General features: G+C 43.1%; 1 protein-coding gene across 1 annotated transcript; it reads right to left on the bottom strand.

The window, feature by feature from the left end:
• Positions 1 to 22,753: 22,753 nt before the first annotated feature.
• On the bottom strand, positions 22,754 to 60,735 carry GPR37 (G protein-coupled receptor 37). The gene is made up of 2 exons (XM_066591859.1): positions 58,842 to 60,735; positions 22,754 to 23,951 (listed from the first exon to the last, which is right to left on the bottom strand). The coding sequence occupies exons 1-2, from the start codon at positions 59,835 to 59,837 to the stop codon at positions 23,133 to 23,135; spliced, it is 1,815 nt and encodes a 604-aa protein (XP_066447956.1). The 5' UTR covers positions 59,838 to 60,735; the 3' UTR covers positions 22,754 to 23,132.
• Positions 60,736 to 60,948: the final 213 nt, after the last annotated feature.

A 60,948-nucleotide genomic window follows, 5' to 3' on the forward strand; every position in this document is an offset into this window, starting at 1 on the left:
AGGGGGCTCACTCACAATTTTGCCTGAAAACACTGCCACGAATAAAAAATGGTTTTTAAACATCACAGAATGGTAGAGTTGGAAGGGACCTCCAGGGTCATCTGGTCCAACCCCCTGTTCAGTGCATGATTCACTAAATCATCCCTGACAGATATTTGTCCAGCCTTTGTTTGAACACTCCCATTGAAGGAGACCTCACCACCTCCCGTGGTAACCTGTTCCACTCATTGATCACCCTCACTGTCAGAAAGGTTTTTCTAATATCTAATTTGTGTCTCCTCCCTTTCAGTTTCATCCCATTGCTTCTAGTCTTTCCTTTTGCAAATGAGAAAAGGGCTGATCCCTCTGCACTGTGACAGCCCTTCAGATATTTGTAGACAGCTATTAAGTCTCCTCTCAAACTTCTTTTTTGCAAGCTAAATATTCCCAGATCCTTTAACCGTTCCTCATAGCACATGATTTGCAGACCGCTCACCATCTTGGTAACTCTTCTCTGCTCTCGCTCCAGTTTGTCTATGTCTTTTTAAAAGTGGGGTGCCTAGAACTGGATACAGTATTCCAGATGAGGTCTGACTAAGGAAGAGTAGAGGGGAATAATTACCTCATGTGATCTAGACTCTATGCTTCTCTTAATACATCCCAGAATTGTGTTTGCCTTTTTGGCTGCTGCATCACATTGTTGACTCATGTTCAGTCTATGATCTATTAGTATACCCAAGTCTTTTTCACATGTGCTGCTACTTAGCCTAATTCCTCTCATTCTGTATGTGCTTTTTTCATTTTTCTTGCCCAGATGTAGGACTTTGCATTTCTCCTTGTTAAATGCTATTCTGCTAGTCGCTGCCCACTGTTCAAGCCTTTCTAGATCTTTTTGAATACTCTCTCTCTTCCTTAGTGTTAGCTATCCCTCTTAGCTTTGTGTCATCAGCAACTTTGATCAGTTTCCCATCAATTCTGTCTTCCAGATCATTTATAAAAATGTTGAACACGACTGGGCCTAGGACAGAGCCTAGTGGTACCCCACTTGATACATTCTTCCACTTGGATGTGCAGCCAATTATAACCACTCTTTGAGTACGATAACTCAGACAGTTATGAATCCACCTAACAGTTGCCTTGTCAATCCCATATTTGGTCATTTTTTCAATAAGTATGGTATGAGATACTTTGTCAAATGCTTTACTAAAGTCATGTTATACTATATCCAACGCATTTCCCTGATCAACCCAGTCGGTAATTCTTCTGGCATGACTTGTTTGTTACAAACCCATACTGGCTCTGGTTAATTACTCAATTTTTATCCAAGTACTTGCATACATGCTGTTTAATAATTTGTTCAAAGATCTTTCCCAGTATAGAAGTCAGGCTTACAGGCCTGTAGTTTCCTGGATCCACCTTCTTCCCTTTTTTGAAGATAGGGACAACATTTTCCCTTTTCCAGGCTTCTGGGACTTTTCCTGTTCTCCAGGAATTTTCAAAGATTATGGCGAGTGGTTAAGCAATTACCTCTGCTGCTTCCTTTGAATTCATTTAAGTTAGCTAAGTGTTCCCTCACCATCTCTCTGCTTATAGATAGACTGCATTATTTTATTCTCCCAATACCACAGGGAAGATCAGTTGATGTTCCATCTACTTTCTGAGAGAAAACAGATACAAAATAGGAATTTAAAGGTCCGGCCTTCTCATCATCATCCTTAACTAATTCACCATTTTCATCTTGTAAATATCCAATAGCATCTTTGACTTTTCTTTTGCTTTTGACATACCCCCAAAATACTTTTTTACTGCTTTTGGCCTCTGTTGCCAGCCTCAATTCATTATTTGCTTTAGCTTTTCTGACACTTTCCCTACAGTTTCTGCTGACTGCATTATATTCTTCTTTAGATATTCTCCCTCTTTCCATTTGATAAAGATGTTTTTCTTCATTTTAAACATGTGTGCACATTCTGTGTTCATCCATCCTGGTTTCTTTAAATGCTTCCCATTCTTCCTTCTTTTAGGGACTGTTAATGATTTTGCAATATTTCCCAAACTTCTTGGACATTTCTGTCCTTAAGAACATCCAGCCATTGGATTCTCCTACCCTCTTTCTGAGTTCATTAAAATCTGCCTTTCTGAAAGCCAGCCTTGAGGTCTGGGTTTTCTCAGGTCTTCCTCCCATTTGTACCCAATACTCAAGGATAGTATGATCACTGCCCCCTAAGGTCCCAGCCACCCTTAGTTCCTCAACAATTTCCTCCCTGTTGGTAAGAATTACGTCCAAGATAGCAGATCCACTTGTTTTCTCTTCGACCTTTTGGAAGATAAAGTTGACAGCAAGAGTGGATAAGAATTTGTTGGATCCATTACTTTTACCTGAGAGAGATTCCCAACAAATGTCTGGAAAGTTAAAATCTCCCATGATCACTATGTCAAGCTTTTTTGAGAGCTTGTCCATCTGATGTAGAAAGAGTTCATCAATATCTTCTGCTTGTCCAGGCGGCCTATAGTAAATGCCTACAATGGTGTTCTTTCTGTTGTTCTCTCCTTGTATTCTTACCCAAACAGTTTCTACAGAACTCCCATGCTCTAAAGCTTGAATCTCTGTGGAGATGAATGCTTTCTTAACATACAATGCATTAGCTCCTCCCCCTTTTAAAGGTCTGTTTCTTATAAATAAGTTGTATCCTTCAAGCCTTGTTTTCCAATCGTGTATCAATCCACCAATTTTCCGTGATGCCTATGACGTGTAAGGAGCTCCAATTCTCCTTGTTTGTTTCCTATGGTCTGTGCATTTGTGTAAAAACATTTTAGGTTGTGATTGGTGTCTCTTGCTGCTCTGCTTTTCTTTTACATTTTTTGTCTTTATTCTTTCTTTCCACTTCTAATAGCAAGGTTCTAAAATGTATTAATTAACTGTATATTTTTGCCTGGCCTTTCACTTCCCTTCCCATATTCTTTTAGTTTAAAGCTCTCCTAAAGAATAAAGCAAGGCACCCTCCAAATATATGCTTACCCTCAAGAGCAACTTCACCCAACCATCCAGAAGCAATTTGGTAATGAGCAATACTTTTTTCATCATGATGGAGCATCATATTACAAAGCAAAAGTTATAAGTAAGTGGTTCTGTGAATAAAACATTGATATTTTTGGGTCCAGGGCCAGGAATCTCCCCAGATCTCAATCTCATTGAAAACTTGTGCACATTCCTCAAAAAGTAGGTGGACAAAAAAAACTAAACACAGAAATTGTCATTAAAGGCTTATTCACACGAGTGTATATCGGCCCTGTTTTCACGTCCAGTCGATATACGCAACCATCTGATGCATTGGATTCCATTGCATTAGTTCAGATGGCCGATTTTCGGGTGCATAAAAACAGTCGGCCATAAAAGATAGCACATACAGCTTGCATTCCGGTCAGATATTTTTACGCCGGCCAGAAAAGATAGTTCTGGACCTATCTTTTCAGCCGGAATACGCCGGTCGGTCCCATAGACTCATATGAAAGCTGTCGGGAAAGGGAGGTGGGAGGAAGTTTAGCAGCTGTTTTCAAAGGGAGGGGGTGAGACAGGGTGGGAAATTAGCACACTAGTTCCCGCCCCCTCGCATTACTAACAGCCAGCAAGGGGCAGAGAGGGGGAGGGAATGGGAGGGTATTTTGGGTGCCGGCGTATACTCGTCGCACCCAGGCTGTCTGAATGGGCATATAAATGGGAGATACAGCTGTGACTTGGTCATGGCTGCCTCCCGTTCATGTGGCTGACTGCAAATTGTGGTGCCCGTGTGAAGGAGCCCTGACTCCAAGCACTGATTAGGCAAGAATGGGTCTAATCAGTCAAGATGTGTCCCAGAAGCTGATATCCAGAATCTCAGGGTGAATTGCAGAAGTCATGAAAAATAGGGGTCAACACTGTAAATATTGAGTCTTTGCCCAAACTTAATGTATTTGTCAAAAGTTTAAAAACTTATGAAATGTTTATTATTGTACTTCAGTAGCTATAGAAACATCTGACTAAGGGTGCGTTCACACGAGCATGTTTTTGTGCGTACATACGCGCGCACAAAAACACGTTTCTATTTGCAACAATGCATTCTCTATGGTGTGTGCACATGTCCGTACTTTGTAGGTGCATGCCTGCAAAGATAGGACATGCGTGCACCATAGGGAATGCACTCATTGTTTTCAGTGGAGCCGTGGCTGCTGCCGGCGGCTCCATTGAAAACAATGGTCTGCCGGCAACCCTGCATTCTTTTTCAGGGAAGGGCTTTACATATAAGCTCTTCCATGAAAAAGAAAAATTTTGGTGTAAAAAAAAGAATGTAGGCATTCTCTTCAATGGAGCTGCTGCTGCTGCCGGCGGCGGCTCCATTGAAGACAGCAGTCTGCTGGCACACCTGAATTGTTTTTCAGGGAAGAGCTTTACATATAAGCCCTTCCCTGAAAAAGAAACATTTTAGTGCAAAAAAAATTTAAAAACTTACCTCTCCGCCACTGCCGTGACCCCGCGGGCATGAAGAACACATCTGCCGCATGCACTAAAATGTTTCTTTTTCAGGGAAGGGCTTATATGTAAAGCCCTTCCCTGTAAAAGAATGCAGGGAGCCGGCAGAGCATTGTTTTCAATGGAGCCGCCAGCAGCAGCCGCGGCTCCATTGACAACAAGCATGCAGCTGTGTTCATGCATGCTTTTGCTCGTACCTAGGTGCGGATGTATGTACGCACCTAAGTACGCACAAAAACACGCTCGTGTGAACACACCCTAAAAGATCTAAACACACTTAAGCAGCAAACTTTGTGAAAACCCAATTTTGTGTCAGTCTCAAAACTTTTGGCCAGGATTGCATACTGTAAATACTGAACACTTGCATTATAGGATTTGATTGCTTGAAAAAGACCTGTTTATGGTTGAAATGCTGCACGTGTCTCAATAAATAAGTATTCTAGCTTTTGGATTATAATTGGAACGCTGTGTTTTTTTTCTTTTGCAATATATTGAAAAATATCTCTTATTTTTGCAGAACAGTAAAGAGATTTGTATGCTAGATCTGGTAATGTATCAGCTTCCACACATGAATAATAGCAACAAGTTGGAACAATTTCATTGATCAAGGTCGCAGAAATAACAATCGATTTGACTGAATAAGACAAACTCATGACCACAAACTTTTCTCAGGAGTGACATTGGATTTTATGGTTTCCTTAATGTGTTGCAACAATTTAGAAAAGTGCAAAACAAGCCAATTAATAATTTGATTGCTGCTGTAACCCCATCAACAGACATATTTATAGACAGAAAACCATTTAATTTACAGCTATTACCATGTTAAATGTAGCAGTCTAAAGTAATGCTACTTGCCCATGCATTTTAAGTTTAACCTTTGCTATTGCTACATCAATCTAAATACCTTATAGAAATAACAGAAATGCAGAATTTTAGAGTGCTTTCATATGCATGAAATGGCATTGTTTTATGACTAAAGCCACTTACTGCACAACAAAAGTGCGTGCATGTTACCGTGGATTGTTGTGGCTGGAATGCATTTGTTTCAACAAAAAATCATGGTATAATGTACACAATAAAACCGGGCTCACACGGGTGTATTTGCGAATGCAAAATTTGCGTGCGCAATACATAGCATCAAGACCCATTGATTTATCGCTTGAACGAGCAGCCAAGCGAATGATGTCAGAGTTCACTCATTTACTTTGGCAGCCTATTTAATCATGTATAGGGAGATACATTATTGGCTCATTCAAACGAGAAATCATTTAGTCATTCATATTCACTGTATAAGTGAATGAGAACGACTGAATGATCAGTATTTAAACAAACGATTAGTGAATGAGCCAACAATGATTTTTAGTCTTGCATAAAATAAACGATGAACAAAAAGCGAACGATTTATCGTTCGATCATTGGCTACATTTACACTGAACAATTAGTCATTTTCACTCGTTTGAATGATTTTTTGAGTGACAATCATTCCTTGTAAAAGGGCCTTAAGTAATAGGACCTCTGTGTGACCTCAATCAGTAATAGGACCCCTGCTATTGCCCCACTATGTAATAGGACCTCACTGTGGCCCTACTCAGTAATACAACCTCTTCTGTGGCCACACTAATAGTGGCTTCACTAAGAAATTATGCATTCTCTGTGACCCAACTAAGTAATGGTGAGTCTACTGTGGCCCCACATATGTAATAAGATCCCAGCTGTGGCCCCAAATTAGTAAAAGAAACCCCCACTCTGGCCCTCAATTAGTAAAAGAATCCCCTCTCTGGCCCCAATTAGTAGTAACAAGATTGCCCTTAGTTACCCCCAATTAATAATAGGACCCTTTCTGTAGACCCTTTTTGTAAAAGCACCCTCTTTGTTAACCCAATAGCAGGACCTCCCCTGTGGCCCCTATTAGTAAAGAGACCTTTTTTGTTGGCCTAATAATAGGATCTTCTCTGTGGCCCCTAAATAAGAGCCCCTAGGTTAAGATGACTCTTCCAGAGTTGAACTGCTCTTTGCTCCTGCTCAGGCTTATTCAAGGACATCTGAGCATGGGGCATGTGGAGAGGTTCTCACCTAATGGGACAACCCCTTCATATAACCACTTAAGTTCTATGCTATTCTATTCAATATGTGATCCCTGTACTGAGACGCTGTGGTCTATATACAGTACAGCTCAATAATTTCAATATACCACCCAAATCATTGATTTTTGGAAATGAACAAAAAAGCTAGTTTGTGGTGAATGTACATTTATTTTAGCAAATAATGAAATACTATGATCGCTGCTAAGGGTCCTTTTGGATGGGACAATTGTCAGGCACTTAAGCACCCGACAGTCATCTCGGTGATAATCACTTCTGTACTTTCACACAGGAGTGATAATCGTTCAGTAAATGGAGGTGGAGTGGTTGGATATCGCTTCCTGCCACCCACCTCAATTCTCAGTGAGCAGGCAATCCTTCACAGATGAATGCCTGCCTGTTTACCACAAGCTGATTGTCGTTTGATTTTATACTTGCAGAAACTGAATGTTGAACAATAAGCAAACAAATTATTGTTTGTTATTCAGTCACTGGCAGCTCTTACCCTAAACCATTATCATTCAAGTTCACAGGATCCAGAAATAATCTGAAAGATAATCGCTATCTGTATAAGGACCCTAAGACTGGATACTAGGATACTGTGTTTCTCTAAAAAATAAGACCTACCCCTAAAATAAGCCCTACCCTGATTTTCAGGGAAGGGGGGCTTGAAATATAAGCCCTACCCTGAAAAGAAGCCCTAGCTACACTTCATGAAAAAAAAGCTATACATTATCTAGCAGGCACCGTCCGGGTCCTTCCTGCTGGTCTCTGCAGTTGCGGCAGCCTTCCTTGCAGTTCTCAGTGCTGACAGAAGATCGCTTGCTGGTAACAGGGTTTGTAAACCCCACCTCAAGCAAGCAATTCTCTGATTGGTTCTCGAGCGCTGCAGTGATTGGCCAAGCCGCGGCGCTCGAGAACCAATTGGAGTAATCACTTGATTGGAGGCGGGGTTTACAAACCCTGTTACGAGCAAACAATCTTCTGTTGGCCCTGTGAACTACAAGGAAGCCTACCGGAACTGCGGAGACTAGTGAGAGGGACCAGACGGCCCCTGCTGGGTAAGTATGATAAGACATCACCGAAAAATAAGACTCTGTGCCTCTTTTTTGGCAAAAATTTGTATAAGACAGGGTCTTATTTTCAGGGAAACATGGTAAGAGAAAAATATGAGGGAATCAATGTTCAATTCATTTTTAACAATATATATGAAGAGAGTTCTTTACTGTAAGAGCAGTGAGTCTATGGAACTCTCTGCCTGAGGATGTGGTGATGGCAAACTCACTCAAAAAGTTCAAGAGGGACCTGGATGCCTTTCTTGAATGATATTGAATTTTATATGTTATAATCATTAATAACTTCAGAAGGATTGTTGATCCAGGGATTATTCAGATTGCCAGATTGGAGTCAGGAAGGAATTTTTGCCCTTAAATGGCTTCTACCTCATTATCAACTGTGGCCTCCAGATATCCCAACTTTCCTATCCCCTCATCACATGTCATTTACGTTGTGTTCGTGTAGGTCATTGTCCCATGGCCTGCACAGATGTTACACTTCCCCTCCGTGCACAATTACTTCTGGTTAGGTCACAGAAAATGTGTGAATGGCCCATGAGGTTGATGAAAAGCATAAGTCCAAAAGCTACTGCAAAGCAAATCTTTGCAGCAGGGGCGTAGCTAAAGGCTCATGAGCCTGGGTGCAAAAGTCTTGGCCCCCCAACATATCTTAACTCCTTAACACAAAGGCGTAACTTGAAGCTCCTGGGCCCCAATGCAAAACCTGTAACAGGGCCTCCAACTATAATCCTTTATTCATAATACTGTGCTCCCTATATGGAGAAGAGAGGCCTTATTGGCCCCCTAAGGCTCCTGGGCCAGGATGCAACCACATTCCCTGCATCTCCTATAGTTACACCAGTGCTTTGCAGCAAATGCAAGCTGGCCACCTCCGTAGTCATGTATAGAAAATAGAATAAAACCAAAATCATTTAGAAAATAACACATTAGAAAAATATTCAGAAAATAACCTCACTGTTGGACTTGCATTTATTAAATACTAGGAATGTGGGCTATTTCTTAATGCAGTATATTGTCATTAGATGAATATGAACATAAAGCAGGTTAGCTTTCAATTGTTAGGCTAAGGTTTTTTGGAGTATTAGGGCTCATTTCCACTAGCCTTTTTTATCGCTGCGTTTTTTTTAACGCGATTGTCAATGGGACTTTCTAATGTTAAAAACACAACGCAATGCACTAAAAACGCAATTGCATTGCGTTGCGTTTTTAACATAAGGAAGTCCCATTGACGGGGTGGAGCCTGACTGCGGAGAGACATGGCTGCCTAAGAGCTGAGCTCCCGAGCAGCGGCGCTTGCCTGGACCGACAGTAGCAACAATCAGCGCGGAGGATGGTGAAACCAGCAAGGGACAAAGGAGGAGAGACCCATGGAACGCCTCGCCCAGCCAGGAATCAAGCGGACATGCAGAGGTACCTGAAAGAGCGGGTGGCCCGCTCTCCCCATGCGGCCGGCAAGATGGCGCCGAGCAATCACACAGTAACTGCAGCCGGAGGTGAACGGGAGGAGGATTCTTTGTCGGAGGGTGAGGAAAATGAAAGGCTGACAAGGGGCTTTATGAAGGAGCTCCTCACTAACACAATGCACCCTGTACTGTCACAGCTCCTTGAGATAAAGGAGGAGGTCAAAAGCATGGGAAGGAGAGTGGAGGAGCTTGAGACTTCCTCATCCGCCATAACCTCACACGCAGGGGAGATGGCTCAGATGCTGAACGAGCACCATGCCCACATTAATAGAGTGCTCCTCTCACAAGAGGACCTTGAAAATAGAAATAGGTGCAACAACATTCGGCTGAAAAATCTCCCCGAGTCCTGGGCTTTAGAAACCCTTCCAGGAATTGCAAAAGAGATATTTACTTCACTTCTGGGCACAGACAGAGCAGCCTCAATTACAATTGAACGCATATATAGAGCTCTACTCCCGCCTCCTGCCAACTCAGACCCTCCCAGAGACATTATTTGCAAGCTGTTGTTCTTCCAAGATGCATTGGTGGTCCTCGGTGCAGCGAGGAAAAGCCACAACCTGCAGTACGTAAACGCAGCAATACAAATTTTTCAGGACCTCGCGCCTTCTACCCTGGCTAAACGCCGTCTCCTCCACCTGCTACTGGACGCACTACATTCAAAGGACATAAGATATGCCTGGCTCTTTCCTTTCGGCATAGGCTTCCCATACAAAGGAAAAAGGTTCAATATCCGTACGCCCGATGATTTAAAGAACTGCTGGCAATATCTGGGGCTCGACCCAATAGAAATCCCAAACTGGATGCCACTAACAGAACCTCCACCTTTCCCTCACCTACCGACGACTGAAACATGGCAGTTGGTAGGCCCAGCAAAATCACCAAAAAGTAAGAAGAAGAAGAAGAGGAACGAGATCTCCAGAGACGGAACCTGAAGCCACCCTAAATATATCTCACAGAATCACCTCTCCGAGGAGTAACTGCTGTCCAGTGGCGGTTGCAACATGACTGCCAATATGCCACTGAGACTCTGAAGGACTATCGTCCACCGTTATATAAGTCGGTTCCGATTGTGCCTGTACCAATCAGGCCTACTTTGAAACCTTAATTGACATTTTGTTGTTCTACTAGTTCATTCGCCCCGCTCTCTTTGAGCTGGAGCACCCAATCCTCAGGTCCCCAAACTCAGCAGACCCCAGAGGTTTCGCAGAAGTTGGTGCGCTACCTCATAGATAATACACCGAACTCTACCTCCCCCCTGTGTCAACCCTACCCCTCTTCCCACCCCCCTCCTCCCTACCTAACCCCTGTCAACAGCTGCTCTTACATAAACCACAGCAGTCCCCTATAAAAGCTGATTGTTAGACATTGGTGTTAATATATCTCGTTGCTCTGTTTCTCTTCCTATCTAGCCAGACTACCTAAGAAAAGAAGAAACCCGAATATAACACGCGACTAAGTCCCAATGGCAGACATCCGAATCACCACCTTCAACATCCGGGGTCTAAATTCGCCCCTCAAAAGGCATAACCTTTCCCTCCTGCTGAGAAGGTACGGCACAAACACTCTCTTCTTACAGGAGACACATTTTAAGGGAGACAAGTGCTTCGCCCTCCCAGGTAGACACTTCCCCCAAACGTACCACAACACGCACACCGCGTCGGCTTCCAAGGGGGTATCCATTCAATTTCACAAATCCCTAGCCTTTAAATGTAAAGCACAATACGCAGATGGAGAGGGTAGAGTCTTGTTCCTCAGGAGATCAATCAATAACACTAAACTAACTATTGCAAATCTATACGCCCCTAATACAGAACAGGTCCCATGGTTAATCAAGCAATTGGAGGTGCTTAGGCACTTCGCAATTGGTCAGATCATTGTTGGAGGAGATTGGAATCTGACCCTCAACCCACTGCTAGACTTCTCGAGAGGTAAATCCCAGGTCTCGCAGAGGAAATTGAGGGCGCTGAGCAGGATACTCCAAAAATTGGAGATAATAGACACTTGGCGACACCTACACCCATCCACTAAGGACTTTACTTATTACTTGACTGTGCACTCATCTTTCCAGAGGTTAGATTACCTCTTTATCTCTGCCAAACTCCTAATATCACTAAGAAAAGCCACCATAGAACCCAGGACTATCTCAGACCATGCTCCTCTACACGTCAATATTCTCCCTTTTCAAACAACCCCGAAAGAGTGGAGATGGCGTCTTAATGATTCACTTCTAGACTTACCAGAGTACAAAACCCGAATAAACGACTCGCTTCAAGAGTACTTTCCCAAACAGTCATTAGAAGCACAGATCACGCTAATTCATAAAGAGGGCAAAAACCCAGAGGAGTGCAACAACTATAGGCCGATCTCCCTTATAAACCTCAACGTGAAAATATGGGCCAAACTGTTATCCAAAAGACTAGAAGATTACATACCCTCCCTAATCAATAAAGAGCAGGCGGGCTTCGTGAAGGGTAGGGAAGGCCAAGATAATTGCTACTGACTACTCCATGCAATCAGGTACGCACAGAAACACAGTATCCCGATGGTCATCGCTAGCACTGACACTGAAAAAGCGTTTGATAGACTAAGCTCGGCGTACATGGAGGCAGTCCTGAGCAAATTCGGCCTTCCTGCACCCTTTATCACAGCCATATTTTCCCTGTATACTAGACCTTATGCAAGACTGAAGGTTAACGAAACCCTGTCAGACGCATTTGATATCTGTAACGGGACCCGGCAGGGATGCCCACTATCCCCTACCCTGTTTATCCTAACGCTGGAACCCCTCCTTCAAAGTATCAGACAGGACCCAGGCATCCATGGCCTAAATTGCAGACAGAACATCCTCTCGACCGCGGCATTCGCCGATGGCATTGCGATAATCATTACTAAACCAGAAAAAAGTCTCCCCCAACTGACCACACAACTAAAAGACTTTGGGACAATATCAAACTTTAAAATCAACTTCTCTAAATCCACCATCTTAAACATTTCGGTGACAGACTCAAACTATCAGGACCTGAGATCTCACTCCCCCTTTGCGTGGTCCAACTCGACAATAGACTACCTTGGAATCAAGCTAACCAAGAAAACAGAAGAGCTCTGCACAACCAATTTTAAACCCCTCATTCCACTAATCAAAGGCAAACTACTCTCCTACGACCTCCCATTTTTGTCATGGTTCGGGAGAAAAAACATCATCAAATCTTATGTATTACCAATTATACTATATAAAATCCGTATGATAACAATCTCCCTACCCAGAGCCTTCTTTGAGAATATACGAAGAGCTTTCTCCAACTATGTTTGGAGGCAAAAAGGCCAAGATTAGCTTATAGTTTGATGATAAAACGGAGGTCGGAGGGTGGGATTGACCTGCCTTGTGTAAAGGATTACCATAAAGGAACCCAACTAAATTACTGGATGGAGCTCACCCACCCAGCAAAGGATCCACTACTGTTGGAATTAGCAGAGAGAGCGCACGGGCCAACCTTAATAGAGGACCTGTGGTACCCTGAGAAAATAAAATATAAAGCGAAAAAATTTAACCCTCTGCTTAAGGGACCTTGCGAGACCTGTGACGACCTTAGGGACACATTAGCCCCTCTCCCCTCCCCGATAGCCCCCATAAGGGCCCCGCACAAGTTGATGGGAATCCCCCCGGACCCCTCAACAGGGAGTTTGTGGAGAAGTTTCCCCGTGAAGAAAATTGAAGATATTCAAACCCAAGCACACAAAAAGCCGGAGGAAATCCTCCAGACCCTACTCCCCAACCACGAATTATCTTTCGTCCAGATTGCACATATAACCGGATCCGTAGGGAGATTCCTAAATACCTTCAAATCCACTAGACCCAAAACCTCCCTTGAGAAGACCCTGGGGGAAAGTTCCACTGCGCCAAGAAAAATATCCAACTTACGGAAAAAGTTCATCTCCCCTCCCGCAGTATCAAAAACCGCATTCTTAATTACATGGGAGAAAGAACTAAATATATCACTCTCCTCGGATGAGGTAAAGCTGATACTAAAAACAGCATTTGGTCTCTCACCATGCATATTAATGCAAGAGTGCCACTATAAACTCTTGGTGCAGTGGACAAAAACCCCCAATGGTTAGCGGCCTATAAACTCGCCCCCCATGACAAATGCTGGAGGTGCAAACAGGCAGTAGGCTCATTCCTACATATTTGGTGGGAATGCCCCCGTATCACATCCTATTGGAAGAGCGTAGAGGAAATCTTACAACACATGACGCCAAACCTAATTCTTACACCAGACATAATTTTTCTGTGGAGACCCTCAACAGCGTTCCATCCCATGAGGAACAGACTAACGGCCCTTGCAATTGACGCAGCCAAGGCCCTGATACCGCTATTATGGCTTCAGGAATCCCCACCCTCACTGAATCAATGGAGGAAAAAAGTGGACTCAATATGCAATCTAGAAGAACTATCAAGCTGGGGAAGAGGAAAACATGATGGATTTGTGCGGTTGTGGAGCCCTTGGAAAGCTCTGATGTGGAGAGACTAGAGGAGGATTTATGAATACAGTCTGTGCCGTGCTTTATCAGCATACACAAATTCCCAACGATTCCCCACGTACACCCCCGACCATTAACAGAATCTCAGCTTTTTCAGATATCAAATACAGCAGCTCACCCACCACCAACATCCCCTAACGTCTCCCCTACCCCACCTACCCCCACCCTAAACAATCCCCACACTACCTACCTTCCCCCCAATTCTGCAGTTCTTAGCTCCCTAGGCACCAAGGTGAACATGGAAGAGACATTGCAAGAATGGTGCAGGGACATGGTTTATTGTTAAAATGTTATTCTTATTTACTGTTCTCTGACCGAATGACACTTCGAAAGCTCCTGGCCTAACGGTCTAGGAATACGATTGATCTATAACAATGCCAAGATACATAAGTCTGTACTATGCATAAAATCTAATAAAACTTGATTTTCAAACAAGAAAGTCCCATTGACAATTGCGTGAAAAAATTCAGCGATAAAAAAAGGCTAGTGGAAAGGCACCCTAATAATATATCGTCTCTCCTTCAACAGGATGTATCTCAAGGCATCTACAGTGCTTCCCTTGCCTACCATAATACCACGGAATACTATTTGGGGTACCAATAGATTTGCAACTTTTATATAGTTTCAAAATTGGTTAGGAATAGTTGGCCTAGAAGAGCTGTGCCCAAACTCTAAGAGTATGTTCACATAATTTTGCTGTATCTGTTTCACACCGATTTCGCATCAAATCCACAGCAAATAGGGGGCCTATTTATTTCAAAGGGAATACATGCCTTAGTCTATGAAATGCTATTTTTTTCTATGTGCAGATTTGAAGTCCACACTGTAGGGGATAGAAGAAGTAACATGTCACTTATTGATGAAACTGCATGTGGAATCTGCATCTGGTTTTCGATTGATTGCTGTGCTCTGTTATTGACTGCAGTCCCTACGGCATTTGGTAAGCTGGGGTGGACTGCAGGTTGTAAACAAAGTAGTGGAGGACCGAGAGGTGCCAGGGGACACAGAAGAGAGAGGTAGGTATAAGCTGATGTGTTATGTTACTGCATGGTGAATGCATTTTACACAGGATCTAAAACTTGGACAACTCCTTTAAGCTTCTCTGAGTTAATAAGGCGGATCTTTGACTTGGCTTTACTATAAATGAGGAAAGTGGGATAAAGTATGAGAATTTTTGGCCAAGTGGGATTTCTTCAAATAATGGAGGATATAATTATATTAGGATGCTTTGTTTCAGTTTAGTGTATTGCTGCAGTTTGTACATTTGTACTGTAATCAATTAGAATTGCCTTTAGCTCGCTTAGAGCCTAGCTAGAGCTTAATAAGGTCTCTTGGTAATGACTAAAGCTTAGAAAATGAATCAGACGGAATGGAAACATAGTCTAATTTCCTTTCTCATAAACCATATTTCGTAATGATATTTTACAGGTTTGTAAAGTAAAAATGAGTACAGTATTTTATAAGCCTGAAGAGAACACAGTAACAATCCTGCACAATTCCAATTAAACAGTTCAGCATCTGCCACAACGTTTAATTCTCTTTGGTCATGGATAAAAAGTACTAAGTCCCGTTCCATATGTCCACTTAAATTGTTGATGCAAAGAGCCGTGGACTACAAATATAAATTATGTTTTTCCTTCCAAATTTTCTTCCTGATGAAAAGTCAATGTAACAATCAGTGATAGAAGTGGACAATAATAGCATCATATATTGATATCATACTTAGCTCACAATAGAAGTTAATCAGGTTGATATACAAAGGCCATAGGTAGTTGCTGCTAATACGTATATATGGTAGTGGATATTTTACAGTGACACTTTGTAACTACACGTTTAGTGCTTACTAATACAAGCCTTGATATACCGCAATACATGCCTTCAGTAGTGGACTGGTGTAATAATCCACGTCTGACACCTGCAGAAGATGCACTCTGTTTCTTAGGCTTCTGCCTAGGACCTTAAAGGGGTTGTCCCGAGGCAGCAAGTGGGTCTATACACTTCTGCATGGCCATAATAATGCACTTTGTAATGTACATTGTGCATTAATTATGAGCCATGCAGAAGTTATAAAAAGTTTTATACTTACCTGCTCCGTTGCTGGCGTCCTCGTCTCCATGGTGCCGACTAATTTTCGCCCTCCGATGGCCAAATTAGCCGCGCTTGCGCAGTCCGGGTCTTCTTCTTTTCTGAATGGGGCTCCGTGTAGCTCCGCCCCGTCACGTGCCGATTCCAGCCAATCAGGAGGCTGGAATCGGCAATGGACCGCACAGAAGCCCTGCGGTCCATGAAGACAGAGGATCCCGGCGGCCATCTTCAGCAGGTGAGTATGAAGACGCCGGACCGCCGGGATTCAGGTAAGCGCTGAGGGGGTTGTTTTTTTAACCCCTGCATCGGGGTTGTCTCGCGCCGAACGGGGGGGGGGGGTTTAAAAAAAAAAAAACCCGTTTCGGCGCGGGACAACCCCTTTAATATCAGAGACTTTGAAATCAATGCATGCGCCTAGTAGGTAGACCCTACTCACTTCTTGAGAATATGAAAGTTATTGCTGTCGGCTAGCAGGGATGTCTAGCAGTGATCATTACTGAGTGGAGCCACTGTCTTCTAATTCTATTAATAAGTATCAGTACCTATTAATTGTTTTTTTATTTGGAGGAACACTTGAATCCCTTGGCACCGCAGACAGTTTGTGCTTTTATGTTGTTGTGTTTTTCATCCTTGCCTTCTAAGAACCATCACTTATTTCTCCAGTGACAGATTAACGTGCCTTAGCACTCATACACATTTGATATGTGAATAAAACTTCACAACTAGTGTTCATACTAACCGCTTAAAAATGCAAGGTTTTTATTGCACATTTTGATCAAAACATGGGCCCATCTGCCATGTCCAGGTGGACCTTATTAGATGGATACTTAGCTGTTAAATCAAAAAGCCTCCAATTGTATAGGAAAGCTGGATACCTGGCTATATACTTTCATTAAACCACCTGGCATAGATTTGTGAATGGAGTGCAAGACAAAAGTGAGGGCAGCCACTGGTGGTTATTATAAACAACAGTTGTGCAATTGCATTCACATATTAAATGTGTATGAGTGCTGAAACATGTGTCTGTTAATGAAGTTGTCGCAACCACGGCTTACGTGCACATCCACATTTACTTTATTTGTTGGAAGTGTTGACTTTTGCTTTTTGTATGCATGGTTTATTTTTCTATTGACATACAGTAACCATATGAGGGCTTGCTTTTTGTAGGACAAGTTCTATCTTTTAATGCCAACATTTAATATACTATATAATATATTTACCAAAGATAAGATCCTGCCGACTACGTTTACATTGATTCCAGCACTGAGCAGGTGGTTGGACCCGATGATCCCTGAGGTCCCTTCCAACTGTACCAGTCTATGATTCTAAATTTTTGATTGAAAAAAAAGCTACGTTTTGGGTGATTTTTATTTGGAGTTTCTTTTTTATATATCAAGATTCTAGATTGGGAAGATTAAGTATGTGATAAAATAAAAAGTATACTGCCAATCCAATCTCCATTTACATTGGTCATGTGAGTTGTTTACCCAGGTGATCATTGCAGCCAATGGGAGACCAGCAGGGATGTAATCCGTTACGTCCCCTAAAACCTGCCCCATGTCTTATACATTAGAAGCTCACGTGAGAGGTTTACGGGATGTCACCAGGCCTTATGGCCAGGTGATGTCCCCTGTCAGAAGCAGCACCTGACCATTGAATTGGCAGTCTAGTGCTGCAGTGAGTATATTTTTTATATCGTTTTGAGCATGGGGAGCTCAAATCTAGATAAAAGAAATAACTCGGAAAGATGCCTGAAGAAAATTGGGACACATAACTTATCAATATAATGTTTAAATAAATGTCCTACTGAGCGGTTGGCTGGACAGAAGATTTTCCACAGAGCAAAGGAGTTCTAGAAAAGAGAAGTCTGGATTATATTACACGTGTTATAAGTGCAAAATTTAACCTACCGTATTAAGGGAAACTCCCTAAAATGATCTCGCTCAGTCTTGTCTTTGTGTTTTACTATTACTTACACTTGACACAAGGCTTTTTGTAAAGGGGATAGCAATAATAGAAGGGACATGAACATGCATTAGAGGCTGGTAGGAACATATGCTAATAATGTTAAATTAAAAACAAGTATTAAGCCCCGACCCAGGTGATGTGGGTAGAAGAAGTACATACGCTCATGCACTTTGATGAGCTGGGAGCAGAGGAATCAGATGCCTGGGAAGAGAACTACCACACATGGAGGGTGTGGTTGGCTTTCAGGCTGTCAGATGGACTTGGGAGGTCGATAGAGTCAGACACCCTATGAGGTAATGGGACCCCGACCTGGGGAGTAGACCCTGTCAAGGAGTACATCCTATCTCTGCACCCTCCACCCCCCATACCCCCATTTGCTGAACCTTTCCTTCTGTCTCAGTCTTCAAGGTTGTTCCCCAGTTAACATAAGTCTCCAAGCTTGAAATAATAGAGAAAATGTTAGCGAACACCCCTACAACTCAGATATTTTAGAAAGTTAGGCAAGAGATATTGTCTGACCGCAGCTTTTCAGGTAGTGGAACATATTTTCTGACAGACAGATATGCTGAAACTGTGCCCCCCTCCTATCCTCTGCCATTACCACCACCTGCATGTTGATTACAGATGGAATGCTACACCAAACTACCCCCTTTCCCCCTTGTTGATTGATACCATGTATATTGGAAAATGTTTAATAAAAATCTTTTGAACCTAAAAACAAGTATTGAAAAACATGTTACAGTTATTTTGTATTTTTTTATTAAGGCCGGTTGCACATGGGCGGATTTGCATTGCAGACTTAGACTCCGTTCAAAGCTACATAAGATTAGTGCGATGCAGTGGTGTAGAAAGCAAAAGTATAGTTTATCATATTAACTAAAATTTGTGATTGCTGTACTTCCAAATCTTGTACCCTTCATACCACTTTTTCGGGGAAAAAACTAATTCATAATATATCAGAATACTCATAATTTTTCCATAACCAGTTTTACTAAATGTATTTCAATCATTGCTTCCAACCTTAGGTTGTTGCTAAGCCCAGCTAACAAAATGTAGAGAGAACAGTCCAGTTCATCTTCATCTCTTTACTATTTGGACTACTGTGCTTTCTGTAATTCATCTGTTTCATTTTAAAGCCATAAAATACATGTAATCTTAAATATGACTGGTACTAGTCGGTAAATCTATGGTTTGCAAATGGATAAAATGATGGCTTTACAATGGAAAATAAAATCTCTAAACGAAGCACACAAAGTGGTTTAATCCTCACCATACATAAAAATGAGCTCCTAGCTTGCTGAAGGCTTTTCAATACCTAAAAGATAATGATGTGAAATGCTGAATGCAGCTTCTATCAAAGCCCATGAAAATCCACAAAAACAACCTACACAATCCAGAACAGTCTCAGGGGATTATTTCAGTTGAAGAGGATTGAACACCACCGGCCCTTGTGCACATAGTGCAAGTTGGACGAAGTTTTCAGTACATTACGAAGGTAGGGATATAGCACATAAGCATCTGTCATTGCACTGTCATAGTTCACTGAGCTCAGATAATGCAGGTTTTCCTGCGGTAGTAAGAAAACCACACCCCATAATATCACAATGAGTTGTGAAAAGATCAGTAACAGTGTGCCCTACAGTATAATGATAGTAAAAGTGCCTTTTACTTATACAGGGATGGGATGAAGAATGACATCATTGGTAAAATTTGACCTGGTAGCTATGATCAAAAATGCTAAAGACTTTCTACCAAAATCGACCATCAAATCTTTTTAGTGGATACTGTAAAGTCTGTGTGTATCAAATAGTGTAACTAATTTGATTGCTTAAAGCAGCCACAATCTCATGATCAGCTTATTATTTAGATTAAAGCACTCAGTCTTTTAGCCCTCTATACAAGTGATACAATGTCTATAAATAATGGATTTAGGTAGATACAATGGGGACAATTTATCATGCAACGTATTTTTGAAGTCAGCTTTACTGGGAGCAATATTGCCATTATTTGCAACAAATTAATCCATATGTCGCATGATGCTGATACATTTGTAACATTTTAAAATATGTTTGGAGATGTTTCTACAGTTAAGCCAACCATCAACCGGAGTGAGATTCCACAATAATGTAGCAATTTTATTTTAACACTACATTTCATAAATGTATCTAAATTTCGGCCGAGCAGCAAGCTGGGTCTACTTTTTCACAATACTCGTAGAAACCGTCATGCATGGTGCAAATGGATAAAATTTCTGGCAAAATAGTTAATAAATGTGTCCCACAGCAGATTACACATTATTTTAGAGTAAACTAGATCGGAAAAAGAAGCAAATATATTGATAAATGTGGACCATTGTTTAGTATCTGATTGTGTTTCTGGTACTAATTCAGGATAGAATACAGAACTAGAATTCTTTTACCCCGGAGGCCTTTTCTCCTGTATTCATTGTCTTTACCGATTTAGAAATGTACTTTGCATGGCCTGCCAAGAGGTGTAGGAAATGACAACCACTCTGCTCATGTTTCAGGTTCTGAAATGTTGATTATCCCTCGTATTGTACACCTGTATTACCTTGTATTACCTTATATAATGATGTACTCTAAGGAAGAGAACATATTCTTTTGTGTGGGAAACTTTTCAGTACAATTGTTCTTCAAAGCACACCTATTCATGCAAAATCAAATTCCAATCCCTCCTTAGGCAACTGTAAATATGTCACGTGTAAACTGCATAGTTTGGGTATTTTTCTTCCACTCTGCTGCTTTCTGTAAGGCTGGGGTCACAGGAGCGGGTCAGATTCCGCATGGGGGAGGCACACAACGGATTCTGGCTGTGACTCAGGCTGTGACCCTGCGTACTGTATTGCATATAACCGCAGAGCCATGCATGCACATTAGTTTTTTTTCTTTGTTTGTATTTTCCGCGCGATCGCTTAGTGATAATGTGGGTACCTGCAGCCTATATGCAATTTTAATTGCACATGGGCTGGAGGTCGCATGCTTTCATTGACATCAATAGAAGCCATCCGTGTGGATTCTGCAGTAAAATACAGCGTGCTGAAATTTTTCTTCAACTCACTGAATACACAATTCGAACCCGTGAGTGTAAAGGAAAATTCGAAAATGCATGCCTTTTAATGCCCGCATTTTATCGCGGATCGTCTGCACAGAATATGCCATTCAAATACAGTCGTGTGAGAAAGACCTAAAAATAATTTTCTTTCAGTGCTTGCTGAGTGAATGTATTCTTCCAGATGTGATGTCAGTGCACTGCTGCCCTCATTCCATTATTCTGTTTCATCGAGAACCTGCAGCTGCATCCCCCTCCTCCCCATCCTTGCTGTTTTAGAATAGATGGCCAGAATCAAATTATCCATTTACAGAGGATCTAAAAGTGGGGAATAATGGGCTGCAGATGCCCCTAGTAAGATATACTATAAAGTTTCATCTCACATGAGCTACTGATTATTTAAAAAAAAATTATAACCATAGAAATGATGTTTTTGTTTTCTTTAATAGGCTTATGTTATTATCATTAGGATCAGCAGATATAAATCCACTGAGCCACAGACCATTTTGGCTTTGGACTAAATCCTAAGGAGACACCTGAGCTACCCTGGTCTTTACAGTTTAATGCCCCAAATTGGAAAGTGGGCTTTGCTTCTGGATTCCCAGGTCATTACTCAGGAAGTGATCCCAGTACTGTGGCAGTTGATGCTACTTATGGCCTAGGCATGGTACCTGAGGGTGTGAACAGAAGCGTAGTTAGAAAGTTTGGCTCAGGGCAGGAGGCACACTTCAGCACAAGAAACATAGCCAGAGGTCAGGTCATGGAGAATAGGTTCAGTACGGTAATTCAGGACAGATGTCAGGGCAGTCAAGAGTGGGGAAGGCAACAAAGTCAGGATAGCCAAATATAAGGAGACAACAAAGTCAAAACTGAACTCAATAGCACCTTTAGCAGATCAGTATGACCAAGATACTGATGCACCTCCACAGAGGGAGGACGCTTGATATAGGCAAGAGACCTCTGTGATTGGCAGGGGCGAGTGATGTTTGGTGTACACAAGCCCTTTAAGAAGACAGCCAGGAGTGCTGCACACCGTTCGGGCAGAAGTTAAAGGCAGTGTAGATGCTGAGGACCAGCGCCTGCTGGGAGGGGGCTTGAGTGCGTGCATTGGGCAAGTTGGTGGCCACGGCTGCAAATTGTAACAACTCCCGTTGTCAGATACCTAGTTCTAAAACAATTAACAGAGTATATGGATATTATCACAGCCTTCATTTCAAATTATATATTTGGTTACAACAATCCATGTTAGGACTTTGCAAATAAATTGTATTTTAAGTAAAGATGCATCTTTAGTTCTATTCTATGATGACATATACATCAGTAGGAGTCCATAAATTGAATCTATAGCAACTAACAATGCTAAAGGTGCCCACATAATATGTCGACTGTGCCTACTAAATTCCACAAAATGGGGTCATTAGGCTCTCTCTGATGGCAGATGTTGTAAGAAAGGATCAAGCATGTTGCATTTTAGAAGTGTCTGGCAGCAGCTTGCTACATTCTAAAATTCTACATTCAAGTACATCCTTTCATGGCAATGGTACGGCCTAATAGCAGTGGCCTCCTTCAGCAGGATAATGTGCCCTGCAAAAATTGTGCAGAAATAGTCTGAGGAACATGACAAACAGTTCAAGTGTTGGCTTGAACACCAAATCCCCCCAATATCAAACTAATGGAGCATCTGTTGAATGTGTGGAAAACACTTGTCCAATTCATGGAGGTCCAACCTAACAACTGGCAAGTTCTAAATGAATTGCTGTCTTGACAGAACAAGGAAGCAGGTATTAGACAGGCGATTTTGATATTTGGTGTATGTGGCAGATTTATTTAGCACAATAATGGTATGCGACAGCCTATGGCAATCCTGCAGGTATCATTGTTCATGGTTCCATGACAAGATAATAAATACTACCGATATATGACCCAAACAATAGCCTATACTATAGAGAGTCCTTGTAAGTTTACCAAAATAAAACAGACAAGTTATTTCATAAAAACAAAATAAAATTTATTCAACAGCTAATTTTGGAAATGTTAAAGTAAACAAAACATTACAATATTTCATTTCAGTGCAAACCACCTTGGAGTATATAATTTTACCTAGTTTTATATATAATATTTTAAAAAGTTACCAGTTGTGATTATCAAAAGAGCTAACGACTACCCAATTAAGGTGCAGAAACATGTTACTAGTTTCTTGGAAACATACCCTGTTAGGAGACCTAGAACATAATAAAGTGTACAGAAGATACCAAAAAATTGTTCTTACACAAGTCAAATGTTTCATTAAAAAAAGCATGAACTAAAAATCATTTAAAATGTATATCACAGAGTATTTACAAATAAAGTGAAAACTGACTATATATATTCAGCAGTGAGTTCCAACTGAAGCAAATGTGGACATTTCACGACGTATAGTACTGAAAGGGGAAAGTTCTAGCTCTGTCGTATATTCATTGTCATTATCATCACTGGTTGCAGTTGAGGACTTCTGAATGCATTCATCACAACAGCAACAACAGCATTCCATGAAAGCTCGGCTAAATGGCTTGCAGAGGCAAAACAGAAGGACGGGGGTAACACATGATTTAAAGAACAAAAGAAACTGACTGATCAGATGAAGAAGATCCAAGGTCTGCCTGGAGACACTAGTGGACATATAAGCTGTTACAATGTTACAGATATTTTCAGGAATTATACAAAAACCATACAAAATTGTAAGGGCGACTACAGTACAGTTCATTTGGCTCTCAAGTTGAATTTGACGTTTGTTACCCCTCGTACAGGCTTTCTCAGCTCTTCTAATTTTTCTTGCTGTCACCAAAGAACATGTTATTGTGAAAAGAGTGGGCAAACAAAAGTAACAGCCAAAGTACCACCACAGTCTAGCACCATCATAGGTCAGGGCTAAAACATAGATGGTATCAGGAAGATCTGTGGAAATCTTGACAACACAACGCTCACTGAAAGTAGTCGTACTCAGTGCTGACTCATCCTTCGTTAATTGCCGTAGGACAACTTCAGGCAATGCTAACAGAAGAGCACCCACCCATATAACAGCTAGCTTGGCAGTTGTTGACGTGCAGTTCTCAATCATTTCATAATACATCTGTACATTAGTGGCAGCACGGAAACGGTCAATGCAAAGGGCACACAATGTAAATGTAGTAACTCCAAGTGAGGCCACCTGAAAAACAAGAAAAAAGTAAATGTCAGTTTGCACCCACTCCAAAAACAAAGTGTAAATCTTGTCTTGTGTTTAAAAAGAGGACAAAGACAATTTGTGTTTTTTAAGGAATTGGCTATATAAAATGCCATACAGGTTTCGAGTTCCGTATGCTTAAGATTGATTTTGGCATTAAAATTTAAAGGAAAAATAGAAAAGTTTCTTAATATAGTATATACATGAAAATGCATATTATACATCTACAGACAAAAGTAACTATTTAGTAATGCATAATGTCAAACATCAGGAAACATTCTGCAATCTGCTACAGCTCAGCTGATGTTAAATGAAAGGCAGTCTGGAAATATTTCCATATGATTGGTCCCAGAGGAGCTCTACAGCTGATGTGGTTTTTTAGTGAGGTTAGAATTTTATCATGCGGCTATGGCTTTGACTTTACTGAAGCCAATAAAGAAAAGGTGAAAGCCGAAAGATCTACTACATGTGCACTATGCAAGTGAAGATCTGAAAATAAGATATAATAAAGGGTAGTGGTAGTAGTGATATCAACACCGTGAAATAATGGAAAAATACAGTTTGACTGGCTGCATGCTCCCACCTATGGTGGCCAATGGCCGCATAATTCTGGTTTATTGCATGGCTATTTACCATGTGGTAGCCTACACAATTTATTCCGTTTAAATTCAATCATATACTGAACTTTTACCATATAACACATTCCAACAATACTTTCCGACTAGTACCAATATATACTTTGAACCATAAAGAAACATTCAAATTAAAGTTATTCTGTGATGGCAACATTTGCAATGTATAGAAACAATTACAGAGCCACACAGAGGTTGTCTCTATTCATTACATTTCTCATTACCTAAAATTGTTCTACAGTCACTTAGTACTTCCTGATTGCTGCTGACCTGCACATGTGACTGCTTCAGCTAATCACTGGTTGTAGAAGGTCACTGCTGTGGCCTGTGATTGGCTGCAGCAGTCAGATGTCCTGGATAGCAGCAAACAGGAAGTAGAGAATAGTTTTGGAGCAATTTTAAGCAATGGGAAAACCTCTTTAAGTTGATACATTAAGCAGAGTGTTTCCTACACGCTCAAAGTGGTGTAAGCGGATACCCTTTATCAGTGGTACCACTGTATGATTAACACAAGAAATCAAAGGATGCAAAGTTGAGATTTTTTGTGTAATACAGTGTCATAGGCTTGTATGTCTCAGAGGTTCATGGACACCAACAGGTTTAGGATACATAATTTGGAATCAAAGGGACTAAGGGTTCCAGTGTTATATCAGATTAATATTAGAATTAGTGATAAGTATTCTTATTTCCTGGTGAGGGCCCAAAGTACATTAAAGAACTGACCGCAGATATTCCTACTTCATCATCATACAATAAGTTTGGCATCTTTCTTTAAATTAGGAGCAACTGCACAATTATTAGAACGATAGTTTAAGCAATTTCTTAGTGTATTCTGAAAAGAGGCTTCAAAAGTAAAGTGAAGGCTGTGTTTGCATCATTTATGCAATGTCTTCCGTAAAGTAGTCATTCATTTGGGAAATTCCTTTTTAAGGCATATGAATACAATAAAAGAGGGTACCCAAAACTATTTCAACAATTTACAAAAAGTGGAGTTGCCATACTGACTAGTATACTGATACCGGGTTGCAAGGGCAGATATATACCACATACCAGCAGCATGCAAAACGCTATATGGAGAAGATTGCACAGGTGCAAAATACTGATGAACAGCCCTTCACACCCCTACCATACATTTGCGGGTCTGGGGGTGTCAGCTTAGTATATGTTTTCAGTCACACAGATATGTGTAGTGCACCATGCAATCACAACCATTCTTTTAGATCTGGCAGGCTGTCCAGCACCTTATAAGTGAACTACAAAACCTTCTGAAGGTATTGTAAGCCTGCATGCTGCACCCCATATGCTTTACACCCTCCATATAGCATTTTGCCTGGTCTGCATGCTGCTGGAATGCTTCCATAGAAACGTGCCTTTCCTCACTCCATACTTTGTCTGCCATCACACTTCCTGTCCTAATTATTGTTCATAATCAATTAACACTGTAAATATTAACATGCTAATGAATGCACTGTAAATTATTCTGCTACTATTGTGCGAGATGGTGAGTTTGTGTTTTCAAAGTGCAACCAGTTTTCTCAGCATTCTTTTGAGATGTGTCAAGTTTAGAGGAGATACAGAGCCTTTTACATTTCCTTAGCATGATAGTTTACGGAAACACAGAAAAGTAATGGAAGAAAAAGCCTACATGGTCCATCTAGTCTGCCGTTACATTATTTGCTGTTTATGACTCTCCTATGGTAGTTATATGTTCATCACAGGCGTGCCTGAATTCATTCACTTAAAGGGGTTGTCCTGCGAAAGCAAGTGGGTCTATACACTTCTGTATGGCCATATTAATGCACTTTGTAATGTACATCGTGCATTAAATATGAGCCATACAGAAGTTATCAGAAGTTATTCACTTACCTGCTCCGTTGCTAGCGTCCTCGTTTCCATGGAGCCGTCTAATTTTCAGCGTCTAATCGGATTAGACGCGCTTGCACAGTCCGGTCTTCTTGTTTTCTCAATGGGGCCGCTCGTGCCGGAGACCGGCTCGTGGTAGCTCCGCCCCGTCACGTGCCGATTCCAGCCAATCAGGAGGCTGGAATCGGCAATGGACCGCACAGAAGCCCTGCGGTCCACCGAAAGAGAAGATCCCGGCGGCCATCTTCAGCAGGTAAGTAAGAAGTCACCGGAGCGCGGGGATTCAGGTAAGCGCTGTGCGGTGTTCTTTTTTAACCCCTGCATCGGGGTTGTCTCGCGCCGAACGGGGGGGGGGGGGTTGAAAAAAAAACAAAAAAACGTTTCGGCGCGGGACAACCCCTTTAAGTTTGTTCCAAGAATCGTTTTTTTCCTTTTTAGTTTCAGTTTTTTTCTCTTCACTTTCAAAAAATTATAACTCTTTTATTTATCAATTGACGTCACTCTCTAAGGGCTTGTTTTTTGCAGGGCGAATTCTATTTTTCAATGGTACTATTTAAGGTACTGTATAAATGTACTGAAAAACGTATACATTTTTTCTAAGTGGAGTGAAATGCGGAAAAAAACAGCAACGTCATCATATTTGAGGAGGTCTAGTTTTTATGGAGTACAGACTGCAGCAAAAATGAAAAAACTTAATTCCACGGGTCAATATGAGTAGGACAAATACAAATTTATATACTTTTTTTACTGTACTACTTTTAGAAATTAAAATATCTTTGGAGAAAATAAAAGTATTTTCTGCCACCATCTTCTGATAACCATAAATTTTTATCTTTCGGTCAATATAGTGTGAGGGCTCATTTTTGTGTGCAACGTCCTGTAGTTTCTATTGGTACCATTTTGTAGCTTATATTTTTTGATTGCTTAGTATTAAATTTTTTTCTTGGAGATGGGGTGGCCAGAAAAGTGCAATTCTGCCTTTTGTTTTTTCTTTAAGAGGACATTAACCGGGTGGTATAAATAATGCATTAATTTAATAGACTGGAGTTTAATGGATGCAGCAACAAACTTTTTGTTGTGATTTTTTCTTTATTATAAATATGGGGAAAGGGTTTTTAAAAAAAACTTTTAGCACCTTTTATTTTTTGCAAAGAATTAATTTAATTTATTTTGCTCATTTTTGCATATTTTTTTAGTCCCCCCATAGAATTGCACTATACCGTGTTCTAACAGCCAGGCAATCAGTCAGGGCAGCCCTGAGGGCCCTTCAGAAGGCCCCTATAGCAACCAAATGACACTTCATGATCTTATCATGGGGGAACGTTTGGGACCCCCAGAACACTGATCAGACATTTAAATGCAGCCGTTAGAATCGACAGCTGCATTTAAAAGGGTTAACACCTGCGATAAACGCTCACACTTATCGCGGCCGTTGGCTATCAAAGATAGCGGACACCTGGGGTTCCATACAAACTCCGTGCCCCCAGGATGTAAATAGGTTAAACTGGGTCTGAAAATGACTGCTGGAGATTTGGAGAGGTTATGCTTGGAAATCCCTTTTTTTCCCCTCCTACTATATGTGAAATAATATTACTCATCTCAGGATGTGTCTGAAGGAAGTGTAATGGAGTTTAACAGCACTGATATATTAAAGTGACCCTCCGGTCCTGGACAGACAAACAAACATGGCTGCCCCACTTCACTGACTACCTGATGTACACTGTACATTAATATGCTTGAGCAGTCTGAGATACTACATGCTGCTCCGACTGGCCAATTAAAGCACAGAGTAGTGTCTCATGGCCCTTTTACAGCGAAGAATTATTGTTCAGATTCTCACTGGATCAGGGCAGTCTGAACGGTAATCGTTCCGTGTAATCCGCCAGCAACTGAACGAGAAACGATGATTCAATCACTTATCATTCGTTGTTCAGTTTCTGAAAGCATAAAAATAAAATGACAATCGGCCTGTGTATGAATCATGGCGTTTTTTTTTTGTGGATGTAGGTGGAAGGCCCGAGAGCCTCCATTTACTGAGCAATCATCACTGCTGTGTAAAAGCACAGGAGCGATATTGCTGGGACGACTGTTGGGCACTTCTTTAACATGGAACGACTGTCAGGTGCTGGAGTCTTATATTAATGATGTATACTAGTGCACTGTGTGCATCAAGTAGTCAGAGGAGCGGTGCAGCCATCTTTGTTTATCCTGGATCGGAGAGTTGCTTTAAATACAGTGAGTATAATCTGAGATTGTGCATGATTGAAAATACTGACAGAATAGAAATAATCAATTTTGTATAATAAGGCCAATAAAGCAATCTTTTTTTATTTTAATATGAGTTATGACTTTGGGCATTTTTTTCCATTAATGGAGAACTAAATATAATAAATAGCAATGTGCTGTAGCATCTTCATGCCCAGGAGGCATCAATTTTGCCTCTCTATTCTTCTCACAGATTTCACATAAGATTAACCCCTAGCTGTTAAATAGTTTGTGCAGCAGGAATCCCCCCCCCCCCACTTCTCTGTCAGCAATTAGATATCCAGAAACCTAAACTTCTCTTTAGCCAAGTCTGCTTCATCAGCTCTGAAGTGATATGGAGGGGAGTAAGGATGCCTTCACACCGGCATCAGAGGTCCTGGTTTCCTGCTCCATTCGGGGAGCAGGAAAAGGGAATCTCTGGGCTGAACGGCTCCATCTTATGACTGAACAGAACAGTGCCGAACGGACCCTGTTGACTATAATGGGGTCCGTTCTCTATCCACTTAGCTGCCTCGTTTTTAACCTAGAGAGAAAGCTCTGCACGCAGCTTTTTTCTGGTATTTGGTGTGGATCTGCAACAGAACCTCCGGCTGAATGTACCAGCACAGATGTGAAACCGGACTAAAAAGAGGTTGCTTGCTCAGTGTTCTCATTTGGTTAACGATTTCATTTAATACTGGTTTAGCATTAGTGCCATTTCCTATTGAGCCTGATGCTCCACAGCAACAGACAAGAAAATGACACAATGTTCGTGTCCAGTCTTATGAAAATAAAGTTAAAATAATAATAAAATAATACACAAATGTTGAAAAATATTTTATTTTGGTTTCCCAGTTTTAAAAGCTCTTCTGTCAGTGTTAAAGTTTTTTTTTTTTAGGTCTGATCAAGTTATTAAAATGGGTATTCCTATAGACTTAAAACTGCTTCCCAACCACTCTGTCCTTCTTGGACATGTGACTGGTCATAGCAGTGACCTACTATAGCTAATGACTAGCTGCAGCAGTCACATCTCCGGGAAGGACAGAATGGTTGGGAAGTAATTTAAAGTCTCTGGAATACAGACATGCTCCAATAATGCAAGGCAAATCTGTATCCCACTAGAGCCAGATTCTCCCCTTTCTACAGAAAATCCCAGTGATAGTTACTTCATGTCTATTTGGTGTGGATACAATGACATTGTGACATCATTGCAGGATAAACGTAAGGGCTCCTTTCCACTGGCGATAGCGATATCGCTGCGAGAAAATTGCAATGTTAAAATAGCATCGCAACGCTGCAAAATCGCAAGCTTTTGTCTTGCGATGCGAGAATCTGTTTTGCCATTACACTGTATGGGCGACAGAAAAATGCAAAACGCTGAAACAATCCTCCTGCTGCGATTATTAATCCTCACATCACAGCTTGCTCTTAAACATCGCTAGTGGAAAGGTTGTCATAGAACAACATGTGTGGGACGCAGGTAATGTGTGCGATTACCTCGCCAATGGAAAGGAGCCCTTACATTGAAAATTAGTCATTAAAAAAAATTCTATATTTTGTTGTCAGTTTCCCCTCTGCTGGTATAATTAAATTTGATCTTATTTTACACTATAAAAGAAGCAACAAATATTTAAATGTAAGAATTCTAATTCTTCCCTCTACATCTGACCCACATCTACAGAATAGGTTTATGCTGATTGTGGTTCTGTATGACGTGAAAAAGAGACATAAGAAACATCAACCCCATGAAATTAGTTTTTGGAGTGTTTCACAAACATTGTGTACTTTCCCACCAGTTCTGTAACAAAGTGCATTGTTACTTGACATAGTGCTGTGAAACAGAGGCCGTTTGTTGAGCCATTCATTAGAACAATTCATTAATAAATGCATATCTTGACCACAAGCAAAATGCTCCACTCTGCATTATTTATGAAGTTCATTAAACTAATTTTTATACAACATTTCTGCCCAAGCATGAACAGGCAAGTAAAGCATAAAGCATTCCATAGTGGTATTTTCTACATGAATTTTAATGAGTTGTTGTCTCATAACTAGCAATTCATAAACAGGGCGTAGCTAAAGGCTCTTGGGCCTTGGTGCAAAAGTTCAGCTTGGGCCACCCACAGCTACTTTGCCCATAGTTCAACCCAAAAAATACAATATATGTATATAGATACAATGACTTAGCTCCAGTAACCTCAAAGTAATGTGGTCACCATAAAATAGATACCAGTTCTATACAGTGATTACAGTGCAGTTATCTCCAGTGATCACATGTGACATCATTTCTGATTTATGTCATCTACTTTATTTTTTTTCTTCTCCATTCGGTCCAGACAGTAATGAAGATTTCCTATATCTACGACTCATCTCTGCATACTTTCCATCCTGCCACCACCCCTAACGCCCCTCACAGTAAAAGTTCCCCCTCTTGTGTCCCACAAAGTAATACTGCTCACTAGAGATGAGCGAACGTACTCGGTAAGGGCGAATTCGCAAATCGAGCACCGCGAAAAGTACTCGGGTGCGCTGTGGGGCGGGGGGTTGCAGAGGGGAGTGGGGGGTAGCAGCGGGGAACAGGGGGGAGCCCTCTCTCTCTCCCCCCCACTGCAACCCCCCACTCACCCACAGCGCACCCGAGTACTTTTCACCCTAGTAGTGAAGTACTCGAAAATCGCGGTGCTCGATTGCGAAATCGCCCTTACCAAGTACGTTCGCTCATCTCTACTGCTCACACATAGTAATAATTCACCCATATTGACTATCACAAGAAATAATGCCTGCCTTGTACCCTCACACTGTAATAACACTTATTTATGCCCCACATAAATACTTTTTTTCTGTGGTGCCTGGAAAGTAATAATGCCCATTTTATGCACCAGCAAAGTAATAATACCCAACAATGCTTACAAAGTAATAGTTAAGTCAAATAATCAAGTAAAAGGGGCACGGCGCTCCAACAGGAAAAGACCCAGTGTGATCCTATAGATCAGTAATAATGGTCTTTATTCCGTATAACACTACAACGCGTTTCGTCGCAACAACCGCGACTTTATCAAGTTCTTAAAAAAGAAGTCACGGTTGCTGCGACGAAGCGCGTTGTACTGTTATACGGAATAAAGACCATTATTACTGATCAATAGGATCACACTGGGTCTTTTCCTGTTGGAGCGCCGAGCCCCTTTTTCTTGGTTATTTGACTTTACATTATCCTGTTGTGGACCTCCCTGTTGAGGATGTACGACTGGGCAGGCAGCTCTCCTATTCCTCAGGATATAAGGAAAGGACCTGTGGATTTTCTTCTTTGTGGATGTGTTACATGCTATCCAGGACGTGGAGGAGTCAGTGGGGGGCCTATACCAAGGTCATCCCACTGAAGCCAGGTAAGTCCTGTTTCCCATGTCTATAAATCTGTGTCGAGTGTTGAAGCGCTGTCCCTTATATAGGATTTCTTACAAAGTAATAGTGGTCTCTTTGTGCCTCTTAAGGGGTATTTTTTAAATGTCTGCTCCAGCAACAGCTCCATTCTCTCTGCTAGGACTGTGTTGAAAGGCTGCAATTGACCTTTTAATGGGATGGCACAGGCTGCTACAGCCAATCGCAGCTGTCAGCGCCTGAACATTGAGGCCTATGATTGGCTGCAGCAGCATGTGATATCCTATATACAAGCTGACTGCAGGAGGTCAATACAGTGTTATAGTGGCGACCCGAGTATGTTGCACTGCAACTGCAGGGAGCTGATACAGGTGAGTTTGTAACTGTTTTTAAAGTAATAAAGCCTCCCTGTGCCCCTTTAAAGGCGTATTTCAGGCCTTTTTTTATTTTTGCTATTGATGACCACCGCCCGGATTCACAACAATCAGCTGATTTGTGGGGCGGCTATCACTGCGATCAGAAAGTGCTGAACACTTTTGTGCAATGCCCCAGATTAGTTTTATATTCAATAGGAGCTGCGCTGCAGTACCAACTTGGTCCACTGCACTGTGGTCAGTGCTTTCTGCTTCCTCAGCTGACCATAGCGACAGTGGCACCAGGAATCAGCTCATTGGCAGGGATCAAGCAGTGGGTCCCTAACGGATGTCAATGGCAAAAACAAAAAAGTCCTGGAATATTCCTTGTGTTCCTATAGAGCAATAGTGCATCTGTGCTGCTTTAATGCTAGAGGATCCCATGCTCTCCTTCAGGGTAATAGAGCACCCGTGACTCTATAATGTAATAGATCCCCCATGTCCTTTCCCCCTCCAAAAAAAACCAAACCCTTAATGTCACCCCTATGGCCTCCGTCCAGCTGAACAATTAGTGCACAGTAACATCTGTTTCATACATAGCGCTGCACACACTGCTCGTCGTCCGACTCCTCCGGGTGTAGCGCTACACGTTGCTTGGTTCAGTTAGAGAGTAGCAGGATTCTTTCTACCTGTTCACTTTGTGACATCAACGCACATGCTGCAGCTGGAGGAGTCGAGCGAAGTGCAGCGTGTGTGCAGTCCTGCTGTGTGTAAAACAGATGCTGCTGTGCACTAATTGTTCATAAGGGGCTGGGTCGTAATTGCCACTCCTACGACCCGTACTGCAACGCCAGGGTTTATAACCTTTGGACTAAAATATTTACAGTATTTTATTTCGTATGGGATATGTCTACTTACAATGCAGCCAGAACACTCCACAATATTATTAAGTCCAGAATATTCAGAAATTTGCAAGTCTACTATTCTACTATCCCTTCATGATACACTAATTATTTTGAAGTCCTATTCTTTCAAAAAACCACAGACACAAATCCCTAACCAGTACTTGGAGAATAACCCTTTGTGCATCAATAAGATGTTCATGCTAAGGCCACTTTCACATGGCTGAGATACTCGCGCAAGATTTATATGTCGCGAGAGGCACAAATATGAAGCCCATTCTTTTGAATGGAGTCAGATATGCGTGCGCTGGCATGCTCTCTCTCTTTGTGTTCCTCGGAACGCATTGCCCATTGATTTCAATTGGAGCTTTGATACATTGCATAGCGCTGGCATGCCTTGCGATGTCCATGCGAGTGTGATACAAAATGTTCCATTGAAATCAATAGGAAACCCTTTCGATTTTCTAAACACGTGAGGCTATCAGGATTTCACAGATGCAATGCGTTTTTGACTGGACATCGCCTCGCATCCATGGGTAAATTGCACGTTCTCTCACCCAGATATCGCACTCGCCTGTGTACAAGTAGCCTAAATGTCACTGTAAGAGCACTTGTATTTGCGCATACATGTATAATATGTTCATTGACCTGAGAAGGCGCTAAAAAGCAAAGCTAAATAAAAGACAGCGGCAGAGTAGGACATCTGCAAACAACACAGCAACTAGGACCTGGCAGACTGTTGGCAAACATAAGACACTGTGCCTCTTTTGGGGCAAAAATTAATATAACACCGTGTCTTATTTTCGGGGAAACATGGTATATGCAAAGTTCCCAAACTTCATCTCAAGACACTCACGGTCAAGCCAGGAGATGCATCCATATTATGGATGCAAAACTGAAATACAGTAGTGCATTACCAGTCTATATGGCATAGAGTATATTAGAATTTCAAAGTCAAGTCTAATATATGTTTTTTCTCATCCAACTTTCTAATGCCCAACATGGTGATAAACAAAGTATCCTCCCCCAATCTCACTCAACATCCCCACCAAGCCTAATAACCACCGTTAATGATTCCACACTTTCCCCATTCTCAAGTCAGTTGCTTGGGATAAAACTTTGATTCTGTTCTGTCCTTGAAACCATACAACCAAGCCCTTACCACCTCCTACCGCCTTAAACTCAAACATTTTTTGAGTCCTCCTTTTCCTCAATTTGAGTGAACACAAATGGTAGTGCATGCCCTCAACATCTCCTGCTTAGACTACTGCAACATCCTTTCTCTGTGGCCTCCCTTTCAATACTCAAGTTTGCTTCCTTTCTAATCCACCTCTTCCCTTATTACTCCTTTGCTAATGCCTGCACTGGCTACCATTTCCCGAGAGAACTACCCCAATTGATTAGACTCTTCCTAAACCTTTGAAACCTTCAAAAGCTACTTAAAAACCCACATCTTCAGAAAAGCCTACAATTACCCATCTGTCACTGCACTACCATATGAGCAGTGTCCAAACTCAGGAACTGTCTACTTCCTCTTCCTCAGAGATTGCAGGCAGGCTCCTCTCTCTGTACCAATCTGTCACTCATTTAGTCATGTTTATTGTTATTTTTTTCCCTTATCAATGTACTAAAACTCTTTATATATGTACCGTGTCTAGAACAGCGCTTTAAAATAAATCATATACCCGATATTGGAAAACTTTTCATTGAGCAATACCCACTGTCCTTAAGAACACATTGGGGGTAAGTTTATTAAGACAAGCATTTCATACAGTGGTCTTAAAAGTGTTGTCCAGCTGTAGACTATAGATTACTACTGATGACCTAGCCAGCAGATAGACAGATTGAGGAGGAGTGTGTGTGTGTGTATGTGGGGGGGGGGGGGGGGGGGTTGCCACCTGGGACCCTTTCGATCAGCTGTCTTGCGGGCTGGTGTGCTCCTACACTGAGCTGACTTCTGTGAAAAGGCATTAAAGTGAATGGGAACTCTGCCTATAATACCAAATCTGGCTACTGCAGGGGGAACAGATAAATCTGCTTCCTACAGAAATCAGCTCAGAGCATAAGCACAATGGCCCTTCAAACAGCTGATCAGCAAGGGTCCCTGGCGGCAAACCCCTGCCTAACTAATATTAAGGACCCATCCTGAAGAAACCCTTTTAGTCTGAAGCTCACTGGGGAAAAATGCACCAAATGCATTACGCAACAAAACTAGACATAATCCACCCACAGGAAAATCCATATATATTAAAACCAGGTGTTTATTTCACCAAGTTAAAAAACTGTAGATGGTTCACGTGCAAGCAGATTCAGTTGATACGTTTCGGATGGAACATTTCTTATTAACATGTATTATGTGCAGCACACCTGTTTATACATTTGGTGCACTTTAAGCAGTCGATGCACCACTAACTGAAGCCTATACCAGCTATGAGCTGGTTTACATTTTCACTATAATTTATGTCATTGAAAAAAAGCTGCGACTTTTTTGTGCAAATGGGGCATCTGCCACATTGAGTTTTTTTTTTTATATAACAGTTTTCTGGTGCAGTGCTTTGGCAAATTCTCCCCATTCTGTTCTGTGAAGGTCAAATATAATATACAAGCAACTTTTATGTGATTATCACACAACAAGTACATCAATAAGTCATGGAGTGCAAGATGTAAGCCTTCTGCTATTGACATTTACTATTGAAGCCATTGTCAAAGAAAAGTTCATATGTAGCTCTAGCCTAAAGCAAAAGATTTGAAAGGTGTGAGAAATAATTATAATATCCAAATGAGAACTTCATCTGAAAGCTAATGTTGGTATCCCGTATACCTGTAGTACCTAATCAGTAAAATTAAACAAAGGCCTTCTAAATTAAAGAAAACATGGAATGACTATGTGTACAATTAAATGGCCAGGGCAGCATGACATTAATGCAAGATGTACAAGCTTGAGGAAAGCTCTAGGGGCAGAAATTGTGTATGTTCAGTGAATAAAGAAATGTCTTTTTTGCATTATCTTTATTTGGATGCAGCAGCTTCACTTTCCTTGATTGTAGATGGAATGCAATGATTCACAAAGTGCAGCCAGTGAATTTATTTAATGGACATGTCATAGCCACCAACAGTGAGCTTAACCCCTTATTGCTCTGTAACGAACATATAAATGATGGCTGGTTTGTTCTCTAGGAAGGATACATATGGTATATATATTTTGCGCGTAAATCATTGTGAATCAGGATGGTCGATTCGGACTCTCATTAAAGAAACTACATTTAGTCTTATAAGCTAACCCTATAGGATGAAAGCAGGTGACACTCTGATTCCGGGGGTTTTACTATGCTTACCTCCCTATCGTTCCACCAGTCTGACCGCTGAAAGCTGCCACTGAATGCATTGAGCGGAGGGCTAAATAGTCCGCCCGATCTAATTTTTATAATGGGTGGACTACTTAGCGTTGCTGCTCAATGCACTACAGTGGCAGCTTTCAGCCCTCACACGGGGGCAATGATATGAGAGGCAAGTACAATACTTATATCACCGGTCTCCACGAGTCACCTACTTTCAGACTATAAGCTTAGGTTGTAGGGCTAAAAGTAGGTGACAAATTCCTTTTAAAAGTAGTTGGAAGTAAAAATCAAGTACATCAATTTGCCTTCCACAAGCCCCTCAAATTGCATGTGAACACAGCCACACATCTGGGGAACACTGGGCTACTCCCAAAAATTGGTCAAAATAATGTACAATGGTGTAGGGGTCAATTGTAGCACAGGGGTGTCACTAAAAACAAAAGAAGGCCCACATGGGGTCTCCTAGATCAAAAATTGCACTAGCAGGTGTGCTGCTTATTTTAAAAGCAAACGATATAAACTTTCAGGGTGCGTTCACAAGAGCGTATATCGGCTCGGTTTTCACGCCGAGCCGATATACGTCGTCCTCATCTGCAGGAAGGGGGAGCCTGGAAGAGCCAGAAGCAGGAACTGAGGCTCCCGCCCCCTCTCCGCCCCTCTGCACTATTTTCAATGAGAGGAGGCGGGATGGGGGTGGGGCTAAGGGCGCGAATTAGCCCCGCCCCCGTCCCGACTCTCTTCATTGCAAATAGTGCAGAGGGGCGGAGAGGAGGAAGAGAGGGGGCGGGAGCTCAGTTCCTGCTCCTGGGCTCTTCCAGCCTCCCCCCCTGCACATGAGGACAACGTATATCGGCTTGGCGTGAAAACCGAGCCGATATACGTTCGTGTGAATGCACCCTCAAAAGGAGAAATTCTGCCAGGTGAAAACAACACTCAAGCACAGGCCTGCTCCAAGGAACAGCTGTAGAGCTAGCAAAAATTTTGCCACGCAAGACAACAGGTGAGCGGCTTGTTTTTTTAAGCCGATTGACGAACATAGATAAAGAAAGTTAAGTTTCAATAAAATAAGTTGTAGAGACTGTATAAATCTTGCTGTTTAGGGTACAGTCAATTATCTGAATTGATTTCTCAGTTTTGTCATTAGTAGAGATGAGCGAACGTACTCGTCTGAGCTTGATGCTCGGGCGAATATTAGCGTGTTCGGGATGCTCGTTACTCGTAACGAGCACCACGCGGTGTTCGGGTTACTTTCACTTTCCTCTCTGAGACGTTAGCGCGCTTTTCTGGCCAATTGAAAGACAGGGAAGGCATTACAACTTCCCCCTGTGACGTTCAAGCCCTATACCACCCCCCTGCTGTGAGTGGCTGGGGCGATCAGATGTCACCCGAGTATAAAAGTCGGCCCCTCCCGCGGCTCGCCTCAGATGCCCTGTGAGTTAGCTGAGGGAAAGTGTTCTATTGGAGTTGCTGTAGGGAGAGTATTTGTAGTGAGTGTAGGCTTCAAGAACCCCAAAGGTCCTTCTTAGGGCCACATCTACGTCTGTGCAGGCTGCTGTTAGCAGTGGAGAATTTTTTTTCTCTCTCAAAATCGGCAGTGCAGAGCATTGCACCCGGCATTAGGGACAGAAGTGGTGCTTAGGCAGGGAGAGTGTTAGGAGTGAGTGTAGCCTTCAAGAACCTCAACGGTCCTTTCTAGGGCCACATTTAACTGTGTGGAGTACTGTGCAGGCTGCTGTTAGCTGTGTTGCTTTTTTTTTTTTTTCTCAAAATCGGCGGTGCAGAGCATTGCACTGCATTGATACTACAGGCACAGAATTGTGTAGGCAGGGCCACAACACAGTTATTAGTCATTGAATAGGCAGAGTGGGCCTTTCCTTTTAAACAAAAGGGAAAAAAGTATATTTGCCCTGCCTCTGTCAGTCCTAAGGGCTCTGGGTACGTGTGTGCTGCGTGGAGACCGTAAAAAAATCAGACGCAACCAGCTATGGTTGAGTGCAGCCTTGCGCCAATTTCTTTCCTGCCTGGGAAATACCTGCTCTGCCACAGTTAATAAAATAACTCTGCAACAGTAAAGTTCTGTGACACTTTTGCAGGGCCGCAACACAGTGTCAGTTATTAAACTTATTATTCAGTGAATAGACGCAGTGGGCCTATCCTTTTAAACAAAAGGGAAAAAAGTATATTTGCCCTGCCTCTGTCAGTCCTAAGGGCTCTGGGTACGTGTGTGCTGCGTGGAGAACGTAAAAAAATCAGACGCAACCAGCTACGGTTGAGTGCAGCCTTGCGCCAATTTCTTTCCTGCCTGGGAAATACCTGCTCTGCCACAGTTAATAACTCTGCAACAGTAAAGTTCTGTGACACTTTTGCAGGGCCGCAACACAGTGTCAGTTATTAAACTTATTATTCAGTGAATAGACGCAGTGGGCCTATCCTTTTAAACAAAAGGGAAAAAAGTATATTTGCCCTGCCTCTGTCAGTCCTAAGGGCACTGGGTACATGTGTGCTGCGTGGAGAACGTAAAAAAATCAGACGCAACCAGCTACGGTTGAGTGCAGCCTTGCGCCAATTTCTTTCCTGCCTGGGAAATACCTGCTCTGCCACAGTTAATAACTCTGCAACAGTAAAGTTCTGTGACACTTTTGCAGGGCCGCAACACAGTGTCAGTTATTAAACTTATTATTCAGTGAATAGACGCAGTGGGCCTATCCTTTTAAACAAAAGGGAAAAAAGTATATTTGCCCTGCCTCTGTCAGTCCTAAGGGCTCTGGGTACGTGTGTGCTGCGTGGAGAACGTAAAAAAATCAGACGCAACCAGCTACGGTTGAGTGCAGCCTTGCGCCAATTTCTTTCCTGCCTGGGAAATACCTGCTCTGCCACAGTTAATAACTCTGCAACAGTAAAGTTCTGTGACACTTTTGCAGGGCCGCAACACAGTGTCAGTTATTAAACTTATTATTCAGTGAATAGACGCAGTGGGCCTATCCTTTTAAACAAAAGGGAAAAAAGTATATTTGCCCTGCCTCTGTCAGTCCTAAGGGCTCTGGGTACGTGTGTGCTGCGTGGAGAACGTAAAAAAATCAGACGCAACCAGCTACGGTTGAGTGCAGCCTTGCGCCAATTTCTTTCCTGCCTGGGAAATACCTGCTCTGCCACAGTTAATAACTCTGCAACAGTAAAGTTCTGTGACACTTTTGCAGGGCCGCAACACAGTGTCAGTTATTAAACTTATTATTCAGTGAATAGACGCAGTGGGCCTATCCTTTTAAACAAAAGGGAAAAAAGTATATTTGCCCTGCCTCTGTCAGTCCTAAGGGCTCTGGGTACGTGTGTGCTGCGTGGAGAACGTAAAAAAATCAGACGCAACCAGCTACGGTTGAGTGCAGCCTTGCGCCAATTACTTTCCTGCCTGGGAAATCAAATCACTGGTAATACAGCATGCTGAGGGGTAGGGGTAGGCCTAGAGGACGTGGACGCGGCTGAGGACGCGGAGGGCCAAGTGAGGGTGTGGGCACATGCCGAGCTCCTGATCCAGGTGTGTCGCAGCCGACTGCTGCGCGATTAGGAGAGAGGCACGTTTCTGGCGTCCCCACATTCATCGCCCAATTAATGGGTCCACGCGGGAGACCTTTATTAGAAAATGAGCAGTGTGAGCAGGTCCGGTCGTGGATGGCAGAAAGTGCTTCGAGCAAACTATCATCCACTTAAGAGTTCTGCGCCGTCCAGTGCTGCAAATCCGAATCCTCTGTCTGCTGCTCCTCCTTCCTCCCAGCCTCCTCACTCCACTACAATGACACATGCTCAGGAGCGGGAACACTCCCAGGAACTGTTCTCGGGCCCCTGCTCTGATTGGGCAGCAGTGGTTCCTCTCCCACCAGAGAAGTTTATCGTCACTGATGCACAACCATTGGAAAGTTCCCGGGGTCCGGGGGATGAGGCTGGGGACTTCCGGCAACTGTCTCAAGACCTTTCAGTGGGTGAGGAGGACGATGACGATGAGACACAGTTGTCTTGCAGTGAGGTAGTAGTAAGGGCAGTAAGTCCGAGGGAGGAGCGCACAGAGGATTCGGAGGAAGAGCAGCAGGACGATGAGGTGACTGACCCCACCTGGTGTGCAACGCCTACACAGGACAGGTCTTCAGAGGGGGAGGCACGGGCAGCAGCAGGGCAGGTTGCAAGAGGCAGTGCGGTGGCCAGGGGTAGAGGCAGGGCCAGACCGAATAATCCACCAACTGTTTCCCAAAGCGCCCCCTCGCGCCATGCCACCCTGCAGAGGCCGAGGTGCTCTAAGGTCTGGCAGTTTTTCACAGAGACGCCTGACGACCGACGAACAGTGGTGTGCAACCTTTGTCGCGCCAAGATCAGCCGGGGAGCCACCACCAACAGCCTCACCACCACCAGCATGCGCAGACATATGATGACCAAGCACCCCACAAGGTGGGACGAAGGCCGTTCACCGCCTCCGGTTTGCACCGCTGCCTCTCCCCCTGTGCCCCAACCTGCCACTGAGATCCAACCCCCCTCTTAGGACACAGGCACTACCGTCTCATGGCCTGCACCCACACCCTCACCTCCGCTGTCCTCGGCCCCATCCACCAATGTTTCGCAACGCACAGTCCAGCCGTCGCTAGCGCAAGCGCAAGTACGCCGCCACGCACCCGCACGCTCAATCGTTAACCGTCCACATAGCCAAATTTATCAGCCTTGAGATGCTGCCGTATAGGGTTGTGGAAACTGAGGCTTTCAAAGCTATGATGGCGGCGGCGGCCCCACGCTACTCAGTTCCCAGTCGCCACTACTTTTCCCGATGTGCCGTCCCAGCCCTGCACGACCACGTCTCCCGCAACATTGTACGCGCCCTCACCAATGCGGTTAGTGGCAAGGTCCACTTAACTACGGACACGTGGACAAGCACAGGCGGGCAGGGCCACTACATCTCCCTGACGGCACATTGGGTGAATTTAGTGGAGGCTGGGACAGAGTCAGAGCCTGGGACCGCTCACGTCCTACCCACCCCCAGAATTGTGGGCCCCAGCTCGGTGGTGGTATGTTCGGCGGTGTATGCTTCTTCCACTAAAGCACCCTCCTTCTCCTCCTCCTCCTCAACCTCTGTCTCGCAATCTAGATGTGTCAGCAGCAGCACAGCGGTGGGCAAGCGTCAGCAGGCCGTGCTGAAACTACTCAGCTTAGGAGATAGGAGGCACACGGCCCACGAACTGCTGCAGGGTCTGACAGAGCAGACCGACCGTTGGCTTGCGCCGCTGAGCCTCCAACCGGGCATGGTCGTGTGTGACAACGGCCGTAACCTGGTGGCGGCTTTGCAGCTCGGCAGCCTCACGCACGTGCCATGCCTGGCCCACGTCTTTAATTTGGTGGTTCAGCGCTTTCTGAAAAGCTACCCACACTTGTCAGACCTGCTCGTAAAGGTGCGCCGGCTCTGCGCACATTTCCGCAAGTCCCACACGGACGCTGCCACCCTGCGCACCCTGCAACATCGGTTTAATCTGCCAGTGCACCGACTGCTGTGCGACGTGCCCACACGGTGGAACTCTACGCTCCACATGTTGGCTAGGCTCTATGAGCAGCGTAGAGCTATAGTGGAATACCAACTCCAACATGGGCGGCGCAGTGGGAGTCAGCCTCCTCAATTCTTTTCAGAAGAGTGGGCCTGGTTGGCAGACATCTGCCAGGTCCTTTGAGCAGTCTACCCAGGTGGTGAGCGGCGATGCTGCAATCATTAGCGTCACCATTCCTCTGCTATGCATCTTGAGAAGTTCCCTGCAAACCATAAAGGCAGCCGCTTTGCGCTCGGAAACAGAGCCGGGGGAAGACAGTATGTCGCTGGATAGTCAGAGCACCCTCCTGTCTATATCTCAGCGTGTTCAGGAGGAGGAGGAGGAGCATGAGGAGGAGGGGGAAGAGACAGCTTGGCCCACTGCTGACGGTACCCATGCTGCTTGCCTGTCATCATTTCAGCGTGTATGGCCGGAGGAGGAGGAGGAGGATCCTGAAAGTGATCTTCCTAGTGAGGACAGCCATGTGTTGCGTACAGGTACCCTGGCACACATGGCTGACTTCATGTTAGGATGCCTTTCTTGTGACCCTCGCGTTACACGCATTCTGGCCACTACGGATTACTGGGTGTACACACTGCTCGACCCACGCTATAAGGAGAACCGTCCCACTCTCATTCCCGAAGAGGAAAGGGGTTCGAGAGTGTTGCTATACCACAGGACCCTGGCGGACAAGCTGATGGTAAAATTCCCATCCGACAGCGCTAGTGGCCGAAGGCGCAGTTCCGAGGGCCAGGTAGCAGGGGAGGTGCAGAGATCGAGCAGCATGTACAGCCCAGGCAGTGCAACAATCTTTAAGGGCCTGGACAGCTTTATGGCTCCCCACCAAGACTGTGTCACCGCTCCCCAGTCAAGGCTGAGTCGGCGGGAGCACTGTAAAAGGATGGTGAGGGAGTACGTAGCCGATCGCACGACCGTCCTCCGTGACGCCTCTGCCACCTACAACTACTGGGTGTCGAAGCTGGACACGTGGCCTGAACTCGCGCTGTATGCCCTGGAGGTGCTTGCTTGTCCTGCGGCTAGCGTCTTGTCGGAAAGGGTGTTTAGTGCGGCTGGGGGAATCATCACAGATAAGCGTACCCGCCTGTCAACCGACAGTGCCGACAGGCTAACACTCATCAAGATGAACAAAGCCTGGATTTCCCCAGACTTCTCTTCTCCACCAGCGGACAGCAGCGATATGTAAGCAATACGTAGGCTGCACCCGCGGATGGAAGCTACGTTCTCTCTCACCATCCAAAACGGGGACATTTCTGCTTCATCAATCTGTGTCTAATATTCCTCCTCCTCCTCCTCCTGCTCCTCCTCCTGAAACCTCACGTAATCACGCTGAACGGGCAATTTTTCTTAGGGCCACAAGGCTCACTCATCTAATTTTTCTAAACAATTTTTATATGTTTCAATGCTCTTAAAAGCGTTGAAACTTTAACTTGAACCAATTTTTAGTTAAACTGGGCTGCCTCCAGGCCTAGTTACCACTTAAGCCACATTAACCAAAGCGATTAATGGGTTTCACCTGCCATCTTGGTTGGGCATGGCCAATTTTTACTGAGGTACATTAGTACTGTTGGTACACCAATGTTTTGGGGCCCTCACCTACAGTGTAATCATAGCAATTTGTATGTTCTTCACCTGCACTCATGGTACAGAAGTGTGTGCGGGGTTGGCCTACACTTTAGCTACATAAATGTAACTTGGGCCTTGGCTATACTGCAGCTACTGAAATGGAACTAAGACTATGCTCCTCCTATACTGCTGCTTCGGAATTGTTCCTGGGGCCTGTGTAGGCTGCTACAATGACTTAAATGGAACTAAGACTATGCTCCTCCTATACTGCTGCTTCGGAATTGTTCCTGTGGGCCTGTGTAGGCTGCTACAATGACTTAAATGGAACTAAGACTGTGCTCCCCCTATAATGCTGCTAGTGATATGTTAGTGGGGCCTGTCGCTAATGCTACGGCTGAAATGTTACTAATTCTGGGCTCTGCCTATACCGCTGCTAATGGTATGTCTCTGGGGTGTGGAAACAGAGGCTTCCCAAAGACATGATGGCGGCGAGGCCATTTCCCACCAACGCTGTTACTGTTAAGGTGCATATAACCACGGACACGTGGAGAGGACACGTAGTGCCTCCAAAACATCCCCCGCCACGGCCCACTTAATCCTGGCCACATTCCGAAAACCAACAAAATAAAACCGCGCTACTAGGTCCGCAGTCACCACCACATTACCACCAACGCGGTTACTGTTAAGGTACATATTACCAGTCTGACTGGGGCATGCAGTGTTGGCCGGAGCCCACCTGCATTAAGCACGACATTACTACCTCAGCTGTGTTGGGCAATGCAATGGGATATTTCTATGTACCGCCGGTGGCTTCCTGGCACCCACCCATGCTGTGGGTCCACAGGGAATTATAAATGCATCTGTTTCCACTTGTAAAGAACCCCAGTCTGACTGGGGCATGCAGTGTGGGCCGAAGCCCACCTGCATTAAGCACGACATTACTACCTCAGCTGTGTTGGGCAATGCAATGGGATATTTTTGTGTATCGCCGGTGGGTTCCAGGGAGCCACCCATGCTGTAGGTGCACACGGAGTTTAACCTACATGTGTCCACTTGTAAAGAACCCCAGTCTGACTGGGGCATGCAGTGTGGGCCGGAGCCCACCTGCATTAAGCACGACATTACTACCTCAGCTGTGTTGGGCAATGCAATGGGATATTTCTATGTACCGCCGGTGGCTTCCTGGCTCCCACCCATGCTGTGGGTCCACAGGGAATTATAAATGCATCTGTTTCCACTTGTAAAGAACCCCAGTCAGACTGGGGCATGCAGTGTTGGCCGGAGCCCACCTGCATTAAGCACGACATTACTACCTCAGCTGTGTTGGGCAATGCAATGGGATATTTCTATGTACCGCCGGTGGCTTCCTGGCACCCACCCATGCTGTGGGTCCACAGGGAATTATAAATGCATCTGTTTCCACTTGTAAAGAACCCCAGTCAGACTGGGGCATGCAGTGTGGGCCGGAGCCCACCTGCATTAAGCACGACATTACTACCTCAGCTGTGTTGGGCAATGCAATGGGATATTTCTATGTACCGCCGGTGGCTTCCTGGCACCCACCCATGCTGTGGGTCCACAGGGAATTATAAATGCATCTGTTTCCACTTGTAAAGAACCCCAGTCTGACTGGGGCATGCAGTGTGGGCTGGAGCCCACCTGCATTAAGCACGACATTACTACCTCAGCTGTGTTGGGCAATGCAATGGGATATTTCTATGTACCGCCGGTGGCTTCCTGGCACCCACCCATGCTGTCGGTCCACAGGGACTTCACAATAGGGAGTTGTACCTGCCTGTGTCTATGAATTAAAAAGCCTGGTCTGACTGGGGCATGCAGAGACACCTTGACAGAATGAATAGTGTGTGGCACATAGGTTCCCCATTGCTATGCCCACGTGTGCAGCTCCTGATGGCGGTGGCACAGGATTCTATTTCTCATTGCTTCTGTACAGCATTGTGGGCTATCGCCCCGCCCCTTTTAAAGAGGGTCGCTGCCTAGCCATGCCAACCTCTGCAGTGTGTGCCTGCGGTTCCTCCTCATGGCAGACGCACTTCTAAATAGACATGAGGGTGGTGTGGCATGAGGGCAGCTGAAGGCTGCGCAGGGACACTTTGGTGTGCGCTGTGGGGGGGAGGGGGGCGGTTGGGCAGCATGTAAGCCAGGAGAAGTGGCAGTGGAGTGTCATGCAGGCAGTGATTGTGCTTTGTTGGAGGTAGTGTGGTGCTTAGCTAAGGTATGCCATGCTAATGAGGGCTTTTCAGAAGTAAAAGTTTTTGGGAGGGGGGGGGGGCCCACTCTTGCCGCTATTGTGGCTTAATAGTGGGACCTGGGAAATTGAGATGCAGCCCAACATGTAGCCCCTCGCCTGCCCTATCCGTTGCTGTGTCGTTCCCATCACTTTCTTGAATTGCCAAGATTTTCACACAAGGAAACCTTAGCGAGCATCGGCGAAATACAAAAATGCTCGGGTCGCCCATTGACTTCAATGGGGTTCGTTACTCGAAACGAACCCTCGAGCATCGCGAAAAGTTCGTCCCGAGTAACGAGCACCCGAGCATTTTGGTGCTCGCTCATCTCTAGTCATTAGCTCTCTATACAACAGCTATAATAGTCTGACTTTACGGTTTGTCAATTTATATGCTATGTAGCATGTCTCTAATAAAAACATATTTGACTCTAAAAAAAATAAATAAAATAAAAGCAATGTTATAAAGTTTGCAAAGGACAAATTCTAACAGGTGAACAGAATAGCCCAAAATTGGCCTTATCCAAGGAAAAGCTGTAGAGCTGCTTCTTGTGCTTTAAAAAAAAAAAAAAGGTTTTGGGAGGAGGAGGAAATACGTCAGAAGAGCAGTAGCAGTTCCACCACCACCAGCGGCGGCGGCAACAGCACCTTGAGGGCAGTGTGTGCTCCTTGTGGAAGCATGAGAGCTCTGTATTTCCAAATCAATATATTTTATGGTAGAAGCAGAACAGCACCACCAGCAATAGCACCTTGAGGGCACAGTGTGGTCTTTAATATAAAATCTATGCTCTGTCATATGTGAGTTAAGATTACCAGCAATCTAATTAATTAGTAGAATCTGCCACAGGGGTTCAGAAGTCTGGTAAAATCCATGCCTAGTTTTTATAAAAGTTAGCCAATCCACATTGTCTATGGGCAGGCGGATGTGTCTGTCAGTTATCACACCCCCAAGTTTCTTCTAACACATTAGCAGCAGGGAAGGGAAGCACTTTTAAAGCATGCTCTGGTCAATTGCCCAGCTTAGACACCCAGAAGTCAAGGAGGCAAATGCTATATCTAAGTACATCTACGCAGGAGCTGATATACTCTTGGACCATCATGGATAACTGCTGCCTGTGACCATCAGCCCTACTCCGTGCTTTTGCTGCAGGCTGTGACGGGCTGAAAAAACTAAGCCACACCTGTGTTAGACTTCCCCTGCCACCGGTGGTGGTCCTGCTGCAGTAGCTTCCTGATCATCCGCCATGAGCTGTAATCCATTGCAGTTACACGTACCTCAAAATTGTATAAAACAGACTCATCCGGAGTTTGCTGATGGGTAAAGAATAACAGACATGATTTCTTTTAAAGGGATTGTCAGATTGTAAACTATTAATGTCCTATCCTCAGGATAAGTCATCAATAGTATTGGCGGGGTGTCCATTGCTCAGGCCCTCTGCCGTTCACCGAGCTGGTGCACTTGTGTGCGGAACTGTATTGTGCAGGAAGCAGACAGTTCTGTTCTTACTGTAGTGGCCAGGCTTGGTATTGCAGGCAAAGTTCCTATTAAAATGAATGAGAGCTTTGCCTGCAATACCAAGCTTGATCACTACAGGAAGAATGGAGCTGTGTGCTTCATGGAGAAATCAAGCTCAGTGCACAAGCACACTGGCTTTGTAAACAGCTGATCGACAGGGAGTCCCAGGCACCCCCACCCCCAATCTACTATGAATGATTATCCTGAAGATAGGCCAGCAACCCTTTAAAAAGTATTCTTATTGTGCAAAGTAGTAAAAAAAAGTTAGATATGTATTTTGTAATGCGTAATTGTACTAACCTGCAAACTAACATGTAATTTATACCTCACACTGAATGGTGTTAAAACTAAACCTAAAAACAACCCCCCCCCCACCTAAATTGCGAAATTACTTTTTTTCTATTCCACACCCAAGAAAAAAATATTACGTTTTTCAATACCTTTTACACAGACCAAAATAGTGCCATTAAAAGCCACTTTGCTGGTTAATCCTGGGATAAAAAGTGGGAGGCAGAATTGCCATGCAGAAAGTCTGCACGGAAATTCCGCAGCAGTTACGCCCTGTGTGAACCCAGAGTCCTAGTTTTCCATATGCAAGCATGAAAAAATCAAGTAAAAACAAAAAAGGAAAGAAACGTGGTTACTAAGGCCCACATAGGCCACATCTAAGTGGTAAATTTAGTTCTGTACAAAAATGCACAGTATTTCCAATGTAAGATATAATTCTGCATAGACATCTTTAATAGTAGAAAATCACCATTTGTTTACTTGAGGCATGCTTAGAAGTGCACCACTCCTTTTATTTGTACACAATGTGGCTGGGCTCACATGAGCGTATTTAAATTGCGTTGTATGTCCGTATAATATGCGGTACATCGCGGCAATTCAAATACATTGATTTTCACTGTTCCACTGAAACTAGCGTTTATTCATTGCATATAGTGCGCTTGTAGAAGAATGCAACATGTTCTTCTCTACTGTGTATTACATGCGATTAGAAATGTGGGACAGCAGGAACACCAACACACAGTACTACAGGTGGAACTGGCTACAGTAGATAAAGTTCTCTGTGGAGAAGTGGGAGCCACATGTGGATCTCCAGGCGTTGCTAATACCATCACTACACATCAAATTAGGCATTAAGAAACAATTTGTCACAGCTCTAGATAAGGATTTGGCAGCCTTATAACACTTTTAAGCCTTTCTTGCTAAGATGTCTGAACAAAGCACAACGCAGGTGTCTTCATCACACCACAGATAAAGAATATCTTGGAGCACAATTAATATCCTAAGAAGCTCACTGGTAAGGAAAAAGTGACTTTGTTGTAGTGGTTCTTGGCTTCCTAGTCAGATGCAAAGCAGAGAACTATGCAGAGCTGGTTGAGACTATAGCACAATAGGCTGCAAGGTGTTCCTCAGATTCCATATCACTAATGATCATCTTGAGAACTTTAACCCCTTTTTTGCTTTTTTTCATTTTCGTTTTTTCCTCCTTCCTTTTAAAAAACCGTAGCTCCTTTATTTATCCATTGACGTCGCTGTATGAGGGCTTCTTATTTATTTGCGGGATGAGATGTATTTTTCAACTGTACTATTTATTGTACCATAGATTTTTTTAAAGTTTTTCAGTACATAAGTGGAAAAAAATGGAAAAAAAACAACCGACATTTTGCTATTTTTGTTGCGTCCTGTTTCTACGGCGCACAAACTGCAACAAAAATGACCTGATAACTATATTCCATGGGTCAGTACGATTACTACGATACCAAACTTATATAGTTTTCTTGCTGTAGTACCTGTATTTTTTTTAAGATATTTAATTTTTTTAAATTATTTTCTGTCTCCATTTTCTGCGCACAATAACTTTTTTTTTTCTGTCGACATAGTTATGTGAGGGCTCATTTTGTGCGGTACGTCCTGTCGTTACCGTTGATACCATTTTTGTGTACAATTGACTTTTTGATCTCTTTTTATTACATTTTTTTCGGAGATAGGGTGACCAAAAAAGAGCATTTCTGGTGTTCATTTTTTTTCCGGACGACGTTCACCGTGCGGAGTAACTAATGCATTACTTTGATAGATCTGACTTTTACGGACGCAGCGATACCAAATACGTATTTTTGGTTTATTATTGTAAATATGGCAAAAGGGGAGGCTTTTTGAACTTGTTCCTTTTTTTTTTAAGAATTAGTAAAAGTTTGTTTTTATGTTTACACTTTCTTTTAGTCCCCAGGGGGTACACAACATGCGATGCTATGATTGCTCCTGCAGTATGATGTAATGCCATAGCATTACATAATACTGCATTCTGACAGGAATCCTACCAAGCCACCCCACAGGGACAGCTTGATGGGCTGTTTGCCAAGACAGCCATGGGGCCTTTCAGAAGGCCCTCGGCTGCCATGACACCAGCACAGCTCCCCCGATCTCACTGCAGGGGGCATACGGGACCCCTGAACATCGGTCAGGGGATTTTAATGCCACTGTCAAAATCGGCGCTATCTCCCTCCATACACATCCTGCAACGGCAGGACATAAAAAAAAACTATGGGGCTGTCGCTAAGGGATTAAGAACAGATCTTATAGGCCATTTACAGGAGAGGACCCATTGATTTTAGTGAGACGGTTCTCTGCATGCTGTGAATTGTGCAGCAGCCATTGTGCAGGGATGGGGACTAGATAACCTGTGTCCATCACCTACTGTGAATGGTGGATACTGTGTTACCTGTATAGAAGGATTACCTTTCCTTGCAATCTTACCTGTGATGATATTGAGAAGTTTTCTCTACAGAATAGGAACTGTCAGACTATTACTATGCTCTGCGCTCAGTGTGAAAACTGTTGATTAGGATTTCTTAAACAAAGATGTTGACATTAAAAATTTAAAAAATAAATTTCCCTAAATTTCTTAAATGTTTAACATAAAGGCCTCCTTCCCACGAACGGATTTACGCCGCGTAAATTCGCGGCAAAAATCCGCTGTGTGGCCCCCTGCTATTAGGTTCTATTGAACCTAATAGCACAATGCTCATGATGCGTAATTGCACCGCGGAATTACGCACCGCGATTTCTCCCGTCCTCACCCGCAGCATGCTCTATTTGCTGCGGGTGAGGACGGGCTGTACGCGCTGACGGCTTCCATTGCAGTCAATGGAAGCCGTCCGTTCACGCTATCTCCCGCTGTAACCAGCGGGAGATAGCGTGAAAAAACGCTTCCCCACCTACCGCCGCAGCGTCATTTGACGCGGCCGGCGCGTCACGTGACACTGCCGGCCGCGTCACGTGACGCGGTGGGCGTGTCACATGACGCGACGGCGGTGGGCGGGGAAGCGGCTTCACGCTATCTCCCGCAGGTAAGTATAGGGGCTCTGGGGGGGCGCCGTGACGGGCTTCACTGCGTAATATTACGCGGCGGAGCCCGTCACGCTCGTGGGAAGGAGGCCAAAAACTGATTTTTGTGTATATTCTGGTTTTGATTCCTGCCAGATCCTCAACTACTCTGCCTTCTGTGCTTCCTGCTATTGCTCGCTGCCTGCCCCGATTTTCTTCTTGGACCTTGTTATTGCTACTGGCCCAGCAGCACTGACCTATGCTACATTGTTGGAGAAGCACCTGTTCACACCATCAGGTACTGCGTCTTAGCCCAGTGCAACATCTGCAGTCACACAACCGGGACTGTGTAACAGTTCGGGGACCGCGCAGCAAAGACCATATCCAGCTTGGAGGGGTCAAGGGTGAAAACCGGGATACCCTAAGTGTTGCATCCTCAGTTAGCCCAAAGTCAAACTGGTGTATGGCAAGGCAAATCCTGGCAAAAGCACTGCATCGAGTGCTTTAAATGAAACCTATCACCACCTTTGAACACCATAAACTAAGTTATGGCGAGGTTCTGAGGCATGCAGAAATTTAGTTTTCAGAGGTGTAACTTGAAGCTTCTGGGCCCCAATGCAAAACCTGTAACAGGGCCCCCCAACTATAACGCTTTATTCATAGTACTGGGCTCCCTATATGGAGAAGAGAGGCCTTATGGGCCCCGTAAGGCTCCTAGGCCCGGGTGCAACCGCATCCCGTATAGTTACGCCCCTGGTAGTTTTTATAGTCACCCATGGAGCTTGCCTTTAGTGGACATGTCTGCAGCTGTGCTCATATAAGTAACTGCGTGTGTGTGCGCACAGCAGACTCATTTCTGCAGGCTGTGCAAGCACACACACTGTTCTCTAGGGAAATGCGTGCACAGCTGCAGAAATGAGACCGCTGGCGTTTACTTTCATAGGCGGCAGCGCAGGAATGAAAATCCAGATGCATATAAAAACTACACCCCGATACTCCTTGGAACCTGGACTATGAGCACCATATGGTTCTCATAGGTGGTGACCGGTTTACTTTAATCAAGTGCAAATACATCCACCTATTGTTGGCTCCCTGCGTCTGCATATGTTAGGCTATTGGACTCCAGTTAGACATCTGCTTTGCTCACCTTCAGGCAATCTTACAGGCATATAACCATAGCAGGCCTGGGGAACTTTTGTTATACTCCCTAGTTCCCATCGCAACCATCAGTACCTAGCAATCACATTGTAGAGCATCGATTGTTAACACAGGGAGCCCCTTCTGTTTAACCACCTCAATGTCGTAGGTGCTATTGACGGCAACATCTAAGGGGTTAATCCAGCAGAGCTGTCCTACTGGGTCTTCCCTTTGAACACTGCTATATACCAAACTTTCAAGTTCTAAATTAATACAGATTTTGACTTTCGCCATTAACAGAAACTGGGTGAATCGAGGAGCTGCAGTGCTAGATCACCTGAGCTGAGGAGCGGAAGTAACTCTTTGTTTTAACTCATTTGGCGGCAAATCCGCCTGCAGCCACTAATCCTGGGATTAGCCAGCCATGTGGATGAGATTTGTCAAAAATCTTGTCCACACGAGATGGCCAATGCATCGCGGCAAAGCCGTCGCTGCGGCGCGGATTCCCCAGCTGCAGTATGATTATTTTTTTTCTGTTGCAGCCTCACTCCTCTCTATGGGAGCGCTGGCTGCAACGGAAAAGTATGCGGCCAAGCCACTCCAAAACCCGTGGCTAAGTACCGCAGGTTTTGAAGCTGCGCTTTCTCGGTAGAAATCTCGCGTTTCTTCGCTGCGGCAAAACCGTGAATTTTCCATCAGGAATACGACCCATGTGACCTTAGCCTTAAAGAAAAAAAAAAGAAAACCCCTTTAACAGCCAGTTGCAGGTGCCTGTGGAAGCACTACTGAAAGACAAGTTGATTAAATTGCCTTATTGAAAATTTAAACAGATCTAGTTAATACAACCCCTTCTTATGTTTCTGCTTCTCTATGGCTGTATTCTTGATTTCATGCGTCATATTTGGCCATTTGTATGACCACTAAGAAATAATCAGTTCTGTGGCAAACATAGGGAGTACTATATTGTTGAATGCAAAAACATTTGCTTGACCTCTGAAATCACATTTTTTGTAGCCGCCCCCTTCTCCTAACATATTACTGAAAACATTATAGCCATATGAATTTTTATAGGTATTATAGAGCGACATGCAATGTCTGAAATAAAAAAAATTGTAAGAAAATTCAAGTAAACGCTTTGGCATTATCTGGATTTATGCAATAATTAACATCTGGTTTGACCATTTGTCTATAATGAATTGTGAATTTGATAATCTAGTAGAGGGAGAAAAAGAAGGTAAGGGCTTGAATATAAAAATCTGTAATTCCCCCTTTAGGCCGGTTTCACACAATTGAGAAACTCACGTGAGATTTGTGCATTGCGAAGCGCGCAAATAGGAATCCCTTTATTTTGAACGGTGTCATATACATGAGCTGCATGTCCTATTTTTTGCATTCCGAGGAACGCATCCCCTACTGTTTTCAATGGGACAGTAAAACGCATCACAATAGGAAACACTTCCAAACCACTATTGCATGTGAAACTCGCGTGAGGGCATCGGTATTTCACACAAGGGATATGGGGTGATTTTGCCTAAAAAACACCTCACTTCCGCGGGTAGAACGCAGGTTGACGAGCGTGCCTGCATGTAGGTAGGCTTAGCAGTAATCACCTTACCCAATGTTTCCTGTAGCTGCAAATTAGATTTGCACAATGCTGGAGGAATTTTGGCCCATTCCATCCTGAAAATGTGTTTGAGTTCATTAAAATTTTGAAGATGCCTTGTTAGCACAGCCCTATTGAGGTTATGCCAAAGCATTTTGATAGGGTTAAGGTCAGGACTCTGCCATTCCAAAACACAAATCATTATTTTTTTCAACTATTCTTTAGTTGATTTACTTTTGTGCTTGGTAATTGTCTTGTTGCATTATCCAACATCGCTTCAGCTTGAGGTCATGGACTGCTACTCTTACATATCCTGTAAAATGTTTTGATATACCGTAGAAGTCATTGTTCTCTCAATGATCGGAAGACATCCAGGCCCTGGGGTAGCAAAGCAGCCCCAAATCACGAGGTTTCCACTACAATGCTTCATAGTTGTGATGATTTTTTGGTACAGTGTCTATTCTCCTGCAAACATAGTATTGTGCATTTGTGCTGCAAATTTCAATTTTTGTGTCATCTGTTCATAAAACAATTTCCCAGAGGCATTGTGGAATATCCATGTGGTATTGGAAAAACTTCAGATGGGCCATTTTCTTTTGGACAGGAGCAGCTTTATTCATTGTGTCCTTCCATGATCATTATTGTTCAGTATTTTTCTAATCGTGGACACATGAACAGAGGTTTTCCAAAGTTTATAGATTTCCTTCTGTAGATGTTTTGCTTTTACCCTTGCTTTATCACTTTCCAGGATTGCCTGTTGTAATTTTGGAATTATCTTAGCAGGACATCCACTCCTATGGAAAGAAACAACAGTCCAAAATTTTCCCCATTTGTAGGTAATAGGTCTGTGGATGAAGTACACTGAGGTGTTGGGTAATGCTTCTTGTAGCCCTTTACAACTTTTTGCATCTCTAGAACATGTCTTCTGTGGTCTTGTGAAATTTGTTTGCATCAAGGCATGGTTCATACTACCCAATTTTGCTTGAGAACAAATTTGTCAGCAACCTAGCTTTGTGTGCTTTTACTTAATGGACAAAGCACCTGTAAAACTCACAATTTGATCATCCTCTCTTTAATTGAAACACTTGCCAGTTACTGTAGATCTTAGAAAAGTCATTAAACAGTTGTTCATTTACTTTTCTTTTCATCTGCATTGTAGAGGTTTACTCAAAGGTTTAATAAAATAAACAAATGGTACAACTGGTTTGATTAGGTATATCTAGAACTGTGACTTGGATAACAATCAAACCATACTTTGTTATCAATGTGGAAATCCAGGTAATGCCAAAGAGTTCACTTACTTTTTCTTGCAACTGTAAATGCTTGGTATTATTACGTACTGGAAGATAAATAGCATTAAACAGAATGGGTGAAACACCTTAAAAAAATCAGTATGGGCAGTTCAATGATAAAACACCTGTAGTACTGAAGTACATGCACTAATTGGCTTGTATAGTAGCACCTCTGCAGTACAACTCTATATTCTTTACTTGTGTTAGGTGAGGAAGGCGCTAGTTTACTTATAGGATTGATTGCCCCTGGTCTCGCTCTTGGAAATGAGCTGATTTTGTGTGGGGAAGGCATGGCCAGCCACACAGTAGGGGAAATGTAGTATCATAGGAGAGCCATTCACATGAATGGCTATCCTCCAATACTAGGATAGCAGAAATTCCACTAGAATGGGAGCTGCTCTAAGTGGCCCTTCGATTTGGGTCATAGTGGGAGTACTCCACTCTGATGTTCAAATCCACTAACATGCCACATGTACAGGGGTTACTCTAGGCTCAGCCCCTTTAAGAAGCTCGTCCTCAACATAAAAAGTGATTTACAACTTACATCAGTTCTTTCTGACGGTTCTATGTAAGGACTTACTTATGTTACAATACTTTGAACTTACATACATAGTCATCATGGATCAATTTAATATTGTAACTTGGAGGACTACTGAATTTTATATTAATGTTTTGTTTCTTTTATTGTTATACAAGATATAGGAATAAAAATCCTACTCACAATGGTCATGGTGCAGAATAAGCCACAACCAGGGCCTTTTATCAGGACCAAGAATATGATTTCATAGTTGCTGTGGAGAAACACTCTTTCCTAATAGTGATTAACCGTATGAGTTATGGGATATATCGTTAGCTATAAGCACCGTCTCTATATTGTGGTCTATGCTTGGCAATATAATTTCATTTAAGAAGAAAGATATTCTTTTGGTGATCCCAACAATTTTGTCAGGACTGTCAATTTGCTGGCTCTTGTAGCTGGCAGATGAATGGATTGTCTACACCTAAGTGAAAATACAAACAAGATGCCCTCTTCCTCAAAGATCCTCCTCCATTTACCTGCAAGACTTTTTTTTTTCAAACCAAAAACATGGAAACCAAACAGAATGAGTCTTTCCTTATTGGGAACAGGCACATACGGAAACTATTACGTTTCTATTCTGTTCCAAGGATGTGCTTAATACAACTGCATACATTCTTCTATAGGACTATACGCGTTTTATTGTATTTGGCCACATTACTGGAAAAATAGTATAGCATGCTGCGCTGTTTTTCTGGCATTTATGACTGAACTCCTGGATAGAAAGAGCAGACAGAAGTCTGAACTGAGCCTAAAATAGAGATTCATGTCAATGTAACAAAATAAACTGATCTGTTAAAAACGCTTCATAATGGATGCCTAACGGATGCAAATGGAAACAAACTATCCATTTTTTTTTACGGATCCATTTGTTTAAGATTGCATCAGTTAGACATCCTTTTTTGTTTTGAAAAAATAAAAAGACCTGTTAATAATAGATGAAAGAATGCGGATGTGAACCCAGCCTCTTTTGTAGTCCACCAAGACAGACTGTTGTGAAGTTTTATATGGCCTAGTCACAGCTGCATTGGAATTTTCTGTCCATTTGAAACCTCCAGTGTAGATCCGATAGAAAAGTTTTAGCAAAATCTCCTGCACTATTTCATTCATGAAAAGGCTGGTTGGAATGTCAAAAGCCAGACAGACCCATTATAGTCATGCGCTGGATCCAGTATTTTCATTGTTCGACTCCAAGGATGGAATACGGAGGCACCTTATGGACCCCATTGACTATAATGGGTTCCATCAATTTACCAGAAAGATAGCACAGCATGCTACACTATTATTTCTGGCATTTATGGCCGAACACCCGGCCGGAGCAAGCTAACGGAAATATGAACAGAGTTTTACCCACTTGGAGACAAACATTTGTTAAAAGATGATGCAAACACATCGGGTTTCACAGACTAGAAGAACCAAGCAGTATTTATGTAGACTAGCTATTCCCATATAAAGCCACAATATCGAGTAGTTATTTCAGACTGTATAACCTGAACAATTACATTATAACAATACCTTCTATTGAGCGGTTACTCTACTATATGCTGTATTTTTGAAAACTGTATAGGAAAATGAATGTTATTCCAACCACATATATGGGTATATATATTTTTTTTTATAAATTCAATTTAAATATCTGTAAAGCAAACCATTTCTTAAATTTGTGACTTCAGAGTTCATTACGGAAAAAAAAAAAAACCAAGTTGCAGCAAGTTATAAAAATGTGGATTCCCTCGCCACATAGTTCAGACCAAAGCACTGCAAAAAAATCAGATGAGAAATATTTCCTGTACTTATCTTTAAGGATTAAAAATATTCATTATACACTCTTGCAAATAAAGTAATGCAATGCTGGCAGCTTAATGGATGTTTAATACCCACTGATTTTTTTTCTTAGTCTTCCAATCATGCATAATGTGAATGATGGTGGACTATAGCCAGATAGCTGCGAGGTTGGCGGAGATGCAGGTTGAATGGCACAAAGCTGGCACGGATGTGAAGCTGGTCACTTTTAAATAAGGAACAAATATGCATGGCAATTGGTGACAGGCAAAACAGCTTTAGGAGCCCACATTTAATTCCCAAACCGAGACAAAAACTTGGCATACTCCTTCTCTCCCACTCATCAATTGCTTGATAATATGCCAGTTGTTACTTGATAAGTGAAACACTATAATGGTGCATGAATGTTATTTACACATATACAAGAACACAATCACATAGAAAGCATAGGAAAACATCCCATTTTAAAACGGGTTGTTCCATCAGAGACAACCCCTTTAGCATGCAATAACTGCTTGCCTGAGTCGACCTCCTTGCAAACAGCTGATTTTCAGGGAAAAACTGCAGCCAGACATTACTGCAGGGCAAAAGTAGTGTTACATGATGGCCATTCACATGAATACAAGGATGCAAGCAGGTCTTACAGAGTGACTCCATTTCAATTCATGAAGAGAGGGGGCTACAATTGGGGACCCCACTCTATGACATTTATATGCCCTAATAAAGACATATAAAACAAGAGTTACCTTCTTGGTCCAACCCATTTAAGTAAAACAATCTTATAAGTCCAACCAAAGGTGGTGCAAAGGATTTAATTAAAAAAAGTTTCCCCCCACCCCCAAAACAGTGTCACATCTTGTTTTCAGGCTGTATCTAGCACTTCAGATCAGTTCAGGCCCATTTATTTGCATTGGAATGAACTGCAGTACCACACGCAGACCATGGACAGGTGTGGTGCTGTTTCTGTGGGGTAAAAAAAAACAAAACCTTTTTCTAATTGTGGACAACCCCTTTGAGTGTGTATAAGAGAACCAGAGTACCTCTTATTTTAACTAACTTTAAAAATCAGTAAAGGCACAGGTGAGGCATCACTGGGCATTATAGTAGTATGGCATTGGATGGGATAGTAACTGCTAAATGGCCATCTGACCTTTTGACTGATGGGAGGGAGATACAACAGGAAATACAAGCTGTATGAAACGCATCACTTCCTTCCTGATGATTGGCTGAAGGTGAACACCTGAGTAACTGGCAATCTGCTTTACAAGGAGCTGGTTAAGTCAACGGCCTGCACTGGGGCATTCAGAGGCCATTTATTTGGCACTAATGCATCCACTAACATAGTGCCATTTGTCCATTTTATGGCAGCTCTTGCAGTAAAAGGTCTTGTAACAGACTATATAAACTTTATTCCAAAGAATATAGAATATATACACCTCTTACTCTATGACAAAAAGTCAGCTATAAGTAATTTGGTTTTAAACACATTGAAATACTAATACTGGCTGAGTAACAAACAGTCATAGAGCACATTTAAGAAACATTACCTCAATATATGGAATGATTTTGCAAGAGAAATCCTCCAGCAGCCACTTTTTTGTTAGTTCATGAAATATTACCAAGGGAAGGCAGAAGAAAATGATCAAAAAATCCCAGAAGGCCAAATTTGCCAAAAGTGAGTTGGATATGCTTCTCATATAGTAGTTATGACAAACTATGCACATTACAGCCATATTACCCATAATCCCAATAACAAATATAATAATGGATAAGCACATGACTGTATATGCTCCATATGAATCTTCTGTTAAGGGGTAAAATGGGTTCTTTATGTGCAGCTTTTTATTAGTTGTGTTTTTTGGTACTAAAGCTTCGTTTACTTCCGGATTATCAGAGAACACTTTCAAATCATTGGTTGCAACGGGTATCGATCCATTTAAGGACAAAGCATGAGGTTCTGTCTCTTTCTCCACATTAGAACTCTGCAAAGTTTCATTTAAATCCACTAAGATTTTTTTCCCACTGTTGGTTTTGTTTGAGCTGTCATTTGCCTTCTTCCACTGACGTTCATACGTTTCCCTTTTGTTTCTAGCACGCATGTATAGCATGGCATTCTGGTCGTTGTGATGCTGCTCAGGTGTTCCAGCCTTATACCTGGTTTCCATGGCTGTGCTGCTCGACTTTCCATGCTCCCTGGGCAAGCTCTCAGATTGCATATTTCTTGCAGGTGTTCTCTGTTCCAGTTTGCCATTTTGCAGATATGAATTCTGTTCAATCAATGTAGAGTCTACAGACTTGCTTAATCTTGGATGGAAAAATTTACAAATAATGTTCCTTAAAACACCACTTGGGGTGGACTTTTCATCAACAGTTTGACTCCTCGTCCTTTTAGAATAAACTCTGTCTGGAAAAAGAGAACGATTGTGGCACCAGCTTGTGCCGTCTTCATATTCCGCTTTGTTTAAATCATCCTGCAGTTTATGATTGCTCACTATTGATGCCCCAAAAAATATAAAAAAAATTGTGTAAAACGGTAACTGCATGTTTAAAAGAAAACATTCAGTTAAAAAGCAAGAAAAAACACGGCTGGTTCCATGTATGTCACTTCATTCCAGAGTGCCAGACAAAAGCAGCGAGAACAGACAAGAGAAGTAATATGGTGTAAATAAATTACACACTCCTTGGAGTAAAGTTTCACCTTTGAAACATAATGTAAATGACACTGCAATTCAATGAGTGGCAGTCAATCCAGCATCACTGCACAAGCGGCTAGTAGAAAAAGTTCAGGTTGCCAATGCTGTACATTCATACAAATACCAGTACTCCACCCTTTTTGTGCCACTGTCTTTGTAAGAACTGTTGGCTTTCCCCTGGCTGCTCATTTAAATTTCCTTTCAGCGCTTCATTCCAAAGACATCAAGGGACAGCTTTTCCTCTTCTTAATAATCACAAATGAAAATAATCCCTCCCAGGCTCAGAGTAAACAGGTTGCAGAGATGTCATCAGATCAGATTAAAGGCTGGACATAAAAAGACAGACAACAGGCTCTCACAGACGGAAGAGAGAGAGAGCAGACTTGGCAGTTTCCTTGAATTTTCCTTTGTCTGAGTTCTAGATAGTGTAGGTGAGGAGAAGGTGAAGAAGACCTGATGGTTGTCAAGGTGCAGAAGAAGGACCTCTGCTTGTGAAGGCTTCTCCCTGGTTATACTGCCGCTGTCACTGAAGAGAGCCCCGCCTGCAGCTTTTACAAGCCTATTCTCTGCGCCTGTGTGTGGCTGTAAAGGAGACAGCCTCTTCTCCTCCCTTCTCTACTCTCCATCTAATGTCACTCTAAACAATTATCACACCTTGCTGTGTGCTCTCACATGTATCTGCATGCATCCCCAACAAGAAGGGAGGCTGCTCAACACCATGACTGGCATTTTTAAAGGCACTATCACATACCCCATCAGATTTTCCAAACAAAAGCTAATCCTTTACCTCGGTACATTGTAGTAGTACTTGCGGCAGCGGTGCCATTCTCTGTCTGGGCAAAGCATAGCTAGTTCTCTTAGCACTGAAGCTGACACAAAGGCTGTGCAGGAGGGGCAGCGGGGGAATGAACAGAAGCTGTTAATGCTGCAAGTAAGACCTACAAGCAGCTGCCAGAATTCT

Source organism: Eleutherodactylus coqui, chromosome 2 (genome assembly GCF_035609145.1).
Source record: "Eleutherodactylus coqui strain aEleCoq1 chromosome 2, aEleCoq1.hap1, whole genome shotgun sequence".
Lineage (NCBI taxonomy): Eukaryota > Metazoa > Chordata > Amphibia > Anura > Eleutherodactylidae > Eleutherodactylus > Eleutherodactylus coqui.

Excerpts from the sequence above, each read along its gene's own strand:
- GPR37 (XM_066591859.1), bottom strand. The coding sequence starts at position 59,837 with ATGCAGTTACCGTTTTACACAATTTTTTTTATATTTTTTGGGGCATCA. Across the intron at positions 23,952-58,841 it reads AAATCATTCCATATATTGAG|GTGGCCTCACTTGGAGTTAC; the intron begins GTAATGTTTCTT and ends CTTGTTTTTCAG.